General features: G+C 43.4%; 4 protein-coding genes across 13 annotated transcripts in view; all 4 read right to left on the reverse strand.

The window, feature by feature from the left end:
• Positions 1-5,303: 5,303 nt before the first annotated feature.
• On the reverse strand, positions 5,304-20,701 carry LOC118216364 (transmembrane protein 235-like). Its single transcript, XM_035397454.1, has 4 exons — positions 20,120-20,701; positions 17,808-17,888; positions 15,502-15,639; positions 5,304-6,145 (listed from the first exon to the last, which is right to left on the reverse strand). Exons 1-4 carry the CDS (start codon positions 20,325-20,327, stop codon positions 5,904-5,906), a joined length of 669 nt encoding a protein of 222 aa, XP_035253345.1. The 5' UTR covers positions 20,328-20,701; the 3' UTR covers positions 5,304-5,903.
• Positions 20,702-22,803: 2,102 nt separating this feature from the next.
• LOC118216302 (baculoviral IAP repeat-containing protein 5-like) lies at positions 22,804-27,867 on the reverse strand. The gene is made up of 4 exons (XM_035397394.1): positions 27,620-27,867; positions 27,214-27,323; positions 26,841-26,958; positions 22,804-22,977 (listed from the first exon to the last, which is right to left on the reverse strand). Exons 1-4 carry the CDS (start codon positions 27,725-27,727, stop codon positions 22,888-22,890), a joined length of 426 nt encoding a protein of 141 aa, XP_035253285.1. The 5' UTR covers positions 27,728-27,867; the 3' UTR covers positions 22,804-22,887.
• Positions 27,868-34,002: 6,135 nt separating this feature from the next.
• On the reverse strand, positions 34,003-57,184 carry LOC118217214 (fascin-2-like). Of its 2 annotated transcripts, XM_035399050.1 has the most exons (7): positions 57,048-57,184; positions 44,184-44,281; positions 43,186-44,039; positions 36,918-37,074; positions 35,291-35,412; positions 34,509-34,676; positions 34,003-34,217 (listed from the first exon to the last, which is right to left on the reverse strand). In XM_035399050.1, exons 3-7 carry the CDS (start codon positions 44,006-44,008, stop codon positions 34,012-34,014), a joined length of 1,476 nt encoding a protein of 491 aa, XP_035254941.1. In that variant the 5' UTR covers positions 44,009-44,039; positions 44,184-44,281; positions 57,048-57,184; the 3' UTR covers positions 34,003-34,011. The 2 variants fall into 2 exon arrangements, with proteins under 2 accessions (XP_035254941.1, XP_035254942.1); XM_035399051.1 differs by lacking the exon at positions 57,048-57,184 and having other exon boundaries at positions 43,186-44,396.
• A 14,011-nt stretch (positions 57,185-71,195) lies between these two features.
• The window catches only part of LOC118216796 (BAH and coiled-coil domain-containing protein 1), a 95,683-nt gene continuing 95,052 nt past the window's right edge, over positions 71,196-71,826 (reverse strand). For all 9 annotated transcript variants that reach the window (XM_035398294.1, XM_035398291.1, XM_035398298.1 and 6 more), the window contains exon 28: positions 71,196-71,603. In XM_035398294.1, coding sequence (XP_035254185.1) covers positions 71,388-71,603 — 216 coding nt within the window. In that variant the 3' untranslated portion in view covers positions 71,196-71,387. The remainder of the gene's footprint in view (positions 71,604-71,826) is intronic.

Consider the following 71,826-nt stretch of genomic DNA (forward strand, 5'->3'; position numbering starts at 1 on the left):
TCAAAGTGTCCTTGAGCAAGACACCTAACCCCAATTGCGCCTGACGAGCTGGTTGGCACCTTGCATGACTGCCTTTCACCGTTTATGTGTTCATGTGGATGAGAGGCCTTAGTTGTAAAGTGCTTTGTGAGGTAGTTTCAATATAAATGCAGTCCATTTACCATTTACCATCAATTTTGTATTGTTATCGCTAAAAAGTGTGTACAGTCACTCTAATGCATTTCCTTCACAAGATAATAAACTTGTACCAAGTGCTTAATCAGTACACATTGAACAAATTGCATGAATAGCCGTACTGCATTGTGCTCTGGCTCACGCCAGCCACAAAACTGATGTTATTCTGGAATTAACTGCTTTTACTTTGAGTTGAAATCTGCTGTGCAGAGGCCATGCTGGCTGTAACTTCATTTTTGGCCGAAAATGAGTTCTTTGCATATGTGTTTCTTGTTCTTTGAATGGATACAGCATGAGAAACATTCAATAAATACAAAGAAAAGAAATGTATACAATTACGTTTTAGACATTTATGGTGAACAGTCTATTTTACCAGAAAATCTGAAAATGTAAAAGACTATGATCTCATGTCTAGAAAGTGGAAAAAAATGCAAAATTTCTAAGTATGTGTCCTTATAATTGAAATGTATGCACAATTAGGCAAATTTAATGAACACGAAGAAGTGAAATGAATGCCATGTATTATGAGACTTTTATGGTGAAAAATATTTTTTCCCAGAAAATCAGAAAACCATGTAAGTCCATAGTCTTAGTGCAAAACATTTAAATTAGCATTTTTCTTAGGAATTTATGAAGAATGATATATTTTTTAATAAATGTGAAGCAATTAACTGAATTTAATCTGCTTTGAGGGATTTTTCATGAAAAATTTTTACATGAAGAAATAAATTGACTGCAATTTGTTTTCAAACATTTATGGTGACCAATCTATTTTACCAGAAAATTAGAAAATGTAAAGGACTATGGTGTCTAAATAGTGAAAAATGTATAAATTCTAAATATAAAAATAGCAAAAAAAATAGTTTTTAACAGTATAATGGATTAAGACTGAGATATCTTTATAATAAATATGAAGAAAAACTGAAAAATCTATTTTACCAGAAAATCAAAAAATGCTGACTACTATAGTCTTATGCCACAAAAGTGAAAAAAAGCACATATGTGTTCAAGAAATACATTGCATTTTCAAAAATCATTTTTGAGGAATTTATAGTAAAATCTATACAAAATATGAACGACTGTAGTTTTTTTATTCATGAAGGGAACAGATTCGTATGTTTGTGTTCTTATCACGGAAATGTATGTATAATGACATTCATTCAAAAATGACAAAGAAATGAAGTGAATGCAGTATGTCTGCAGAGAGTCTTGGTGAATACATTTGTGTTGAAGGTATTTCATCAAGGTAAGAGAGACTGGCTCGCGAGGCTAGGGTAAGGGTAAAGCTATTAGGGTTACTTTAGTAAAATTCATTCTTTCCAAAGTTGCCCCTTATGATGGCCCCTTGGGAAATATATATTTGTACTGGAGCCTGTTAATAGGAAGAATATTGTTTATTTTTCTTGTTTGCTGCGTGGCTGAGTGCAGAGTAGGTGGTAATATGTTAGATGATATTCTTGTGTCGTCTTGTCGCTGAAACAGTTTTTGGGTGAGTGCTTGTGTGTCATAGTCATTACATTACATTACATTTATTTGGCAGACGCTTTTATCCAAAGCAACGTACAAAAAGTGCATTTCATGGTCATAGACAACTGCTAAACACAGGTTCAGTAAGGTACAATACTTATTTTGTACAGTCATAGTAATAAAGTAATAAAGCCTTTATGTGTAATGTGTGTGTTTGAGGAAATGCGGGTCCCTTGTATGTGGTGTGCATCAAAAAATCTATTTATTGATTATGTGTGGTATATTTAACTGTGATTGATCCATGGTGTGTTGACGATTTGTATGAAGTGTTTCAAATCGTTAAAGCTGTGTATCCATGTTTTATACTGCTGATCTGTTAAAATAATTCTTTGTTGAATTCAAAGTCATTCTTGGTGAGGCTAATTTCCAGAAGTCTGTGAAGATTTGTATCCACTTGACTGTTGACGACGTACTTCTCCATCCAAGTTCTTACGGCTGTCAGTTTTGCTGCTGCGTTTATGTTTGTGTATAGACTGTCCCTGTCTATAGTGAACAAAATAGCTTCCTGTGGTAAAACCTCATTTCAAAATAAATGACTTCACATACATTTCTTTGTATTCATTTTATTGAACTGTTCAGTGGTTTTTCATCCATTTAAATAGAAAAATCAGATATGTAAGAACGACTAGGGCTAGAAAGGGGTTTCAGAGTTAGTCTAGGGTCACAGTTTTACGTTGTTTTATTGTTAAGGAAGACTGGCTGTGGCATGTATGTTGAAATAATGTTAGTTAAAACAGCGAAAAACCAAAAGCCATTATCCAAAAAACACCAAGGGAAAACTTTTCCAAGTGCAGAAAAGTTCAAAAACCATTATTTACATGGCTTAACAATGGATTTCAGCAAAAGTGCCTTCATGAGGATACGCTATGGGATTGTGGCTACCAGACAAAACGGCAGCTCACATACTCAATCAGTACCAAATCGACCGGTGAGTGTTTGCACCTGCTACTGATAGAGTTTTCATGAAAAATGATTTATTAAAAATCAAAAACACTGATTTTTAACATGATGAAAGTCTGCTTCATATTCTCTGTCATATGGTTTCATGTCTACATTTAATGTCATTGCATCATGCTGAAATAATGTTTTCCATCTTATCACACACGTGCACATAATATTCACATAAATTCACATAGTATCATGTAAAATTCCTGTGATTTTCACACACAAACACATGCACGTGCACGCACACACATACACATACACACGCACGCACGTACGCACGCACGCTCGCACACAAACGTACACATGCACAGATGGTGTGAGGTAATAGTGGTCCTGAATCTGAAGGCCAGGACTCATCAGGAACCTGGAAATTGATTGATACTCCACAAATATTAACTACTAACACGTAACAAATGAAGAGATGGACATTTCAAATGAGAAAAAATACACACCGGACCAAAGTACACTTAGCAGCACACCAGGCAGTGCCCAGAAACCATTTCCTGTCAGCACTATTAAACAACGGAGCTCAAATCAGCAGTCACAACACAAAGTACTTCCCAGTATAGAAAAGAAATTACAGAGCAACAGGTTTTAGAAAGGCACATCAGGACGTCCTAGGAGAACACAGATCCAAGGATTATTTGATTCATGCTCAAATAAGAATGGACTTATCCTGGAGAATGAGAAATTAATTTTCTGCCCCAATTATACATAATGCAATGATTATGCAAATTACAGCTTTAAATGAATCCATCCATCTATCCATCCATCCATGATCTATACCCGCTTATCCTGGGCAGGGTCACGGGGGGATTGCTGGAGCCTATCTCAGCGTGCATTTGGTGAACGGCGGGGATAGCTGTAAATGAAATTAAAAAAAAAAAAATTCCCTCCATAATTAATAATAAGCGCCAATGTAATTACAAACCTACTTCATTACCTTTTTATTTTGCTGTTTTTTCTGAAACAAAAATAAAAACAAACCATTGCAAATTAACGATTGTAAGATTCATTTTAAACGTACAAAGCATTTGTATGGCACACAATAATTAGCATAACGTGTTGTATCTGTTACCATTTGAACACAGCATGGGTCGCAGGCACAGTTCACCTATGAACACAGAGATGCATCCTTGCATAAGGACAATTCATCGCGATGCTGTCTGCTGCACTGCTGAATATGAGAGATGTTTGTGCGGCTGCCTGCTTCGGCCTAACTGTTTCAGCCCTACATTCATCCCATAACGTAATTATTTGGAGCAATCCTTACTCTCAATCTCAATTTAAGCATTCTGGCGGAAAATGGCTGCTATGCATCAGTAAAATGGTTGCTATGCATTGGCTATGTTGAGGTGAGTCATATCCACTTCAGTATAAAGTGTTATTAAATTATACACAGTAATATGAAATTTGCTCGATAAATGCAATCCATTTTTACTACAAATACTACTGTTTTTCTCACTATATAATTTATAATTATAATTATTATTAGTATTATTATTATTGATATTTATGGTAGTAGGAGTGTAATGGTAATTAGTGTAGGGGCCCATAAACATGCCAGTCAGACCATGAAGGGCCAATGAGAATGTGCTGAGAGAACCTGTGGGAATTTTAGCTCCTGGTCACTGGTTCAGTACTGCAACCGCGGACTGCGTTTCAAACTCTAAGCGAGGCAGTCACAAAGTGAGGAGTCACGGCCCCGTGTCTGTCCTGAGGACAGGAGACAACCTGCATGAATACGGGATAAATAATTCAAAATAAAAGAATTTCCAGTTAGTGGAACAGCCAGTGAGTTTCAGCTCCATTCGGTAGCTTCGGCTCCAGCGTAGCCCTGGGTTCCCACACTTTCCTATGCGCCAAGCTTATTTTCTTTTCAAGGTCCAATTCCCCCAGAATGAATGACCCATAAAAACTGCAGAGTGGACGAGATCACAAGCATTGCAGACCATAAATTAGCCGATATGAGAGCAGAACAGAAGCGAGAGACTCCTGCTTCCAACTTGTTTTTTAGAGCTCGCCGTTTGCATCATAACTGGGTCTGGAGGGGCTGAGATAGAACGCGAGGATAAATTCTGTATATTAAACGACTTCAACAGACATTGGTGAAATTAAGCACTCAACTAGTTACGTAATTCATTTGAAATATGTGAAACTAAATAACACGTTTTTACAGGTGAACATGTCAGGCTGTATTTATATAAGGGGTGGATCAAGCAGAAATGACATTTGCTCATTCAGTGGGTCATTGGCTTGGAGAATTTGAACTTAGAACTGCTCATTTTTTTGACAGGTTTCATTAGAAATTATGCGTACACATTTAAAGAGAGGTAAAAGTAACTTTGAATAACATGAGATTGATTCACAGTTTATTTCAGCACCAACAACTGTGCAGTTCAAACAGTATCATAACCAGCAAGTAACCACATTCACAAGTTGTACTGAATTGCCTCAAATCTACTCCTCCTAACAAAGGCAGACCAGATGGTATCTTTGGCAATGACTGTTTGAGTAACCATGGAATTATCACTCAGATTAAATCTCCTGCACATTAAATATATCTATTGCACTTACAATCATCAGAGTGTCATGTCTGTCTAAGAGCATAAATTAAATTGTACAGAATAAAAAAACTTCTGTATGAATAACTGCTTACAACAGATAGCTGAATTTATTACATACATAGGGATCTGCACGTGCCCACACACACACACACACAGATTTATATTCACTTACTCACATGTACGCAGATCTGCATTCACTCACTTACACATACACAGAGGCCTGCATTCACTCTCTCACACACACACACACACACACACACAGATGTCTGCATTTGTCCACACTGTTGGCAGGTAAATTAATAACACCTGCCTTTTTTATACTGGGTTCTTAGGCTCTTCTTCACCAATATGGAAAAAAGAAACAAAAAATCTAACCTTCATTTCGTCATTCATGATACATTCTGGTATTCATGTACACAATAAATTATTATCTTACATGGCCACTGAATATTTGGTCTCATCCCTCAAAGACATGTTTTTGTGGAACGAGAGAGAGAAAGAGAGAGAGTGAAAAGGTGAAAGAGAGAGAGAGAGAGAGAGAGAGAGAGAGATGGACAGAAGGGGGGGGGATGAGGTCAGATAATCTCCATTATTGAGGAGACCTTGTAGCCCGTGATAGGGCAGTAAAGCTCCAGGAGGCGGAGTCAGGCGGCTGTGGTCCTGGCTCTGGTCCTGGCTCAGGTGCTGGCTCTAGGCCATGGCCATGGTGGTGGTGAACTCGTTGAGCTGCGGATGGGTCATGCGGGCCGCCAGCAGCAGCAGGAGTCCGGCGGCCACCTCCAGGCCGTAGGAGAGCCAGGCCAGACCCAGGGACCAGCCGAAGGACACCTGCACGGGGGCCAGCAGCTCCGCCCCCAGCTGCCTCTCCATCTCCTGCCAGGCCTGCTGGGAGTAGCTGATGTAGAGGCTCACGCCGGATAGGGTGAAGAGACCTGGGGAAAACGCAATGGGACAGAGAGGGCACCTCTGAGACTGGCGGTACCGCACCACAGGCAGGCAGTGACCAGGAGCTCTTACCAACAGCTCATATTCTTTACATCGTGGATACTCAAATCCGGACCTCAAGTCCAAATCCGACCCGGGTTTTCTTCTCCCCCAGGTAATTAACTGAACAATTAGTGCTACATATTGGCCGGACTGCATTCACACCTGACTCCCAGTTTAAGGGAGGGTGGAAAACCAGCATTTCTTGGACCTCCAGGGCCGTGATTTGAGTAACAGGGCTTTACATACACTCAATTTATACAGCTGGGTATTCAGTGAAGCAGTTCAAGTTTAAGTACTTTGTGCACCAGCAGGAAGTCAGCTGAGAATGAAACCTGCGTACAACCTACAACCAGAGTTACCAGCTCCCAAACCATCACAGAACTGCATCAGAACATTTCCATACCAAGGCGTCCCATAGCAATCTTCCACACCCTGCACCGCAGACAGGCTAGAATGGTCAGGGAGCACACAGTACACACACACACACACACACACATACTCGTTCGCACACACACACACACACATGCACACACACACACACAGAAGTATCAGTCAAGGCACGCAGCACAATTACTGCCAACCTCAATTTAAAATCCTGATGTGAAGACGCACAAACCAACTTCATTCTAGTTTTTGTGCTTTTTTTAAGCCTTCTGGTATAAGAAAAACACAAATATGCAAACTCCCTGTGGAGTGCCCCATCCTACCAATGTCTACCGAAGTGTACCAGCTGTTGAGGCTCCTGCATGTCACCCTGTTATTGGCTGAATCATGGCTCCTGTGAAGCTATCACTCCCCTTCAGTCAAAGCCTGTGGGCCTCCGCTTTAACTTTATTTGCCCGTCCTCGCATCTTCGGCTGTGCCCGGCCATCCGTCTCCGCTCCTAATTCGCAGCGTCCCGATCGGCGCAGGACCGATCCGCCCCAGATCAGCCCAGAGCAGCCGCTCCCCGCCGCTTCCACGGTCGCAGTCTGTTACCGCGCGTTTATGTGCTTCTGTCAGAACGCGAGCGGCTAATAAAGAGCAGACATTTTGGCGCCTCCGACTCGGCGATGAGGTGCTGTAAACACGTCACTCTGAGGTCAACAAAGAGAGCGCGACCTCAACTCTCTTTCAACTGACGCGCAGCTCCACGATGCTAAGGGCATACATTCCTTCTCCAGTTCACATAAAACAATAGATCTTTCTCCACCCTCACAGACATTAGGTCTTATTCCGAATTGTCCAGGTTCCAGGTTCCTTTCTGCGGTCAAAATGCCATGGCATTTCTCATGCCTTCAATTTATAACAACAGATCGCAAGTTGCACTGTTATCAAGAAATATACTCTAACATATCCTTGTCCTCATACCAGGTGCTATTTTCTTATGAAATGATTTACATTTTTCCAAAAGATATTTGATCATAACATACCTCCTAAAAATAGGTAAAAGGTCATGTATAGCAGAAGTGCAAAAAGTTACAACTTTTCCATTATCTATTCAAAATAAATAAATAAATAAATAAATAAATAAATAATCACCAGAAAATTCATCTCCCTGCAGGAAAAAGCACCTACTGGTACTAATGTGATAATCACATATCATTTTGATTCAAAGTCAACAGGAAATGAACTGGGAGGAGGCTGTCATTTTCGCAGCGCTGTGTGAGGACGCTGGGCGTATGAATCTGATTCGTATTATGCTTCCAGAATGGCACGAGATAACTTACTGTTCGCGTTTTATTGATGGTGCACTCACAGGAGCGTTTGCTAGCCGGGTGTGGCAACGTTGCTCACGCCGCTCATAACTCTGGTGAGTGTTGCCGTGCAGTGCAAGCTGTTCTGAGCGACGGCGTCCGCCGAATGAACGTCGCGCAATGTAAACAACGGCTCACGAGCTCCTCTCTCTCTTCTCGCGTGCAGATGGCGTCTGATACTGGAGATCGGCCCAGTGCTCTGAGCTGCAGGCAGGTTTAACAGTGGGGTGGGGAGGGGGGGATATGAACAGTGCTGGTCATAATAAAGAGGTATAGAGATATTAAAACTCAGCAGGGGTACTTAAAACGCCCCAAACACACAATAAAACAGTGTGGAAAAAATAGGAATAGAGGAACGTTTCTATTACTGAAATGGAATTTGGCCATTTTTTTCCCCCCTGCATCATTATGCGTCTACTATATCAAACCATAAATAAAATCCATAATCCAAATCTGTCCTATTGCTCCATTTAATCATTTGCATTCTCCACGCTGCGTATGGGAAGCTTGGCTTCGACAGAGCAGAACGAAATTACAAAGCTACCGTTCGACTATTAAACAAAATGTATTTCAAATTACTACGGCAGACATAGTGTTCGCTGTAGTGATCAGGGATCTGAGTTAAAAGCAGCCAGAAGGCTGAAGGCTGAGATTCAGAGTGCATCCCTGGTGTTGCGTTGGAGTAAGTTACAGAGCAAGTGCCTCCATGCGCACTCAGCTAAATAAATTCAGTGACATAAAAAATGTCAGTCACCTTAGATCAGGGTATCACAGATCTAAACAAAGAGCACGGTAAAAAAAAAAATGTATATATTTACGATGATAACAGATAATCACAAAGAATAAATACTGTTTTGTAAAACTATTATGACCATTTCAGTTTTCGCACGTTCTTGCATCAGAGCTTGAAATCATGGGAATTTTAAAATGAATTATAAAAAACGAAAAGGACCACTAAATTGACAAACTGTACCTAAGCTGTGCTTTCTCTCATCTGCCCATTTCAGCCAAACCCTCTCAGACCTCAGTTCCCGTAGCGTTTTATTATTTTCTGTGGCACACTTGCTTACCCCTTTTATAAAGCATGAAAAAGCATTGGAGCGTAGCCTAAAGCTTCCTTCAGGCAAAGTGTCAAAACGTTTCCATTCAGGACTGGAGAACAAGAACCTTGTGTACTGCTTAGTATTGTCATGGTTTTGGCTGATGCCACCATTTCTTTTCCTTTCTGCGCCTTTTCTTCAGTTATTACGTCCATTGGTTTTTCATGCACCTTTTCTTCAGTTATTACGGCCATTGAGTTGATTGAATTATACACGTGCAAATTTCCTTTTACTATTTGCACCTGTTGGTGTTCTATTTAAACCCTGAGCAAGCCGATAAGCTTTGCTTCAGTGTCACTTATGTTGCACGAGAGCCGGTATTCTGTCAAGCGAGGTAAAAAGGTAAAAAGGTAAAAAGGTAAAAAGGTAAAAAGGTAAAAAGGTAAAAAGGTAAAAAGGTAAAAAGGTAAAAAGGTAAAAAGGTAAAAAGGTAAAAAGGTAAAAAGGTAAAAAGGTAAAAAGGTAAAAAGGTAAAAAGGTAAAAAGGTAAAAAGGTAAAAAGGTGCGATAGTGGATTGTTGTGGCTATAAAATTAGCACAACAGTCTTTAGCTTTTTAGATTGTTGGCAACAAGTTAGTGCCACAATCTAAGCTCAGTATTCTTTCTTTAGGGTTTTACTTTTTCAGCCTCGGTTCGAGGTCTGTTTTCTTTGAGTTGCCCCGTTTTCTGCTCCGGCAGTTGTTATTTTCATACTCCTTAAGCCTTAGTTCTTTTTTACCCAGTACGTGGGTTGTGTAGAGCTTTTCTTTGGGATACTCTCCCTAAGGAGTATTGTTTTCCTTTTCCTTGTCTCTTGAGACTTTGTGGCTATTTTACCTCTGGTTAATAGCTTAAAGAACCCCCTGTTCAGTCGCGGTTGGTCTCCCAAAACTCCAACTCCCTCACAAGTATACCACGATGAAGAGCATTACAATGCTGCTTCTTGCACGCTTACTGTGGGTAATGAAGACCTTATGTTTTTTTGCACAGTAGTGTGAAGTAATTTTTCCCCCTCTTTCATTGAACCTGGTGGGTCATTTATCAGAAAGATGTTTTGCAGTTTCAATTATTTACATTAGCATTTCAATGGCGGACAGACTAAGGCCTGAAATGACTTGACAATGAATGGTAAACCATTGCATTCTTGCATAAAAGATTTGATCATGAAAGAGAAGCACTGTATTTCTGGACTTGGTGAAGCCAGTGTGGGAGAGGAGGAAAAAAATATTGTCCGTCAGCAATGATAAACCACCAGGTATCAGTATTCTAGATGGGAAGCTACAGAGAACGGTGGCAGATTGTTACCATGCCTTTCTCATGCCATTAATCTCAGCCTGCAGAACAGTGTATGCCCACAGGCCTGGAAATAAGCTCAAGTAATTTCACTGACCAAAAAATGGCAAAGCACCATTTACTGCTCTAACAGCCACCTAATTAGCTTTCTGCCTGTCTTTAGTAAATTTAGAGAAAACAGCGCTCACTCAGACACAATGCTATTTCCCAAAGAACAGATTACAGACTTTTAGCATGCTTATAAGGAAGGGCATCCAACTGGTTTGGCGACTGATTCGGATGGCCGATGATTGGCTTGAAGAGATGGATAACAAGAGGTTTTGCGGAAGCTGTGCGGTTAGCTTTTAGCACTGCCTTTGATGTGACTGATCATGACTAGTCATTGAAAGCAACTCGCCTATTATGATTTTACATCTTCTGCAAGTTCATGGAGGAGAGACTTTTTTTCTACTTTTCTTTTCTCAACAGTAGCCAGAGTTTTATTTAATGGAAGCTTCTCTAATATCAGGGCTGTTACATTCTGTCGTTATTCTTCTCTACTTTTACAAATGATTTATCACCAGCCTTAAAGGGACTCAGAGTGTCCGTGCTGATGATTTTACGCGACATGTCAGCACCCCACAGCATGTAAGCTCATCCAGACTCTTAATACAGAGTTACAGCCAATATCAGAATAAGTGATTAATAATGAACGGCTTCTGAACACATCTAAAACCAAAGGAATAAAAGGCACGGCTATTAATCAAGGAAACTGCTTGGGGTAACACTTGATAATCAACCGCCATGCTAAAATCAGTCTGATAAAGCCATTGTGAAAACGGGTTTAAAGACGTTCTTTTCCAACGTCATGTTTGACTGTGCAGGTGGGGCAGGCTTTAGTCTCATCTCCTCTTTGCTACCGTCCAGTGATATGGTCAGTCGGGGCAAAGAAAGATGACGGCTGGCTCCAAATGGAAGCATGCCGTATCTGTGGACGCATAAATAGGGCTAATATGAGCAAGAGGCACGCTGGTCTTTCTTGGGCAAAAGTATTAGACAAAAATAGTCTCTCTCACCATGTCACGGCAGAGTCGGGTGTGTAGACTCTTGTTATAAAACATATTCTGAATTCGCCCCGTCTCAAATCGTACTCTACCCCGTTCCTAGGCCAGACTCTTACGCTCTCATGCCTCGTGAATATGTCCCACCCTTCCACATCAATAGGTTTTTTGGGCAAAATGGCTTGGTACTTGCTGGCATTCATGATTGGACTGACCTGACCTAAAAGAGCCCCAGTACATGTAGAGGTACAAAACAAACCTGGTAACCTCAAATATCTACCACCATATCTTCCATAGTCATGACACCCTTTTCAACATGAGCGTCCTCTATCACTGGTGTGCCTGACCAATCGATGAGATCAATCAATGTATGTTCAATACTGCAGCTTTGATGACACTGGGCCCTTTTTATGCCAAAACTTTAGCATACAACTGCAGCTGCTATCTAAAACATCTAATGCACATCCAAATAAAATTAAAAATTTAAAAAAAATCACAAAGGCTACTGTTCACCATCCATCTAGCAAGTGAGTGAGTGTAAAGAAGGCTTTTTAAAAGCCTTTTTTGGGAAAGAAAAAAAAAAAATTTCAGGAACAAGTCTTGAGGCACTATTGTATACACAACATGACTTTCAGTTCCAGTGACGTTTCCTTGTCGCTGCTCTTGTTATCTCAGTCACTGCAGTAATAGTGTTTCAGTCACATCAGTTCCTTCAATTATCACTGTAGAAAATCTTTCCTGCAAGTGAAGAACGAAATTTGGGAAGACATAAAGAGCCAAGGGTGTTAAATTGCTAGACATAGGGTAGATGGGGGGATCACATTTTTCTGTAGGTATTTTATCACCAGTAGTTTTTCAGATTTTTTTATCAGACTTTTTTTGTTTCTGGAACAGAAACTCAGTGGTAGCTGCTTTGATGTTGTTCCCAAACAAAATAAGCACATCTGTAATGTGTAAAAGCCCATAATGAGCTTCTGTTTGAGATATGGTCATTTATGGAAATTTATGGAAATTACACCATGAGGGAGACTAGTTGAGGACGTTTCAGTCCACACAAATACACTTCACAGGCGGAAGGAGGAAGAAAGGTAGCCACATCCATGCCTCACACTATCACACCTCAGTAATTCTCTCCCTACTCTCTGACCCCACCCTATTCAATCCCAGTCTCCCACACCACACTCTCTCACCCTACTCTAACCCACCCCAATCTCCCACAACCCACTCTACCCTACCCCAATCTCCCGCACCCCACTCTACCCCACCCCAATCTCCCACAACCCACTCTACCCCACCCCAGTCTCCCGCACCCCACTCTACCCCACCCCAATCTCCCACAACCCACTCTACCCTACCCCAATCTCCCGCACCCCACTCTACCCCACCCCAATCTCCCACAACCCACTCTACCCCACCCCAGTCTCCCGCACCCCACTCTACCCCACCCCAGCCTCCTACAACCCACTCTACCCCACCCCAGTCTCCCGCACCCCACTCTACCCCACCCCAATCTCCCACACCCCACTCTACCCCACCCCAGTCTCCCGCACCCCACTCTACCCCACCCCAATCTCCCTCTTAATTAAGAATGTAGCAGCAACCACAAAGCATCTCATTGGCCAGAAACACCAGTTTTACAGACATGCTGTAATATTTGTAGACATTTATAAATAACACCCTTATTTGTTAGGTATTGATCCTGCTGTGGACTGGAGAGAGCCATTTAGATTTTTATGATTGCTTAGACTCATTGACTTCACATAAGTTTCAATTCTACAAACCTCTTGGCACAAAATGCCACATTGTTCATTTTGGGATTATTGAAAGGCAAACTGAAAATAGCTGTGTTAAGTGAGAGAGATACATCATGCAAAAATGTACCATGGCAGCAAAACATTGGATACTTACAGCATTGGAATTTTATCATTGCTGATGAATGAGGTACATTGCATTGCAAGAAAGTTGGTCCAATCTAAACAAGATGACAATATAAATACAATTAATGACACTATCTTATTTTTTAGATGATCTAATTATTGCAATGAGCAAAAGGATTGTAACCTGAATTGTAGTGTTTGAAATTATGTACAGAAAGTATTTTGTATATATTTTAATATCAGCTGGATTTTTGATCAAAATCTTTTATATTGTACAAGACGAAATTAACTCTTTGGGGTCAATCATGATACAACGAAGATACAAATATACTGTATATATACTATAAAAATAAACTTCATTTTTGCAAAGAGGACACTTAGATTGGGAAAACAGAACTTTCATATCAATGAGAATGTCACAATTAAAGCTTTCCCCCGTTGAATTATTTTACCAGATGGCCTGGCTGTGAGCCGATTGAGGGCACACAAAGGCCACACATCGAGCCTTTCTTGTTCTGTCTGCTGTTTTCTGAAAGCAAGTGGTGTCTGGCAGCTCATCCGGTGCCATGTGAGCACAGTGTTCCGCTCTTGCCACGCAGTTCAACACAAACGGAGTTCCCTGTCGTTCACTTCCTGTCTGCCGAAAGAAAGGATGCGTCGCTAAGAAAATAGAAGATTCCAGCAGGTGGGTGAACATGCAAGACTGTGATGGCAGAGGTAGGTGTGCGAGGTAGGTCTGCACGTTGGGGTCTCCGGTTAAAGTCTGCAGGAGTGCCTGTAGTACGTATGACAGACTGAGACAATGAGCCTCAGGAGCTTGGGGTCGTACAGCATGGGGTTTTTTCATCAGTCCTATTCAGTGGGCACGCTGGCAGTCATTTTACCTCTATTTTCTATTAACAGTCATGTTGCACAGAAAAAGGGCAGCATCACCACACGTGATCTACCCAACACAAGCATTTATGTGAACTGCAGCGGCGAGCCTTACAGAAACCAGATGAGCATGGATTTCTTCCCTGAACAAACAGGATCCATGTTGAGGTCACCACGGAGAAGGCCATTATTTCCTTTTGATTTAGGTTCCCTTCTTTCTCTCAGGTTCAAAGATATGACCCTGATTCCACGAGCCACAAACCTATAACTGGCTTCCCAGACACTACCGCTATCTTTTCATTTTCACTCTCGTACCTGCAGTTCCCTTTGTGAAAGGCAGAAATCTCACCTCTTTTAGTGGAGCAATATCCGCAGACAACACGCCTTTGTACAATCTATACTAGCACCACTCCAACACTAGACTTCAGATCTACACTAGCACTGTACGAGCACTAGCACAACAGGCCTCTGCACCTCAGCAGATGGTTTGTCGTGGGCCTTTGTTTGTACCAATTTCCCATAGAACAATATGGGAATTTTGAACGTCAATTCAGTTAATTTGCTGAAGAGTCTGAATTTAAATGAAATTGACCTCAACCCTGCTGTAGGGTGCCTGGTTGACCAGCTAGAGGGCGCCACTGATGTGTGTATCCATTGGTGTGTTAACTTGCATAGAGATGGCAGGAAAACTTCCTGAGAGACAGGTAAACGTTTGCTTTGCAGGATCGATCAGCCAAAACACTAGGATATTTTCCATCAGAATTCTTGGCCTTAGGCCTCTGGGAGGGAGGATTCCATCCCTGCAGCCCAAAAGTAAAAAAGGATTAAAACCTTTAATTCCAAACTCAGTCAGTAAGCAGGGTCGGAACTGTTTTGTGATAATTTCAGAAAATTGTAGTTTTCGTGTTCCTTTTTACCAGGGTAATACAGAGCTCTTTATTTTTATGTTGTGCTGGAGAAAATGACTACTGGAGGGATGAAAGAGCCCATTTCCACACAAGCTGTTCTTTGTCTACAAGACTTGCGCAGATAAACCCATTTCTCCTCACATCCACGCAAGCTGGGACAGATGGGCATTCCTGTACGCGCATTTTAATGCATTCTTTGACCAGTCAACAAATGCTAGAGGAATAATGGGCATGTGTTCCATGCATATATTTTCGTGAGCGGAAAAGACTGCAGGTGCACTGGTACCAGCTTACAAAGAATCAACCGTTCCACACAGAGGGGCAACAACAGTGTCCTAAACACACCTGAGTACTACATGAATCTCACGCAGTAGTAAATGGAAAAGAAAAGGATTTTGAAAGCTGAATAAAAACATAAATCAAGGCATGGACTACAAGTCTGCGCCCAGCTCAAGCCTTTCGTGCACGACGGTGATCTTGGCCGGATGACTTACTGCAGAAGAGGAAGTAGGAGGCGGAGGTGATGAGCATCCTGCGGTTGTGGGCCAGGGAGCTGACGAGGCCGCAGATCCCCCCGAACACCAGCAGCACCAGGCTGAGCGGCAGCAGGATGACGATCACCTTGTGCATACCTGCAGGGGGTGCCAGAGAGCAGAGTCACACAGTCATAACGTGTACAAACACAGAGGGATCATTTGAGGTCACATCCTGAAACACACTCCGACACAGTATCCAAGCATACTAACACACACACAGACACAGACACACACACACACACGCACACACAGTATTCAAACACACACGTACAAGCATAAATACAAAGTTTTCAACCATACGAATGCATAATACACTATAGAAATTAAAATTTGGTGTGAGGGAATTTGCTTGTTTTTGGGCTCCTAATTTATATTGTGTATATCTGCTGCAAGATAAAAAATTGATTTAGTTTTACTGCCACGGTCTGTTTTAAATGTCTCCCGGGTGCAGTTCACTTCTTCCATTCGATGCACGTATGCTGTGCAGTTTGAAGCTGGCATTTCACTCCCCCCTCCCTGGTCACTTACTTCACGCTTTCCCTTGCATTTGTGAATTCCCAACTCTTCATGCCGTCTGGTACGTCTGTTCAATGCTTCATCCGTGATTACAGCCACTAATTGAATCACCGAAAGCTTAATTACCCACCCCCCACCCCCCCCACCCCCTCACCCCCCAAGCTGACAAAACCAAATAGCGCCAGGTTGCCTCCCCTGTGCGAGTTTGGGCTCTCTCTGTTTTGATTTATGCAATGTGATTACTCTGAGCACAGGCAGTGCTTCTAAGAAAGACTGGAGGGGAGGTTATTAAAGCAGGCAGGATAATGTGAGCACACTGTAGTTAGTTTTTAAACGTTGCAGAAGGCGGAGGGTCTTCCAGACATTTTGTTTGTGTGTATATGTTGTGGCGCAGTGCTGGAGTGGCCACTTTGTCACATGGTGAATGGACAAGGCAAACTCACAAAACAAACAAACAAAAAAACACTTAGCTTACCACCTTCTATTCAGTCTTTGAGTTCAACTAAAAAAAAAAAAACAATTCACCAAATGAGACCATAAAACGAACCAAGAACCAAGACAAAACTATCGAAAGGCATAACAGAAACCAATCCTTAAAGCCACAACACCTTGAAGTCACATGGTATCCGTGAAACGCAATGAGCTTCAGCTGCTGCTATGCCTGTAAGTGGAGCTGATGCTGTTCATGGTCTACAGGTACTGAGGGGACAGCATGTTCCAAAATACAGGACCAAAACTAGAGGTGGGCTACTTCTGTGTCACCTTCGCTTGGATCTAATGTGCGAAGAATAAAGACCGGTGCAGGGTTTGTATCAACAAACAAAATTTTTTTTTTTTTGAATTCACGACAATATCAGTTCCAGAGGTTTAGAGCTGTTTATTTGTAGAGAAAGGGGCGAAGAAACACCAGTGGAAAAGGGGTGAAGCCAAATCCAAGCCGCCACTGGAACAGGCAAAAGCTTTCTAGTGTCCAATTCTCTGTGCGGCAGTTGGTTTTGGTTTCTTTGAACATTTTATTCAGCAGAGATCACATTATTTATGAGTTGATACAGCTGGATATTTACTGAAGCAATCCAGGTTAAGCAGCTCGCTCAAGAGCTCAAACATTATAGGACCACCGCTTGCGATGTGGATCTAACTCTGGTCCAGGGTGTTCCAGCAGCAAGAGGCTCAATGTCCCATACTGCTCCAGCTGGGCTCAGTTATCACTGGAAGAAGATGAGAGTGAACGCTGGGTCCTTCAGTGTCACAAGGTGAATGCAAGAGCTCTTTTGCATCTCCCCCCATTGTTCCCTTGCAACAGTTAGTGCAGAAAGAAGGCGCTGTAGTTCCTTAGAGCACAGACAAACCCAATTTTTTTATATATATTTTTTGCAATAAAAAAAATTACCTTTCGCAATTTTTTGTCATTTGGAAAGGGCTGTGTCCTGGAAATGGCAGGGCAATTATCTGCCTGTATCCATCACTGACCAACTGGCGCACACACACCTCCCACATGCTTACTTAGGCTCAATTTGTGAGCCTCTCTTAGCAGCCCCAGAGCTAATGGGACAAAACTCGCACCGCTGTTGAACTCTGCGTTCGCCGCGATGCTCCGCGATGGAGGTGCTCCTTTTGTAAAGCAGGCTCGCTTATTTTTGATCCGGTAGAGCTGCCGTGCTTTCGTCAAACTTATTTATCCGTGAATTGATGTCACAGGAGGAAAGAAACAAAACAAATCGAGAGTAGAGGGTGTGCAAAGCACTCACTGAGTAGATGCCTTTCAGGCTCCGAGTAGCTGGAGGTGTCCTCGGTGAAAGGGTGGATGAAATGGGAACTGGAATTTTTACCTGCAGTCAAGATGGAGACAAAACACGGAGACCGCATAGCATCCTCATAAACTCCATCGCACACACAAAGAGAGAAGACCTTGGGAATCTGAAGGAGGCCAATGCTATCTGTCCATATCAGAGAGGAATCATGTGTGCAGTCATGATAATGGCGGCAGGATGGGGCCCGGACGTGTTTAAAAGGCTATGAAACAGACACCAGGGTTGAGTGCACTGCACATACTTAAACAGGGCTCTGACGATGCCGCTCTTTCCCTTCCCAAATAATTAAATCATGGTCTTGGCAAAAATGAACCAATTGTCTATTAACAACTATTAAGGGCTTAAATTCCTAGAAATAGCCAGATTGATATTGTATATACATGAACACGTGTGCACATTGTGAAACAATGCAAGAAAAATCTCCCAGCCTCAGCATTGATGAGAGAAGGGGGAAAATTCCACAGTTCTGCTCACAAGCTTACCAAACTGCAGGATGCCATTATAATAATGGTAAAATAAACAACAATTTCATTTTATATGGCCATATTTATGTGAGGAAATAAAGTCCAATCTGCCAAAATGAAGGGATGAAACACTTCATGACTAGGCAAGGGTTTTTGTTTGCTACATCAAGACAATTTCATGGTGTCTAATTTTCCTAAATGCCGATGAAGCCCTTACAGACCTGGTTTTGTGCATGCCATTTTGATATGTTAAAATACTTTGTTTATTTATTTTATTTAGGGCAGAAATAACTGTAGTTTAATCTAACTGAGGAAAGAAACTGTTTTAATTTACTATATTACTCACACAAGCATTTTCAGCAATTTGTCTCAAAAGCACTCCTAAGTGTTGATTTAATGGTTTAAGTAAATTGATGTAAAGCTTAATGCTCTTCCTGACTTTGCACTTTGTTGAAGTGGGTCTAACATAACCAGGCCCGAGAAAAACTTTTGAAGACATTCATTTTTCTAAAAATAAAAAAGTATATTGTTCAACATAAGGTAGGGGAAGAATAGCCATAAATGTAATGTAGACATGTCAGCTTTGTACATGTGAAATTCTGTCTTCTACCACTTCCCAAAGGAACGGAGCAATGTAATATCCTTTACCGGAAATATTTCTCAAAAAAAAGAAAAAAAGAAACTGTTTTTGAGCGAGTAGAAATCTGTCCCTGAAGTAATTTTGAATATAAGGTTTTTTATTTATTTATAATAAATCAAACCATACATATTTTAAAAAGTTATCAGTCCTTGATAAGTTTGTATGATTTTCGTTGTATTTTCACAGCAGGAATTGGAGGCTAGGTGACCAAACAAAACATGATGTCCCCTGTCTGTATAAATGTAATAACAGCTGTTATGCCACATTCATAACAAACAATGTGCTTTTTGCTGCTATATGTTTACAGAATACCAACTAAAGAGAAAATGAGAGGGTTGGTACCCAGGGAGGTCATGGAGAGAGCTTCAGATTTGGAGATGAGAGATACTAGATGGTGTTGACGGCTGTCGAGTACTGACATGTTAGAGCTGTTTGAAGTAAATTACGCAGCAAATGTAGCCTATGAGAAATGTCCCATGTTTCTCACTTCAGGTAGCCTATACGTCAGCTCCTTAAACGCCTTATCAGAGCAGGTTTGTGTCCCCTGAATGGCCGGCGACTCTCTGAAAGCCTTTCATTCCATATTTTTCATGCATCACTGAAAACCGAGACAAGGCTCCAATTAGCGGATATCGCGTTCGCCATGTGGATACTGTTAACCTGCTAACCCTCCGTTCCATTTTATGAAAAGGGCAATGATCATCTATCTAAGGAAATAATTTCTGCCTGCTCCACAAGGTCGCATTTCACCTTGCAACAGGTATAATTATTGTTGGAACGCTTTTCTTATTTGTAGAAAGAGAGAATAATTGCAGAGCTCCACTCTCCAAAACAGATATGAGAAATTAACCGACTGGAAAGCATACGTAATACAATTGTCAACTAGACACTGTGTGTTACACAGTTACATGGCAGTTCATGTTCTTACTACAGCCAAATAACTTATTTTACAATGTAAGTCTCTTTCGTTCGATCGCTCGCTGACACGCAGGCCTATGCATAGTCCGCATTGTCCAATTTAAATCAAATGAATACTTTTCCTGTGGAAATATAGTAACATGTTTTTAAAGCACGGTATGTTTGTATAAGGCTTACGCGTCACTTAGCATATCACGGAATTAAACAATTTAAAGCTCCACTCATACCTTCATTTATTCTCCATAGCCCAGAGTGAGAATCCAGGTCCTCAGAGTTAGTGATATTCTCTTGGTTCACCTTTATGATGTACCAATAATCGCTGCCGATAGCTGCAGCCAGGAAACCGAAGCTGAATACCCCGGAGAATCCAGCAATGACGACCACTGTTCCGAAGTTCATCCTTAATTCTTTACGTGTTCTTACTAGTTCATCCATAAACAATTAATACGTGTCATTCAAATTGGCCCGCTCTTTAAAAAACAGTTAAGCAATATTATCCGGTTACGTGATTGGAGCCGAAGAACAGCGTTCTGCGCAGTTGAGTCCTCCGTCCTCAGCACGTTTGGCACCTGCCTTTGCAAAATAAGATTTTGTCCAGAAATCGCTGTGCTGTTTGGAACGAGTGCGAACGGGATCGTGTGATCGTCGTTTCTTCCAGCAGTCAACTCAGTACGCGCAAATAGAATACTGTGTGCAGGGTCGTCTGTCTGAAGTGAAGTCGCATTGTGCGCTCTCCTCGACTTCACTATTACGCACATAGGCGGAGACAATTTAAACACACTGCAGACCTACTGTTAGAAAGTAGGGGAGAGACGCTATAAATGTAAAGTATCATAAATGTAACACGGTCAGTAACTTTTTGTACATTGCTGTTACAGCAGGCATCTCGGGTTTGTATGCGCACAATTGTTTACTAGGTGGCCGAAACATGATATCCCCGTCTGTATAAATGTATCAGCTGTTACAGTTACGCCGTCTCGGAGTGCTGTTTTATGATTACAGAATGCCATTTAAAAAGAAGACGAGAGGTTGCTACCCAGGAAGGTCATAGAGAAGGCTTCAGATTTGGAGATTAGGGACACTAGATGGTGTAAACCATTTACATATAGTGTCCTTTTGGGAAGACCTATGCATTTTAAATGGTGTTTGATATTTGTTAAAGAAAATAATTGTACTCAACGTGTTTGACTTTGAAAGTTAGTTCAGTGTTTAATGTCAAATTAGTTCAGATAATTTGCTTGCTGCGTTGATATAGCATCATCTTCTGGATGCTCCAAGTGATAAATGGAAAAGAAACAGGGACCTGATCACAGGCATGTATGATAGGAACACACCAGATTGGCCTGTATAGTAGGCGATTTGCTTTGTAAAACAAACAAAGCAGCTTTCCTCGTCGATTTGGACGTTACAACTCACTTCGCGGTAAGTCACAGCGTTGCTTGTGCGTCAACGTGTGTGTAAGGTCTTTTTTCATAATTAAAGCCCATTACTTCATAATCTGAGGATGTGACTGCTCTCACGCGTTTCCTTGATTAACACTAGTAAACACAGACAAAACACCATTATGCACATTATGGGGCAGTTTTCATTTACTGTAACCAATATTCCGGCCCTCTGTTACAATTATATTAAATCGAACGAATGTTCATCGGACAGCTTGTTCTTGTTCTTGGATTAAATTGTATCCGACTGCATCGGACGTAATTGAAACGCGTAATGCCTAGTGACATGTAAAAGCGGTTTGAAGTAAAATCTCACAATGCCAGGCTGTGTTTTCTGTGTAAATCAGCAAAATCCAAAAATCGTTACATTTATAGCGACTCCTCCCTATACGGCCACAGACATACTTGAACTGGACTCGTGTCAAATGCAAGCGTGCAAACGTTCCCCGGCATTTCCAAGAAATTAAGCCCCAAATCCATACACCGAGGTTTGGAAGGGAGAAGGGCAGGGAAGGGAGACATATCACCCCCAATATATTCATGAGTTCATTCCTAGACTAACTACTATCCTTGTAAGAACTGACATGACGCGCGAGACTAGGCGGTCCAACAGTTTTCCTCCCTCGGAATAGAAATTAAACCTACGCCTATGACCAAATGCTGCAATCGAGTGCCATACCAGTAAATTAGCTTCCACATTCTAAAGGTTTTAGAGAGGGTAACAGTTATCATGGTATCTCATACACAAACAACCAAGTGTACAACTAGGTTGTACACGAGGCGTGGGAAACCATGGTTATTCAAACGTTTGTCGAAAATAGCAAAAGTATTATTAATCAATGGCAGAGACAACTCTATACAAATGGTTCATGTGCAAGTTTAAAGCGTTAAAGACTTAAATTCCATTTATAATGGTAGAGCTCAGTAAAATATTTATGCATGTGCAAATATTTTTTTCTTTTTTGCTCCCTGTACTCCGCAACTGTCAGAACTGGAACTCAGATTTATTCTGTAATAATGTGTTTCATTATACTACCAGTAAAGTGTGATGAATTGAACGAGGACCTGAAATCGCAAGAAATAATGTGTAATTTGGAATACTGTGTGGACTACCGCTGATACACCTGATGGTTACTTAACCTTAAGTAAATAAAATCAACCTTATCCATCTCTTGATGCCTTGGGGAAGCATCAGACAGATGCGCATCATAAAATCTCTCCTCCTCACCGCCCCCGAAATGATGTTAATTCTCGAAGGTACCCCTGAGGTGACACTGACCTTGGTAAACAAAGGTAACGCGACGAGTGCAACAGATGAGGGTGATGACAGTATTGAAACAATCATGAGAGGCTGCAATGGCCCTGCGGCTCCCGTGTACAAACCAGCCTATCGCTGCCTGGTACAGTGCGGCTTGAGAAAGCGTGGAGAAGGGGAAATATCCATAGGAGGAACGCATCGGAGGCGACTGAAGGTTTAAGAACAATAAAAAAACTTTAATCACAGGAGAAAATCCATGCCGTTCATCGCTCCCCTTAACCCTCCCCCAATTTGTTCACCCTTCGAGGGCCGTTTTGATTATCTCTGCTCTTCTGGACTTAGCCGCTTCCTCAAATTTCTCAATGACTTGATTGCAGGTCTTCTTCTGCAAGACAGAAAAAAGCAAGGTTTTTTTTTTTTTTGCACGTATTGTTTTAACGTTTTCTACAATCGAGACAATCGTGTTTGTGCTCAAACATGTTGCTCTATTTAGTTTAGTCTATGAATAAATCAGAGGACAGATTCATCATGAAAAGGACCTTAATTTTTAAAGGGAGAACTTTATGAACAAGTCTTCATTTAAACAGTTAAACTGGAAATTGACCCAGTGACCGGCACTGCCAGTTTGAAAAATAACCAAAAATAATAGATAATAGAAATTCCCTTCACGTCTTGCATTAAGCGGCATTGAAACTTTAAGGAAAATAGTGCAACTGCTTCTGGGTGTTGGCTTTCAACTTCTGTGGGAAGGCTGCCCCCTATTGGCCAACTGACTGGCCATCAACTACGAGATAGGAGAGGCCCCCAAATAACTGTGCCTAATGAACCTTCCTCAGTGGTTTAAAAGCCTTTCTTCCCACTTAAAACCCAGTGCTTTTTGCAAGAACCCCCCCCCCCCCCCATCTTAAATAAACCCGATTACCTCCAATATTATATTTAATACATGGTTCGAAGCTTGAATTTAAGAGCACAGTTAAACCAAAATGACCAAATCATTTTAAGGACATATTTATTCTGGGAAACAACAAATAAATACCAAAATTGTTTTGTATTTTCTTTATTCTGTCGTGTGTATGTACTTCTGATATTGGGCAGAACCAGATTTCTTTTTTCAATCATACCCCAGGATGTATGCAACACCAGGATAAAAGTTTGGAGTGGATTGAACAAAGCAGTGAAATTTGTCATGTTTTCCTATTGGACAAGGTGAGCCCAAATGTCCCCAAAACCTCTCCAAATGGCACCAAACCTCTCCAAATTAGAACCTTGTGTATATCTTTTTTTTCCCAACCATATTACACTTCCAGCGGCTATTTCCATTGAGGGTGGTACCTTCAGGAACTGCGCAAAGCAAATATTCTTTATTTACACATTCTTTTAGACTAAGCTCTGTATTTCAGTGTTCGCAGTTGTTAGTTATCACACAAACTAAATTCATCTAGAAACAATCAAACCACTTTGTTTTACCTTGCTGAGTGCTCTGACCTGCAATCAGCTGCCAGACTTAAGTAAATCAGGCTTGTAAGCAGTAAACCACCTAATCACAAGAAGAAAATATAATTGAATCATAAATTATTTACAATAATACAGTGCCCCTATAGATTAATGCAAATAAAATGAGGGTATGGATATTATTAAAGTGTTCATTTCACACACACACAACAAAAAAAAATGAACAAAGTGAACTAAGGGACCAAAAAAAGTAATTGTTCAGGTTGTGTTCCGTTAGTAAGACAAAGGGGCATAGGATATCAGGAAGTATTATTTATTTTCACACAGTGGTGAATGCACTGAATGGCTTGCTGTTTCATGTAGTACAGGCAGAATCCCTCAGCTTGCGTTTCAAGTCCAGGCTTGACACCGTTCTGAATAATCTCTGGAATAATGGTCAGGCCAAGGCAGGCTCAACAGCCTGTTGTAGATGCATTCTTATGTTTTAAATAAAACTAGACTCTACAATCAGCCATACACATTTGAATTTAAACCTCATTGCCACAAGGTCAGGATTAAATCTGAAAGTTCCCATTGGTAGAGGACAGGCTTGCGTATTGTCAAACAGCTACTGATAAAATGCATATCGCAACGAGGGTTGCTAAAGTATGAGAATGTTCAGCGGTAGAGAATTTCCATGGGAATTAACAGGAATATATAGGGATTAACAGGAATAAATGGGAAACTCAAATCAAATCAAATTTTATTTATATAGCACATTTCACAAGCAACTGTCACACTACTACGCTTCACAGACAACCCTGGCCAAAAACCTCACAGGAGCAAGTCGAAGGCAACAAGTGGCAAGGAAAATCTCCCCGGTAACAGATAGGAATAAACCCTGAAAGCAGCCACAGTGAAGGGGGAACCTATCCTCCTCTGGTCAGCTCAGGGTGTAGGTAAATGACCAGCATGGTCAGTCAGTCAATCTTCAAGTTGATCAAATTAGAGACAGCTAGGTGACAATCCTAAGGAGGCGTCTCAGATGATGGGTGGGGAGCTTGTGGGGGATATCTGCGCCGGCTGCATTGTCTATGTCGCGCGCATATAGAAACATAAACCTTTTACGTTATAAGCAGACATAGTTGCAAAACATACTGATAGAAAATAAAAATGGACAATTTAGTTCTGAATTGAACTTTAAATGAGTTTACTTTTTATAAGGGATTCTTTCACAGAACAACAAGAAAAGGAACGCTGAATAATGCATTCTCTCTGATGGGATAAAGCGCTGTTTAAGCAGAGGGTTGAGTTTCTGCTTAATTCGAATTAAATGGGACTCTGAGAATTATCTGTGCATGTGATGCAACAGTGCACTGCACATGCGATTTAAGAATGCAAAGTGCAGGGTTAAAATTCAACTGGATTTACATTAAATGGGACTATTTTAACCAAAACATGCCACAATATCTAGAATGAGCTTTTTATTAGTATTTTCCCCAAAAAAATATTCACTATTATACGTGAATAAATGTCCAAATCCTAATACACATGGGTCTGAGATTTTTGAAAAAAGTTTTCAAAACAAAATATCAAGAAAAACATAACTGAGTACAATAACAGTAAAAGTAACTGAAGGAACACAATAAAAATTCGCAAATTTTTTAAGCCCACAATATGGAGATTCTGGGGATAACAGTGTCAACCAGGATTTGTTTTTGAGAGCAGTATTTGAGAGGTACTCAGTCTCAGTATAGCTGTTTGGACAATAATGGTAAATTAAAAATGAACAATGCAGATTCAGATGACTGATTAGGCTACTTTCTGAGCCTGAAATTTTCACTTAATTTACAGCATCAGTGGAGCATCAAATGCACTGGCTCTCTGGTACATGCATCTTGGATCATATCGCCCACAATCGTGGAATTGGGCCGATATAAATTTGTTTTGAACCATAATATAAAGTAGAAGATACAAGCCCAATATTAACATGCATCCCTAATATTCTGAGCACCGCAGCATGATTTAACTGCTTAAGCACTGCTTTGAGCTGAACCTTGGGATTGGACTTGTCAGAGACTCTTTCATGACTGCGCACCCAGATTCAAAATCATTTTCCTTTCTCTGTGAGTTACAGTTATTAGCAGAGTCCAGCAATTAGCACAGTGGAAGGCTTTTTGTCTAGTGAAGGCTGTACTCAACTAGAAGTGCCTTGCAAAAGTATTCTGATCCCTGGACAATTTTCTCTACATTCATTTTTATCAACTTACATTTTTATATCCAAACCTCATATGCTCAAATAGAAAGTTTTAAAGCTAAAATGAGTTGCATATTTATATTAGTTTAAAATAAGAACCAAACTGAAGTACGTTGCTTAGCAAGCAATGGTCTTTCAAATGATACCCAGGTAGATTCACATTCAATTTGAACACAAGAGCAAAAATCCCGCAATGGATGCCAAGAGAAGAGTGAATCATGACTAACCATAATTAACCACAGCTCAGAAAGCCTTTGATACAGATGGAAATGAGCAGTGCTTTGAGTGCGTGAAAATTATGGATCGACTTTCAAAAAAAAAGAAAAAAAAAGAAAGAATACCAGGGTTTCTTCGTGGCAAATTAAGAGCTATGCATCAAGAAATCCATAAAGCAACAGAAAAGTAAGTTTCAAAAACTGTGCAAAATTAAATCACGGTTTATAACCCTAAATTCCCGCATGCAAAATCGAGCACTTTCAAGATGTACAAAGACCCGCTAGAATCTTTTAAAGCAAGAAAATGCACTTCTGAACAGCTTCTGTTATACAGCGTGTACTTACAATCAGAAATTTCTGCCTTTCTTTCTGAAGCTTGAGAATCTCCTCCACGGTTAGCTCGTTCACGCTCTTCTTTAGCAAGATGAACGCGCACAAAGGGGAGTGCGATTTGTGCTCTTTCCTAACACAAACAAATTAAGATTCGGTAAAAAATTTTTTTTTTTTTTAATGTATCAAGCACATCTTGGTTTCCTTACGAATATAGGTGCTACACATCCTTCAATATACCTAGCAAGTATAGCTAAATCATAGAAAATACAGGTAGCAAAGTTAGCCATCTAAACTAAGTCTAATGCATATCTAATATAAAACATAATGCAATTAACGTTACTGTATCAACAAATGTTATCTATTATTAGTTACAGAAACAGCTTACTCTGGGTCATCCTGCGGTTCCCACCCCTCCAGTTCCTTGTAGCAATAAAAACACATCGCAATGTCTGGGCTGTTTTCTGAAGGTGTGTGGATGAACCCAGCTTTGGCCATCTACGAGAAGGCGATATCACAACACGGATGTCACACAAGAGATAAGCTAGCGATCTGGCTCGCAGTCGCAGGCAAACGAAGACAGAGGGAAAATTCATGATTAAAAAGCTAATTACAGCTAACGAAAACTACAATGTAATTAATTTAGTTTAGCTAAGTTTTCTGTAGTCTAAATGCCAGACTTCTATTTACAAGATTACATGCCTATACCGTTAAATGTCTATAACGTTATAATGGTCAAGTACACGTAAAGAAGCTAGGCCAAGCAGTAGCTAGGTTCTAGCTAAGTTACTTACATTTTCAGGAGTGCATGCGCAGCCCTCTTCAAACGGCCAGCCTGAATATGTTTGTAGTCTGTTTTCATAAAAATACATTTTTGTGTGTTCCGCGTTGACTGGTTCCATGTTTTATGTTGTTTTATCATATACTAATTAAGTATCATATGTTGCGTTTTCTGTAATTTATTGAGCATGCAACTCAGACGGTTAATGCTAGGAGTTTGTTCACTGTTTAAATTTCAGCGCGCAAAAACAACACAGCCAAGTCGTTGCATTGTGGGAAATGTAGTCTTGTAGTTTCTATGTATTCTGTACTCTACGGTTGGGCAAACTTAAAAAATGTTTTATTTAATCCATGGGCGTCATTCACAAAACTTTTATTAAATTATACTTACTTTTGTTCTTAAAAATTTCCTATGAAAAACCAACATGTGCAAACCTTTGTTTTTGTGCACATCTCAGGTGTATGAGGTGATGAATGCCTACTGTTTGTAAATTTTCTGCGCAATCCTGTTCATGTGATTAGCATAATAAAACTTCCATGAATAAATACAAGCAAGAAAGAAATAGTTTGTGGAAACATTCTTATGCACAGTTTACAATCAAATATGATCGTACGCATGTTTCGTGAATGAGGTCTAATGTGTATAACGTTAGATAAATTCTTTCAAAATAGTCAGGCAACTGATCTATTTCCTATTATGCATTGCATATTGAATGGAAAATCATAAAGATAAGCTTAGTGAATTCATCAGGAGATTTAACACTTACCAAAATACAAGAGGCTAAATTTGCCTTGATACTAGGATAATTCAGCTGGCTTCATATAAGTTACAGTGACTGAGTACACAAACCATATTCACATTTTTCATGTAGATCTGTCGGTATATATCCAAAAATGATTACCCCATGCAGAAAATTCATGATGACAACATAGATTAATGAACAATCATGACAATTTATTCATTTTTTTAATGACAGGAGAAAAAAGGTATGCTCACCCAGAAACCTGTTCTTTCTGCTCACCAGACCAGTCTTCATGCCACCAGCAAAAGCCTGTGAAGACTCTTCATCAGTTTTAGTGTTATAGGTAATACATTATTTGTGTTGTGAAGACAGAGAATACACAAAACAAATACAAACATAACCAACACATCATACACAGTTTCTGTGGTACTTTGCTCCAAATCAAACCACAATACCAGAGGAAGAGTAAGTGGCCCCGAATTCCTACACCATAGTACAGTATTTGCCATTATTGCTGCAGACCCAATTTAAAAATTAAATCTGAGACAGCTCAGTTGATTTTTATCATGGAAAATCACTATGACGTGGCATATTCAAACAGGTGAATTTTTCTCTGGTGAAACGACACAAACCACCTCTGTTGTGCCCCTGCCAATATACTGTACTTTCCAACAGAGGGCACTACGTTTACATTACCCAGAAAACTTTACACTGAGAGAATGGATCTCCGTGTATGTATATGTAAAAATGGCACTGGCAGGCAATGCGCCACAACATAAGGGCGTGGGCAAAGTAAATGCACTTCTCATCCACTGGCTGAGGCAGGGTGGATTGTACTCATCGCTACTGACACCACTCGTTATGTCCTCTCTGGCTGCAGTCTGGGCATTAGGAAACCTGTGCACCAGAAGCCCCTGTTAAAGATGCACTAACCTGGATTAAAATGCTTTATCTGTCCCCCCCAAAGATCCACTCCATTTAATGGCTACAAGGTTTTTGCAGCGTCAGGGGCATATTCATAAGCAAGGAGAGCAGTGCAGAGCCCTCTGGGTAATTTCACTACCAGCATGACACCTCTTATCCGTCTCAGTGTTGCAATGCAAGTTAAGGCTAATGGCTAAAGCCCAAAAACTACTATGTAGAATGGCAAATCCGGGTCCACTTGGAACCTGCTTGCCATCTGGGGACATGTTGCCATAGGTGTCCTTGGGATATGTTTTGTAATAATGGATGTGGTTAAGCATTTTATCTCTGTGTAAGTTTGCTACTTCCTGTTTTAATTCTTTTTTTGTGCATTTATTAATTTATTTTTGCACAATGCTCTGTTTAAATATTTATCCCCTGTCCATTCTTCAGGAACACCGAAAAACAGCTGGAGCAGCAGATCCCTTCAAAATTGTTCACCCAATTATAGTTCATTGGTCTCTCGAGGCACGGTAAGGGTATGCAGAATGTTTGCCAATCTGAAAAGGTAAACTATTAAAAAATAATAATTTATATTTACTATGTATTTGAGCATGCAATTCAACTGAGGAAGGATTGCATGTGCCAAGAACCTTAGACACTTACATGAAATTAACTGTTCAATTACTGTAAAAAAAATAAAAAAATAAAAAACAAATAAAAACATATCCTGCCTATGTAATGTGCTGCATTGATTACAGTTGGCAGAATTGCAAATCTAGCACTAACTTTGGCAGTAGGATTTAAAGGGATAGTTGAAACTTAAGTATGCTGGCAGGTTGTCAGAATCTTCTCTAAATGTCTGCAATATCGTTCTTTGTTCAAAAAATTGTCCGGACCAATAGAGGACATACTAAAACACACACACATACACACACACACACACAATGTGAACCGTCCTTTTAAACCGTACTGTCCATGTAGCTTGTCTAGGCCTGAACTGAGTGTACAGTTAAACAAATTATACTGTTGTCTAATGTTTTTTGCATGACCATTCAGCATATTCTTGCCTTTATAATTTATTAGTGCTTGGTAATAAAAAAAAATCATAGCCATGCCAATTTGCTACCAATTCAAAACACACAATTGAATAAATAAAGGTCAGTCCTTACACACCAGCCTTCATCACTATCACCCACCTGTTGGATGCAACATCAGGTGATAAGAGGTGACTGAAAGAACTCATCTTCACTAAGTTATTCATTTTACATGGAGGACGACCTTAAAAACTGGGTTGCAGAGAGGAATTATTTTGCATTAAAGAGGTAATACAATACAATGGTTCACAATATCTCTATGAAGCTTACATGACTGTAGGAAAAAGCTATCTTCATACTATTTAAAATTTTGTAATTGTCCTAAATTGTCTCTTTATAGTGTATTTGGATGTACATGTTATGCAAATGCTGTCTTATTTGGCTCTTTTTCCTATTAATATCCATAAATAGCAACTTTTTTTTCAAACATCCAGTCTTCACTCATTTCCCAAATTATTGGGTACTCTAGGACCCAGTGGAGAACATGGTGGTGCTCCAGGATCAGGGCAGGGAAAATCAGTTCAAATTTCATCAGTTTTTCAACTATTGATGATTGTGACTACCCCCTGTTCTGCTGCCCATGCTGCTCGTTGTGGTATTGTTCACAGGTGCCTGAAGGGCAGAGCAGGGGGTCGCAGAGGGCCGTTGGTGCAATCGGGAGCACATGTGTTCAAGGCTCCCGGAGAGATTAAGATGCCTGTCTCCAGTTTGAGGAAGAGCTCTCTCCCCGCTGTTTGGTTTCTGTTTTGGTGTTGGCTGCGTTTTTGGTTTTACACCATACAACATTGCTTCAGCATACCTTTCATACATCCACTCACCTACACTATTGATAATGCTGACTTTCACACCCCATGTTTGTCTTGTTTTTTTGTATAATTAGGTCATTTTAAATAAATGTGAATTTGCTTTTTAAATGCGTCAGTGTGCGTCTCCCTTTTTGTCATGGCCCTTGAGCCAAGCCGTGACAATGCTACACTTATTTTTAATTAAACACTGTATGTAAGCAAGGTGCTGTCGGCGACCACTGTTGAATGACAGCAAATGAAATGTCTGCTACTCTACTTTTCACTATTGTTTTCTTTTCACCACGTAAGTCCTATTTTACATTTTTCAATGAGAAATTGTGTTATTTTTTACATGGTGTGCTTATTCCAAATTAAAAATAAAAGCTGAGATAGTGAATAAACTTGTTTACTCGTGTGAGTAATATATGGAGTCCTGTTTTGACAAGACCAAAAAACCCAGGACTGGCTCAAACACAGCTGCTGCATGCACAGATTATTGTTGTTTTTTTTTGTTGTTTTTTTTTGAAGTGGTGAAAGCACAGTAAATGAGGTTCGGGCAGAATAGGTCATTATTTTCATCCTTTTTTTGTTAGCACTTGCATTTGCCGACTGCATTTGCTTCCTAAAAATAGGGATCACGAGGACTGGAGCCGACTCAAAACACAAACATCCTCAGAACATCTGTGCTTTTCCCAAAAATACAATTTAGTTAAAGGTTCAGCGTGTCAGAACAGGTACGTGAGCAATTACAACTTTTGTTATTCCCGTATAGGTTCTTTCTTATGATTGCAAGGGACTAAGTCAAGAGAATTCATTATCAGACACTGAATGTAAAGATTAAATTTACAGACAGTGACAGATGGGTAAGCTGATTGACAGTTGTGTGGCTATTTTCTGAAGCACAGACAGCAACACAGAGATGAGCATTTGGGTTTTTGGAGCTGATTATTTTATTTATCATCATCATCATCATCATCATCATCATCCATTTGAAAATCATTTTTGAAAAAAAAAAACGAAGGAAAAAAACCCAAACACATACCCTCCCGAACTTAAATGTCATAATGGACCATGTTATAACAATGCTATACTGTACTAGTCTCTTTTTCCTGGGCAACAGCTCCTCGCAATCTGATTGAAGGATTTCGCTTTAATGATACCAAGGTGTTCATTCCTAAACCTCACATCCCTTAAAGCAGGGGTTCCCAAACTGCCATCACAAGCTCCCAAAAGTGATCATCTGGTGGCTGTCTCAGTAAAATTGCTAAAGTTTGACAGCTTAAGCCAACGTACACAGCAGGCTGCAATGGAGTGACTGCTCCATGCACTCATTCATGGAAGTCTAAATCAGGATGTCAAGATCTGTAGAAGACATGGAGCTACTTAATCTGATATAAATACTGAATAATTATACAAAGATGGGTCAGACAGACAAGCTTTTCTTTATCTGAATATGTCTAAATATGTCATTTCTGAAAAGTGCAAAAAATAAACAAAATTATGGTTATTATTATTATAATTTGGTTTTTAAAATTTATTTCTTGACATTTTTCTGACTCTTTATCAGTCCCAGGGATCTATTCATAAGCAGTGGAAGCAGTGCAGAGCACTCTGTGTTATTTATTTCTGTGTAATTTTCTCTTGTGGTCCCCCAGAGTCCTTAGTTTGGGAGCCCCTGCTTTAGGACAATTTTTAGATCAATGACATTGAGTTCCTAACAAATTTACGACTGCAACACCCTCAGTTACATCATACTATAGACCACCATTTCATCAGGATTGGCAAAATAGAGGGTTGGGCAAAAGGAAAACCAGGAAGGAGGAACTGGCTGGAGTGCATCATGGGAGATTTTTTAAGGCCCCTTGGCAGGACACAGCATTACCTCTACCGGAAACTACTGGGGAAATTTCTGATATTTTACAACTGTAGGAGTCCAGCTTTACACAGAAGGAGCTAGTCATCACTGATGCCTGATCTGGCATAATGACGAAAGCAAAATCCTTGCGATTTCAAAAACCTCAAGTGAAAACCTTCAGTTATACTTTGCTGCAGTAGTTTCCACTGCCAAATTCTTTGGCTTTTTGCCCTTCCCAACAAACAGTCGACCCCCTTTCTACATCTCAATGGTACATATTTTCACCCAACTGGTTACATCTGAATTCAAGCAGAGGTTTCATCTTCATTTTTTAGGATGTTAAAAGAAACTAGCAAGAAACCGAAACTACATAACATATTGACCATGTCGGTGTAAAGGTCAGGCATGTACAGAAACCTTTTGACTAACATTTGACTGGTCCTTCCCATTCAGACCATTGATGAGATAGAGAGCAGTAGTAAAAGGGGCCACACTGCATTTTAAGACTGTTTATGTTGTCAATGGTGCATAGTTGCATAATTACATAATTATTAATTAAGCAACGTCTCTATTAAAAGGCAGTTCTTATACATAGATAGTAAATCAGGAATAAACATGGCTTGCCATTTTGAAATTCTTAAACTTACACTTGCCTTATGTTTCAATTTGTCATTTAAAAATTACATATAGTTAGCATTTATGTAATACATGAGAAGCATTGTTTATGTATATGTACTTTCTCTCAGCATTGACAGGTGCTTAAAACAAAGTGTGACCCGTCTGGTTGTCTGGAAGCATCGTTCTTCTAGAGAATCTCACTGGTTTTCACAAGTTAGTGGTTGTGCTAAAACGGTTGTCTGAACTTGACTACGCACAGCTGTTCATATGTAAAGACAGGACTGCCAAGTCCATGTTGTTGCACCCTCCCAGCTGTTTTCCTGAAGTTGGGGGAGAGTGGCTAACATCCTGACCCCTACCCCGCCAGGCCCCCCTCCCCCTCCCACTCAGGTGCCGAGTAAGAGGTCAGTACTCCCAGAGTGAGGCAGCATCCACTGTTTCGCCATCCCCCATCAGCGTTCCGCCCTTGTCGCCTCGCACGTACTTGCCGTTCTTGCCCTTAATGCCCACTCGACCGTGCTCCAGGAACTCCAGGAAGAAGTCCTCCGGCGTGTCCCCGTCCGAACACACCAACCCGCTGCTGGAGATGTACCAGAACTTTCCACTGGCGCCTGTGGAACAAGCCAGAGGTCAGCGGGGTCAGAGTTCACACTGATCATGGGGGGGCGGGGGCTTTCTCACAAATCATTACATGTGATATGCCGTCAGATGAGCCACAATAAATCGTCAGAACAGTTGACAAGGCGACTGGTTCAAGCACCCTTTGAAATTCTGTCTGCTGAGTTTCTCATTTTGGCAGAAATGTACTGAATCACACATAGGGGGGAAGAAGCAAATTGTGCCTCTGTTATGTAAGTATAAAAACAGAGGCCTAAGAATGGTGCCATCACACTCGCACTCACCTTTGATGTGGTAGGCACCGTCATTGAAAAGCAAATCAAAGATATCATAGACGGAGCGGTTGGCATCCAGCGTGTTTGAATTCTTGTGGTGGCACACAAAGCCATCCTCCCCCCGCAGTATAATAATGGGTCGGTTTATCAACTTCAGCACAAACTGCTCATCCTCACCTGAGAGAGAGCGAGAAAAGCAGAAAGATAAACGTATGGAATACACCAGACTGAATGTTTTTTTTTTTTTTGCCCTGGGAAACAAGCTTTCCTGCTTAATCAGGCTGGTTCCATATTTCATACATTTCCATATTTTAAAAACTTTGACTAATAATCCTTGCCTCATTTTCCTATCACTGGTAAAAGTGTGACCAACTTAAATTATACATTTTAATATTTTAGGGGGTACTGAGATGGAAAAATGTTTGGGAAGCCACTTGCTGCCAGTTAGGGGACTGGTTAATGGCTACACCCTCCTCCACTGCATTGCTGAGGGCAGTTAGGGGACTGGTTAATGGCTACACCCTCACCCACTGCATCACTGAGGGCAGTTAGGGGACTGGTTAATGGCTACGCCCTCCCCCACTGCATCCCTGAGGGCAGTTCGGGGACTGGTTAATGGCTACACCCTCCCCCACTGCATCACTGAGGGCAGTTAGGGGACTGGTTAATGGCTACACCCTCCCCCACTGCATCGCTGAGGGCAGTTAGGGGACTGGTTAATGGCTACACCCTCCCCCACTGCATCGCTGAGGGCAGTTAGGGGAGTAGTTAGTTAATGGCCACACCCTCACCCACTGCATCGCTGACGGCGGCCAGCTGTCCATTCTTCTTGGTGCAGATGTACTTTCCGTTGCTCGCACGAAGACCCACCCTGTGACCCAGCCACTTGATGTCAAACATGGTGTTGGCTGCCCTGGTTGGGGGCAAGGTGGGTCCGAAGGGGCCGGGGGGGGGGGGGGGTACAGGGGGGCAAACAGGAATAGAGGCAAAATGAGTGGGGTGCTATGCATTCACACAAACACAAGCTGGGAATGAACAGTAATTTGATTTTAATAAAGGAGAAACCTCCAATTTGCTTCACTCCAATTAGCCACAAGAACTTTTGACTTCACCTGATGATAACCTTGCCCCTGTGTTTATATATTTTTCCCAAACAAAAGGGCTTCAAGGTCATACTGGGCTTTAGCTGTTGGTGGACATTTCATGTTTTAAAGGAAAGTGGACTCAAAGGGGAGAGGAATCACTGGACGCAGCTTACTATGTCATATATAAGCAGAATGGGTTAGGATCACTAGGGATTTGTGCATTTTAGCCCTCAGAAGGGGAACTGGTGCCTAGATGTATGGTCACATTCACTTTTGTCCCGTGGAAAATCTATAAAACGTAAATTCTATGAGTCTGATTGGATACCTAGTAATGTAAAACAATGTAATACATTTCACGAGGGCAGTATCGAGTCACATGCCACATTGACCTCAGCCCAAAACCCAAGAAAGTCAAAGAAAGAATGCTGGCGTGCCGCCAGGTGGAGGGGCAGTTTCATGTAGCGGGCAAATCAGGCTAAAGCACTTCCAGTGCAAAGACATTCCCCAAGGTCCATAATCAAGTCCTGACTATGCCAGAAAGGAAATACGTAATTGGTGGTATCATTGCCCAGCAAGGGAGAGATTCGCTTGGCAGGGCATTCTTTGCCTCATCATACAGTACATTACATTACAGCCATTTGGCAAACACTCTTATCCAGAGTAATTAACAGTAGTGGAGAACATCAGTGTTACTTCTGTTAGTCAAAAATACGGGATCACCAAGAAGTCGCGGAGGTCCATTTATAATCAGTAATTGTAACTTAAACCAAACAGACAAACAAAAAGCTAGCATGCGCTCTTGTGTGCTGACAGAGGATGTAGATGCAAAGGGGATGGGCCTATGGAGCGATTTGGTATTCAAACCCAGCAGGGAAAAAAAGATTTCAGGTCCAAATGTTGCCTGCCTAAAGGGTGTTCAGGTGAAACGTGTTTGCAAAGCTCATGCTTTAATCCCAGATATGTGTCTGATGCATCAGCTAAAAATAAAAAACAGTGCTTATACGTTACTGAAATCAGTTCTATATGTAATAATTATCATTGATCCGCTGTACAGGGGTCAGGCGATAAAATTTAGCATCAGAGCTGCGGTAAGAAAGGTGGATGACATCACAGGCTTTGGAGGAGAGCACACGATAGTCTGCACCCTCCTCAGGTCGATATCTGAAACTGCAGCAGCTTTTGGATAATAATTTCTCATGGGCCCTCAGAGCTGATTGTGTATAAGATATTGGGAGGAAAAAAAGGGGAGAAAGCATGAAAAAGTGGCCCCCGGTTTTTGGGATGATGGGGGGTGGGGGGGGGGCGGTGGTGGTGGTGCGTAGTGCTCTCTCACACTTCTGTGGCTGTAGACTCGATGCCCCCATGGGAGACCAGTGTCCAGTACGTTCCCCCATTGGTCCTCAGCATGCACTTCCTGGTCTCCTTGTCAATCTCCATTTGGAAGGTCTCCATGTCAGTCTCATCGTCCTGATTGGCTGCGAGGCTCACCCCTGGACGCACCCACACACACATTCATGCAAACGCGCACAGACGCATTCATGCAGGTGTGCACACACAAAACAAGAGTAGTACAGTCACATACTCTCATTCCTTTGCTCAACACACAGCTTTGCTGAGCCATCTGTCAACTGCCAATTATCATTATTTTATTTTATCTGTGTGCAGGTGTCTGAACTGCTCGCAATTCTTTTGTGATTTTGTTTTATTTGTAAATGTGTTACAGTATGTTTTTTCTGATGAGGGCATGTTTATATGAATGTGCATCGACTGTACGTATGTTCATAGCTGTATGTGTGTGTGTGTGTGTGTGTGTGTGGAAGACAATTAGTGCATGTATGGACCATATGAGCATATTGGCATGTATGTGATTGTGTGCATCTGCATTGATGTTTGTGTAAGATTTTTTTGTGTGTACCAATATGATGAGAGAGATAAACTTCCAGCGCAAATGTATGCTTGGACATCTCCCAGCAATTCCCACCCCAGACCCTTAGAAATACGCTCAAATACCTTTTGCTAATCCTCGGGGCCCAATAAACAAGGAAAAATATCTTCTACTGAGCCAAAGGGCTATTAGAAACATGCTAAAGTACCTTCCAATGAGCCACAGGGGCATGAGAAACTCGCTAAAATGTCTTCCAAACACAGGGCCTTTGGCAACATATTAAAGTACCATCCAATGAGTCACAGGGTCCTTAGAATGATGTTTCATCGTTTCCCCCCAACCAGAAGCCCTGAAATCCCAAATACACTGTGCTGGCCCATGACTAGGATTGCAGAGAACCTGACCTAGCTCATGTGCAATTGTTGTCTTCCTGACAATGATTGGAGATCAGTTTTAAACACAACACCAATTGACATTCAACTGATAGTGCACAAAAAACATTGTCACATGAAATTCTATCAGGTTAAAAAAACATATTTAAATGCTTCAATGAACTTAATCCTTGAGAAAGGAAACAGGTCTATGATAAATATAAAAGCCTACGCCCTATCTTTGCTTCGGAAACACTCTCAGTGAAAACCAGGCATTTCACTCTGAGTGTTTTTTATTTTAAAGTGACTTGAGATTGCTAAGGATCAAATAACTGAGGATAGAGAGGGAGGGTGAAATATGATGGCTCTGGATTAATGGTGGACAGTGGAAGTGATGGCTGTTTTAGCTCCTGCTCAGACAGCAATTACGGCAGTGGTAAGATGGCAGCCTGGATAACCCACGGCTCCATGCATCCATTTGCATTCACAGCAGGCACGTTTATCCAAAGTGGCCTACAGGCAGCACACATCCATCAGCTTCGGCCTTAAAAGGCCCTTCTTATACTGTAATGTAAGTTCTGACAAATACAGTGAACTCCCCAATGTTTTGGACGAATACATATTTCTATCTTAATTTGGCTCTTAAACTTCACAATTTTAGATTTGCAATCAAACAATTCACAAGTGTTTAAAGTACAGGTTGTCAGCTTTTATTAAAGGGTATTTGTATACATTTTGGGTTCACCATGTAGAATTTATAGCACTTGTTCTTCATAGTCCCCCCATTTCTAGGCACTGCAATGTGAGTGACAATTGCTTCAATTTCAAGTTCAATTGCTTCCATAGTGCAGGTATTAGAGAGCTTTCAGCATCTACTGTAGTCTGTGGTTATTTATAAGAAGTGCTGTAGTTTCTACATGGTAAAACCAGAATGTATAGAATACCCTTAAATAAAAGCAGAGTTAGACTTTAACCATGTGAATTATTTCATTACAAATCTATAATTGCGGAGTACAGAGGCAAATAAAAAAAAATAAGTCTTTCTCCCAAGCGTTATGGAGCTCAATGTATATTCTTACCCATTAAGAACTTTTTTTTTTTAAGTTTAGGGAGACCATATGGCGCAGGCTTTAGGCCAACGCTGAAATCGTATTTAGATCCCCCCCCATGAGGTCCTGGGTTCGATTGCCGGCTATGGTATTTTCTGTACTGTGATCTCACCTCTAACTGTAACCCTCTCTGCTTTCCACCTTTCTGAAAAAAATACAAATAGCTGTTTCCTCACCTTTAAAAATCTTTCTGAAGAGATTAGGGAGCAGGCATTAAAGGGACAGTTCACCCAGAAATGAAATTAAGGTATGCTTCCTCTTAACCTGAGTACCATCTATCCATTCAGGAAGTTTTACTGAGATTTTACAAGTTTTCTGCTGCAGCTCCCCCTGATACAATGGACCTCAACAGACCCATGCAGTTGTGGAGCACAATGCACCGAAAATTTACATTTGAAAAACTCCACAGCAACGGCTCTTTCCAAATATAACGTCGCGGTTACTCACAAACACCAACACAGCGTAATTTGTGCACGGTTTCACCAAGAACTACTTCTTCTGCCAAAGTTCATCAACTGCTCCATTGCATCAGGGTGAGAAGCAGTGGAAAACCTGTCAAATCTCAGGAAAAAAATCTGAATTGATAGATAGTAGTCTGGGTAAATGAGTAAGAAATAGCTTAATTTCAATTTCAGGTGAACTGCCCCTTTGAACAACTTTTGATTTAAGATTGTGAAAATAATGAATAAAATAATTGTTTGGAGAATGTGATTGCTTATGTTCAGTTGTTTCGAATGAAGCTTAAACTTTAACAATCCCATTTACATTTGATATCCAGATTTTCATGCATGGTTGTATGTATGCATGTATGCAAAAAGAGTCAACATATGTGTAAGCCTGACAAACAAATCCTAAGTCTCTAAATTGGGTTAATTGGGCACTTTGAACTGAATGAGCTTTAATCAGTGCACGGAGCACTGCAGGGATTATAATTCGTCTCAGCTTAATCATGCAGAGCTTAATCATCTGTTTGCTTTTATTGAAATGAATGGCTGAGAAGATGCTTTTGCTTTGCGTTCCTCTCAACATGCTCCTTAAAACTGGACCAAGTGAACGAGGGGAACGCGTTTTCAGTCTCTGTGACGCTCTGTGACCAGCGGTTCGGGCTGAAGCGAGGCACGGCCGAGGTCACGGCCGTCGCACAGCGTGACGGTCAGGCGGGCCACCTGGATTCAGATTCACAATATGAGCTGTGCCTAGGCTTCACTGCTCCGCCACCCTGACCCTAACCCCAATTAAGAGACAACAAATCACCATTCAGGGCTACACAAAAGCAACATGCAGACAGAGCAAGCAGAAAATATGACGCACACATGAATGTTCGGCACTACGACTAAAATAAAGAGAAATGAGCTAAACACACACACACACACACACACACACACACGCACACACACAAACATGCACACACACACACACACACATGCATGGACTCGCACCCCTACACACACACACACACACACACACACACAAAAACGCACATACACACACACACACGTACTCAGTCACACACATGTGCAGATACAGACACACACACAGACCCCCATACCCACTCACTCAATCTCTGATGCATAAACACACATGCATACACCTGAATTCTCATTCTCACACACACACACACATACATGCACGCTCACTCTCGCATGCAAATGTGTGCACAAACACAGAATAAGCACAGTCTGACTGAGATTAACAGCTGCAAAATCCCGATCGCCAACTCCACAATCAGGTGAACCGGTAAATCATACAAATGAAAGCACATATACAAGTAACAGATTGTGTCTGCCCCATGCCCAAATTAGACCCCACAGAAATATCTCTCATGCATCCCTTTAATCCAGTTACCAAGGTAATCCCCCACCCCAAACTGCTCACTCTCCCACTTGCTCCCTCGTTAAGTCCCCTGGCGGTGAACGCAAATCCGCCCCGCAGGGCCCTATAATCAGCTTTGCCCTAGTTGTTCCTCAAAAATGTTTCAGTACGAAAATGCTCCATTTCAGCCGGACCCTGCGGGGGAGCAGGTCAGCCATTTTAGAGCGGTTAAGAGCCCAGCATGTTGTAGTGCTGCTGTTGCTGTCTGCTGTATCAGAGCAGGGGCTCTGTAACTGTGTTCAGTTTCTTCATTTTAACTCAAAACACAATGTAAACATCTCTGGACTCCATAGTATCAGAGTTTTACCAGCTTGAAAGGTCCAGATTAAAGTATCATTTGCTCAGAAATCACCAAAATTAACTTGATTTCCAGTTCTCGGTTTTGAAAATGGACCGGTAGCTAAAGCTCTTGTTTGTAATTAGGATGTAATTGCCACAATTCTGCATAGTCTTCAATATTTATGGCTGACATTAACGTCCCTTCTCTCTCAACAGCAGCCGAAACAACTGAATGGCGGTACACTATTATCTTGTCTCAGTGTCACAGTTATCAAGGGCCTCTGGAGCTGTTAGCTTCACTTCACATTGACTGATTGACTTCTGTAGACTCCCCCCTGTCTATGGACTCCTGCCCCCTCCTCCTACGTGTTTCCAAAGACCTCATGAACAACCCTGCAAGGCCCGAAAGCTGCGATAACTCCACACTCCATTATCAGTAAGCAGAAGTTCCCAAGACCCTGCAAGAACGTTTCGAGTGGGTCTGGAACTGTATTTTAATGCAGTGCATTTTGTTGCAGCAAATTAAAATGGGAGCAGCGTGCACTGGGTGGAAAATGACACCGAATTACTGAACAGAAATCGCGAAGCAATTCTCCACAAGAGCGCTCAACTGTGTGCGTATGCACGCGCACGCACACACACGCGCATACACACACAAACGCACACGCACACACACACACACACACACAAACACATACATACAAGGTGCAAGGCAGAGCAGAGCAGAGGAATTCTACAGGTTTTCTTGAAGCTGTGTTATTAGGGACAGCTACAATCAGCAGTGCAGTATGCGCTGAGACTAGAATCACGGATGTCACATTACCAAATGACGTAAAAACTAACTAAGGGAATGCTTTTTTAGAATGTTTTCCCTCTTTTAACTTTGATTATGAGTTACCTACATAAATTCCAGACTTACTCTGTCCTCATGTACTTCCGAATCATTCTCATTCAGTCATTCGCACAGACCACAGCACAGTGCCACCACTCAGGCTACAGCATACAGACTGCAACACACAAACCAAAGCACACAGACCACAGCACATCTCCACCACACAGGCCACAACATACAGACTGCAACACACAGACCACAGCACAGCTCCATCACACAGACCAAAGCACACAGACCACAGCACAGTTCCATCACACAAACCAAAGCACACAGACCACAGCACAGACCCATCTCACAAGCCACTGCACACAGACCAGAGCAATACGTTCTTCACAGAAAAGACACTGTGAACACTGCATGTCAAAGACAAAGGACAGAACAAGGACCTGCAGAGACCACACAGAGATGGGCTACAAGGGAGAGCATGTTGCTCTAGAAACAACAGGACGAAGTATGAAAACCAGGCACCAAACTTGATTAAAAAACATTACACCACGTATCACACCCCCTCCAGCACACACACACAAACCCATGATATTCAATTTGGCAACTGTGACCCATTTGCATCACATGACTCATTCTCACTTTCAGCAGACAGTTGAGCCAATTATCAGGATTCTCCACCCTGAGAGGTCTCCTATAACCTTTTCAACACAAAGCTCAGGGTCATTCAAAAAATGATTTAATTGGAAAGTCCTAAATCTACATCAGCTTAATTACCGGTGTTGCACATTGTCACCGTGTCCTGAGTGTTGAGCGTAAGGGGAAAGGATTTTCGTTTGTGCGAGTGTGTGTGTGTGTGAGGCTGCTTGTGTGTGAGTGCATGCATGCAAACAGCATTCAGCCCATTACTGAGGTTGTTTTCTGTCCTATTCTTGTGGCATGGCCTCACTGATGAGCAGGACCTCACCGATGTACTTGTCTCTGAACTGAACAGACAAGACAGATGGCTGGGAAAGAGATGCCTAGCTATATTGGAGACAAATTTATAGGTGTGTGTGTGTGTGTGAGTAAGAGTGTGTGTGTGTATGCGTGTGTGTGTGTGTGTGTGTGAGTAAGAGTGTGTGTGTGTATGTGTGTGCGTGAGTATGAGTGTGTGTGTGTGTGTGTGTGTGTGTGTGTATGCGGAGGAGGTACTCAGGGTTACATGCAGTGGGAAGGATTGGGCCCGGTGGTTCGGCTGAGTCAATTACCTTGCCGGATGGAGACAAATCTGTTGTTAGCGGCCTGGAACACCACCTGCGGGTGGCTCTCCTCCAGGTCGAAGAGCTCGTCCTTGCCCGGCTTGGAGCAGCGGCCGGACCGCAGCGTGCCGGTGGGGCCGGTGGGCGCCAGGTACTTCCCCTCGCAGTCCTTGAAGGCCAGCTTCCCGGACTTGAACTCCAGGGTGTAGGCGGCGGAGGGGCCGCCCTCCTCCAGCAGCTTGCCGTCGTGGCCGAGGAAGCGGCTGTCGCGGGTCTTCAGGCAGTACTTGCCCTCCAGGTAGACCAGCGTGAGCAGGGAGTCCACGCCCCAGGGGATGTTGCTGTCCACGGATATCTCGTCCTCCTGGGCGGAGAGGTGGGCGTAGCGCCTGCGGCTGACGCTCAGCAGGCTGGCCTGCGGGTGGAGGGCCAGGTGGACGGCCCACAGCTCCGTCTCCCCGACGGCCTGGGCGAAGCAGGACAGGCGGTCCTCGGAGCCGCCGAAGTAGCGCTGGTGGGACTCGGACTGCAGGGCCCAGCGGCCGTCCGACTGTGCCGCGACCAGGAAGCGGCAGTCGGGGTCCGGCTCCTCCGCCCCGCAGGTGACCCTGCCGTCCTTGTCGGAGGCCAGGTAGCGGCCCAGGTGGCTGCGCAGGTAAACCGCCTGGCCGTCCTGCTCCTCCTGCTCCAGAGTCCAGATCTGCTTCTTCTTCATGCTGGTTGCCGAGGCGTTGACTTTGAAGCCGAACGCCTCCGCCGTCAGGTAGCGGTTCTCCTGGTTGACGAGCCCGAACTGGAGCTTCAGAGCGTCGCCGGTCCCATTCGTGGGCATTCTGACTGACCTTCGAACAGCGAGGTTTGGGCTGAGAGGCGCAGATGGTGAGGAGGGAGGGTCAGGATGAAAAAAGGTGAGCGGGAGAATTAGCCGAGCGAGAGAGGAAAACCGTAACTGAAAACAGCTTCCCTTTCGCACTCATATAAGAAGACAAATCCTGTAATGTACTCACAAGTCTTAAGTCTTTGTTTTCCTCTGTTGGAGTTCTCTGTTTTCCTTTTTCCCCCAGGGTATTTCCGTGGTCTGATTGAGGCTGTCGATTTGCTGTGACTTTAAAAAAAAACAAAAAAAAAAAAACAATTTCCTCCTCCCTTTTTCTGCTCCTTCCAGTGAAAACTCTACGCTGGTCTCTCCCCGGAGAGCCCGAACACAAGCTTGCTTTTTTTTTCTGTTTCCTAATCAGCATGGATTAAAATCAGCAGGACACAGCACCTCAACCCAAGCTACTGACGTCACACCAATAGCACACGGCTAACCTCCTCACTCCCTCGCTGTCTGTTTGTTTTAACTATGATAATAAACTCTTCCCTTAATCTGCTCTTTCCCTCTTTCCATCTCTCCCTCACTCTCTCTCTCCCTCCCTATGCAAAAAAAAAATGCAAAACTGCTACCACAATATAAACTCTGTAGTCTGTATTTTGTTTTACTTAAGGTCATGTTTTGTCCCCCCACCTTTCTCAGCGATTAGCTGCAGGTTAACAAATGGAGACCATGAGGAAGAGTCTCTTTTCAAGACTTTTGGACACACTAGACTTTTCATTGCCATGGTAATTAGAAGAGGTTTGCTCCCTTCTTTCTACACACAAACTTCTCCTCTTCTTATATCTTTCCATCCCTTTCCTTTTTGGAAAAATGTCAGTTTCAGTCCGGTGTAATACCGCTTGGTCCGGATTCCCTCCCCCTTTGCTCCTGTTCAGTATCTCTTCATCTCTGTTTTCCACCATTATTCCCCTCATCTCAGACTACTTTTCTCCATTAAGGGTTGGGCAGGGAGCCAGATTGCTTCTCACTCTGCATCAACAATAGTAATAGCTGCAGCTGGCAGGCTGCTTCCCTGGCACTACGCTTCACAATGCAATGCCAAAACTCTATGGGACACCCATATTGGTGTATGCACAAGGCAGCCATGCCAGCTGAGCCCATACCCTGCCCCCCCCGACACACGCACTTGCACACACACACACTCAGACACACACATGTGTAGAAACACAAATGAGAAACCACTCAACACATACATTTGTATGCACACACAAGCCCTCACATACAATGAAATGCACAAACTCATACGTGCGCATGCGTGTGCACACACGTGCGCAGACATACATTTACATAAACACACATGAAGTCACACTTGCTATGCAGTCGAGAGCCCCACCCCCATCCACACACAAAACAGTCGATTGCAAACACAGTAATTGAGAAGAAAGCAATGCTCTTTCGTTTCCGCAAGACTCTAATCGTCCCTTCAGTTATCCCCCCTGCTTTCTTAGTCAGATCTAATCCAGTCAGCCCCCCGCCCATCTGTCAGTAGTCAGTCTCTGCCCAGTTTGAACAAGTCAGGAGTGCAGCCAGACCATAACACCTTTCTTGGGGGGGGCTCTGAAGGGGGGAGGGGCATGGGCAAAATCCAGGGTGACCTGACGATCAACACCTCACTGGACATTAGCAGGTGTCGTGTCTCCATCTCTATCTCTCCCAAAGCTGGCTGTGGTCAGGCTTGGCTGAACCTTGACCGGGTGACCTTAGACACCTCCGACACTGGCGCCCACAGTGCCAGTCACAGAGTCACCCTTTACCCGCTACTCTCATTAAGGCCCCATACGGCCGTCCTATGTCATCCTGAAAATAAAACCACTGTAATTATAAAATGAATAATGATGCATAATGCAGTAAAATACAGTAGAAGCATAGTTATAAGCATACATAATGGCTCATAATGTGATTATGAAATATTATGTTACTAGACCTTATCTGTATAATATGAGGTCCCCTAACATAATATTTCAGAATTAATGATCTTTTACAAACATTGTGGTAAAACTCAGAAAGTGTTATAATGCCTTTAGATTTTATAGCACCATATCATTCAATATGCAATATTATGAAATTAGCCTTCTCCGGGCAGCACAATATAGCTCTTACAATGGTGAAAATATTCACACGGACCAAAATGAACACGTAAGAAATTACCTGCTCAGATGAATCTAACTTTATGAGCTACAAGTAATTCTTATAAGAGCAGTGTCCACATTCTAGAATTTATATTTCATGAGAAAAATCGGCAAAGATCCAGTGGATGGATTTTAACCCAACCCAGTTTTCACGTCTTCTATTATTCCCACAGCGGTCCTTGACTTCAGTATATTTTCTGAGACTAGCAGGAATCCAAGATCAGGATTCATAATTCTGAAAACATTATGTAAAATAAAACATAAAATTTCTAAATGTAAAAAAAACACTTTCGATATACATTTCAACAATTAATGGAAATATAATGTCTTGTTTGTTGGTCTTTCTATGACTGTTTTTATATTTTATATTCTGTTTAATGGGGATAAACATGTATGCTCTCTTGTAATGTATATAGTACCAATTGCAGTAACAGTGTAAAATGACACAAACATATATATATAGTTGGCAAAAATAAAGAATTGAATTTATATATATAACTTCAATGTATATTGTAAAAAAAAAATAAAGAAAAAAATAAGGTATACCGCATATTTTGAAGTAGCCATACATGGAACTGTCAAAATATTTGAATTGAAAAGAAATCTTTGTTGGCCCTTAAACATTAAATGGAACTTTTCCTTCAGCTCTGAAGCTTAAAGTACGAGTAGCTGGAGGCCACTTTCCATAGACGCCCTGCGTGATACAGGAAGTTTCCGAACAGTCCTTTTTGCTTAGACCCAGATCACGTGATCACACTTGTCTATGCAAAAGCTCTTTGTTTACTCTTTGTACTAACTTATTTATGTTTTGGATTCCCTGTTCTCAGCATATTGACACATTGTTTTTAATTAGGATATCCTACCCGTTTAAAAAAAACATGCGGTGTCTTTTCACCCTCGGAAGCATACGGGGCCACTTCTCAGAAATGAGGGTACAGTTCGCGCCTCATTCGCAGTCATGAAACGCCGGCACTGTCCCTTCATGCAAAGCAACTCCTGGTTCCATTTCACGGCTGATTACATCTACCGTGAGATGACTGGTGCCCAGCGTTTTACCCAAACATGGAAGCAACTCCGAATAAGGGGATTTACTTGAACGTTGGGGCCACGGAGGCACCTTGGTTGCAGGAGCTGCAGAGTGCCACTGCCACCAGGGGGCTCTAAAGAGCAACTGCACAGATCCAATATTTGATTGATTTATTTGATAAATTCAATACAGAAAGATGCATATGCTACTTAATCTATCGGGCCGCAATAACGTCACATGACTCATTTCCATTGAGACTTGGCTAGGAGGCAGGCAGGAAAAAGGTGTGGCATGTAAGCTACTCATTACACATTATAAAACCAACACATTCCACACATATACAACATTAAAATCTGTCCTAAAATAGTACATTCCCAGACGTATTACTCAGAGTCAGTTTTTCAACTGTTTCTTAAAACTATTCAAAGTATGGGAAGATTTTAATTAATTTAAAGTAAATTAAATCTCATCTGGACAAACCAGATGCTCGGCTTCACGTCTTTGAAAAGGAACAGTTCAAATTTTTGGATTTTTGATATCATTTCAGGTTTGTGTTTCTTTTTTCGATTAGCCCAGACAGTCTTTGTGTACAGTGAAAGATACGTTTTGGTTAACATTTGTGCTTGTTCTGGCCCCGCAAAATTTAACAGAAAAAGCTGCAGCAATTAGAGGGGCACAGAATTATGACTAGCAATTCCAAATTAGGAGTGAAAAGAAAAATGTGGGAAAAAATTGGTCACCCAGGAGAGGACAAACATCACCAAGCAGGGCTTATGCACAAGAAAACATAACCAAAATACAGCACTTCAAAAGCCTAAATCTGACCGTAAGCAAATGGAACTGGATGGGTCTGAGTGAGCAACTAATTAGAAAAACCATCCTTTTTTAATAGATCTGTTGTGAGCAGCCACAAATTTACAGTTTTGCCAGGGTTCCCTAAGTCCATACAGATGAGACAAATAAGACACCACCACCAAGTTGTCACACTGCAGTAAATTCTTTTTCACATATCAATGATGTTGACATCAATTGCCATATTGCGATTTTGTTAGACCTTTTGTACAATATTGCCTCCCTGTGGTGAATTGTATAAATGCAAAAAACAAAAAAAAAACACAGAGAGAGAGATGACTTTTTAAACTTTTTATTTAATAATTAGCTCAAGGCATAATTACAGAATATGTTATGTAATGGTATTAGGTATTGTTTTTATTGTTACTATCTGTAAATTGACCTGCGCTTTGGCAATTCAAGACTTCTTGTCATGCTAATAAAGGCATACCAATAAAATTTGAATTTAAACGAGAGCGAGAGGGAGAGAGGGGTGGGGAGAAGGAGAGAGAATGTGTGTATATAAATAGGATATTTGTGTCTGTATGCAAAATGTGATACATTTCAAGATGTAAGCAGTATTCCTGCTGAGCACAAATGACCTGTGAAAAGAACCTCTCTGAAAAATGGCTAATCGGTGTACCATTCCAGAGTGAGAAAAGGAGCCCAGGCTGACAACAGAAATGCAGTTTATTCACATTGCAGCCAAATGCACGGGGCGGACCCGCAATATTCACCAGGCACAGAGAGAGCAGCGCCGCTTACTGTCCACGATCGCCCGAGGAAACGTCTGAAATGCGAAAAATACGGTCTTAACCTTCACCCGATGCACCTGCTCACAAAGCACCCGGCGACATCCGTCATATTTCACCTCGCACTGTCCCGGTGACATCCGTGGCATTTCTCCCCGGGCCCTGTCCTTTTAGGGCAGAGCTGGCTGCGGGTTACAATTAGTAACGCCTCCCTGGAATTCTGGCCAATTCGTAAGACCGTCAAGCTTTTAAAACCCTCCAAAAATGGATAAGGTGAGCCGTGTAAGAGTGCTTGGTGGGTACTGTTTGCTGCCCCCAGGTACTCCACGGGTCAGGGGATTTTTCGGAAACCGGTCCAGCTGGAATTGGCTCAGGTACACCCTTGCAAATAACAAGGAGGGACCACAGTCCTTACTCCTTTAAACAGCGCTATTTATCTTCCAGAGGTAGCTAATGCACCGCCACTGCTCGCTGTTCTTCCACATTCCACTTGGCTTAAATTTACATTGTCATTTAATCTTTTTTAAGGAAGCAGGGGGCAATCATATCTATATGTGGGATGTTCAAATGCCCACAGAAAATGTAATTAGGGACATTTAATAATTTAATTTTGTCTTATAAGATGCATCGAAACTTATCACATTGCAGAAGGTTCTTTCACGTTTGCCAAGCTCTGCAGATCCAATGTTTCACCACACAGTAATTACTCCAGTGCAATCAATGGACAGTAATTACTACTTCAAACAATCTATTAGTATAGAGAACATTCATTAGATAAAATCAACAGGGAATAACTTTATTAAATATTCATGTTCTATTTTTTTTACTATACGCATATCAATTGTCAGATACTTTGGCATTCCAGGAAGGTAATTCTAGAGGGGATGTCAAGTGTTTAATAGCGACATCTGGATGTTGCGCACTCATGCTCCACTCGTAGGACTGTAGGGTGTAAAATAGTCACTGGCTTGCAGGTGAGTGCATCAGAGGAATGCACACAACACACTTCAGCTACAGGGGTCCTGGTGAGTGTGCGGCACAATTTAATAGAAAAGCACAATTTAGACAATCACAATTTGAAAATCGGGACATACTGTATATTCTGTAATGTTGCCTATATGATTCACCATTTAAGTTCCACACAAGGCTTAGTTGCCCCTCTTCATCAAGTTAAGTATTTAGGTCCTGTACCACAGCCTACTGAAGGCAGCAGTGCTATGGGTTAGTCTGCACTCATAAGCAGGAGGTTGCAGGTTTGACTCACAGAACGGGTCCTCCAGCTGCACCACTATTGCACCTTTAACTGAAACTGCTTCATTGAAACTTTCAATGTCAGTGTTCACACACTCAGATGGACATGGACATAGTACAACATTCTCTTTCTCTCCCTGCCCCTCACTCTCTCTATCCTCTGATCATTTGCCCTCCAGAGCATCCATCCTGGTCTCTTTTTCAGAAGATGTGGGTCAACAATAAAAACACAGTGTGCATGGCACCCCCTGGTGTCCACCACAAAATGAAATGATTTAAGCAAAATGTTTTAAAACGGATTTTGTCAAAACAAAATTCTTGTAAACGGGCTGCTTCACCACAGAACACACCTCCGTTTTCTCCTCCTTTACACACTTTCTTACACTACTGGGGTAAAAACAGTGGAACTGACTAGTCAGCAGCCTGGTCAGAGACGCAAGAGGTGCTAGAACCTATCCCAGGATGCACTGGGTGAGAGGCAGGAATACACCTTTGAGGGCACTCATACACTCATACCTAGGGGCAATTTAGACTCTGCAATTAACCTAACCTGTGTGTCTTTGGACTGGAGGAGGAAACCGGAGTACCCAAAAGGAATCCCACGTGGGGAGAACATGCAAAATCACCACAGTAAGGCTTTGGGATTCAAACCAAAGACCTTCCTGCTGTGGCAACAGTGCACCATCCACAGCTCTAGCCAGTGCACCACCGTGCCGCCCCAGTACTGTTGAAATGAGTTTGATTTCTACCCCACCAACATTTTCTTGCCTTGCTCAAGGCTCACTCATGGCCCACTGTACCCCCGTCCACATGCCTTCTACTCCACACTCCACCCCATCGGCTCACGTCAACTCCACCCACATCCCCTCTACTTTACATCTGCATGCCTTAGCCAATGAGAAGAGATGAACCCAATCCCCTCTTCTCAGGTCAAAAGATTGCTCATTTGTATTTCTTTTTTTTTTTTTTTTTTTACATTTGTTTACTCTGACAGTTTTGAATATGGACTTACGTAAACTGAACTGCAGGCAGGGTGTATATACACTTCCTTATTGTACTAGCTGAAAGCTGTTCCTAGTCCCATCACACAGAGCAAAGTGACAGTGTGAGCATGAGTGAAAACCTGAGTAATGTGTCAATTACAAACCAGTGTTTATTGTTCTGATTAAATATTAGATCTAAAAATATCCTCTGTGGCAATAGTATCATAGTACAGTATGACAAAACCCACCTGGGGTTCTGACAAAGCAATGCACAGGAAAAAGCCTCAAAAGTTGTCTCAAAAGTTATTGTTTGTGATTTTGTTCATGACTGCTCCGTACAGCGTCAACCACAAGGGGGCACTAAAGCTTATTATATTGGGCAACGATTTGTCCAACTTTTTCATTATCGGTTGAGTTTGATCTGTGAAATATACACATCACTGTAGTGTCATGCTTGCAAATAAATAGGTTCCATTAAAGGTGAAGGAAAGGAGGGAAACACTCTTGACGGATGGAGGTTAAAGGTCATGGACAGTTCATTCATTGTGGGAGAAAATTCAAGCAGGAAACTGAATGGAGTACTTATGTTAACTGCAATACATGGCAATACCACTAGAGGTCAGTGGGTGCTTACTTGGAGCAAGAGAATGGGGACCGCTGTATTTAAAAGGTTTGGGGGAGGTTGGTTTTCTCCAGTGGCCTTGCAGTGACATTACGTTTTTGTTTTAAAAATTTTCATATTTCCTCATTGTCATGGAGACTCTGGAGTTTATAACCATTCCCAAACCAAAGCAGCAGCAGACCTGAATTCGCCAGCAACGTTACCACTACCGCTGTGCTCTGTTGCAGTGGATTGTGCGTTCCACTCCCCACACTAAGGGGTTGTGGGATTTAAACCCATGCAGCGCAAATGTGCTGCAGCCTCCAACGAGGAATTGTGCTGGATAAATGGGTTAACGAACGCGAAAGAACCGCATGCTGACCTCGATAACAGCATCAGAAAGGAAAACAAATGAACGCAGACAGGTTAAAAGCACCCATCCCATGCTTAAAAGCACTTGCGCATATTCACTGCCGCAGAGACTAAATTGAACGTGTATGAAAGGCCGGAAAAGCTGTGCACTTTAGCAAAAAAAAAGGGGAAAAAACATGTACTATAGCGTTCACCGCCATTTAACCTCCATTATCGCATGTGCTGTGCGTCTGTTATTATTATCATTATCGTTATTGTTATTGTGTTCTACCTTAGCTCTGAGCGCGTCTCCAGCGGAGCGCCCGCTACTGACGGGGTGCAACTGCTTGATGGTTGTGTGGCGATCCTGGCGCGAACTCGATTCTTGCTGCTGAACCTAATGGCTTGGGAGGGCGGATCTGCCAGGCACCCTGTGTCACGGGGTTTGGGAAGCCTATTGCCGCGGTTACCGGCTCAGATGGCATTCAGATCGGCCTACCAAATATCATTCGGCCCCCATTCTGAGGGAAAGCAATTGTTGGAGGAAATACAGCACTCGTAAATTTGTACTAAATGAATATTTTCAGGGTTAACAGTCCCCAGCTGTTATGATTTTCTACTTCTCTAGGGGGATTACTTCCCCCTCCTACCCCCCCCCCCCCCACATACTGCTTTGTATTAAGCTTGTGTATATATATATATATATATATATATATATATATAAAATCATTTTTTAAACTTTTAATTCTTGTGATAAATGTTTATATACTTAACCCGTTAATGCCCAGATTTTTCCCAAAGAAGTCTTGCATAAGCATCTATAGTCATCCAAAAAATATTCACAGAGACTTTAGCTGCCCGCGGGCTTATATGGATTCAATCCGTGAAGTGGCCCTATTAGAGCCTATACAACCGAGGACGAAACGCAATGTGCACCTGCCTATACGTACATATGAAGTCAGCAGGGAGGAAGGGAAAAATAGGGTTAATGAACACAATCGCGGAAATTAGCTGTTATTATAGCATTATATTATTATAGTACTTAAGATTAGCTACATCTACGTCATAGGCCTAATTACTGCACCGGTAGTGAAAAAGGTATAGTTTTTTAGTAGAAAACAATTATTTCATATAATGTTCATATTTGGCACGCGTCAGAAAGACCTGTATATTGTGCGTTCTTTATAGGTGATTTCTTATGGGTGGTCTTTTTAGTAGATCTGCGGGAGATATGCATACGACGTAAAAACACACTGGTTACTGCTTCTGGTGACAGTGCGTGTGTTGTATAACTGACTTAAGAAAACCTTCCAGTCGATAATGAATCGTAATATTCAACGTACAACTCAAATGTTTTATGGCACTTAATTGGATATTCGAGGTTGTCCACTATGCCATCACCGTGACCAACAAATGGAAAGAAGATTAGTTTTTCTTTCCTATGTTTATGTTAAAGATACGTACCTTTACTGCAATCTTAGCGCTTTCTCAACAACTTCATGAACAGATGTGTTGATCCTGTCTCGTTTCTGGCCGCAACAATGCTGAATGCTGGCCCGTCCAATTTTGTGGAAATCCCAATAAATAAACAAGGCTGCTCGTTACATCCCATCAAATCGGACATTTATTATTTATTTATTTATTTATTTATTTAGAACATGCAATACATTTTCGTCAGTTTGAACGTGTGGTATTACTTATTGTCACTTGAAGGAGAAATACATAATAATAATAATAATAATAATAATAATAAAAAGAAGTCTTACACTGGAATTTAAAAAATGCCAAAATACATTAGGCTTCGCGTCGTGATGAAATCCGACATAAAATGAAATATCGAGGCAGATTCCATGAGGTGACGTCACCGTTCTAGAACTCATAAATTACCCACAAAAACAGACTACGCTTCTGCGTTGATCCGTTTTAACAGGCAGAGTTCTAAGTAGGTACTGTGCTTTCACCTTTTTTTCTTAAGTGGATGCTTAAGTGGGTGACAAACAAAAACGCCAAACAGAGTGTAATCCTAACACAGTGTAGGCCCACTGCTATAAATACAGCAAGACATTAATGTTGTAATAACGTTTACCAACTGATTTTTTTTCATGCTGTGAGTTTGGGGTGTGGGGCTCTGGCAAAAAAAACAAGTAAATAAATGAATAAGTTAAATTGTTCCTTTTGCCTATGTTTGACCAGACTAAATGCTTGTATCAGGTGTGTGAGGACATTTGTGTGCTCTGTGGTCTGAGCACCGGGGTTCTGAATCCGAAGGCGGTGGCAGTACGGCACAAATAATGCCAAGAATAGCCGATTTTTTTTAACATGAGCTCAGAGGATGAACTGCCTGAAAGGTCGTTGACCTTGGTCACCATAACCTTGAGTGAGGTGCTAACGCTGAATTGCTTTAGCAAATATTTGGCTTTTCAATTAAGGAAATTGACAGCACTCTGCATCTCATTAATGCTTGTTCCATATTGCAATGGATGGGAGTTTCAAAAAGGAAGCATGAAAATGTAGATACTGTGAAAAAAAAAGTTGATGTAAAAACCATGCAGTATTATGTCAGAATGTAAATATATATAGAAGAATCGCCGCAGGCATTTTTGGGGTGTTCTCTTTGGATAAAGCTGAGCACTGAACACCCACATGCAGTGTTCTAGAGTGTCCTGTGAGAACAGTTGCTCTCTCAGTCCCACCTCCCATGCATGCGCCCACACACACGTGCACACACACACACACACACACACACACACTCATCTCACAGACATATGGACACACGCAGGCACGCACACACAGACACAAACCTCACACATACATGAACACACACGTGCACGCACACACACTCACCTCACAAACGTATGTACACACACACATACGCATTCACCTTGCTCATGGATAAACACACACAGTTGCGCACGTGCATACACACACACACACACACTCACACACTCACCTCACAAACGTATGTACACGCACACGTATACACGTGCACCTCAACATTGCTCATGGATAAACACACACAGTTGCACACGCGCACGCACACACACACACACACACACACTCAGGCTGTCCTAATGTGATTCTTTCAGCAGAGTAAGAAAAGAAGATTAATAAGTGTTTTAACTGGTGAAAAGGAAACACGTAAATGCAGTTGTCAAAGGGGGAGATGGAGAAAAAGCGAGAGAGAGAGAGAGAGAGTCTTTTTTTGTTACCGGTTTAGTGACACCCACTGCCTCTGTCCCGCTCACCCCGACCGCCCCCTCTGTTCTGGACAGGGATGAATGCGCTCGCCACCATTAGCTCATTTATAACTGCCCCGGACCACTTCCAGACAGGACCATTTCTCAGGCTGCTCACCATTAATGCCTGCCTGCACCGCTGCCAAGCCCAGGAAGAGCTCCCCATCGCACAGGCAGTGGTGGGACACTCCTTTGTTCGCGTTGCTCGGTCCCTCGGTTCCTCCAATTTGGGTCGGGTTCCAAAGTGGGTCACTAGCCCATTTGCACCGGGGGTGAAACGAAGCCTTTTACTTGCTCTTACGTGATGGGAATCGATAGCCGGCTCGCAATTATCAGACAGTTCGGATGCTAGGTGCCCGGCGCAGATGAATAGGTTATTTCATACATAATAAATTAATCATTTCACAAGTCATGCTTTGAAAAAGGAAGGACCATCCCCCATGTCTGTCTCACTACCCTGTGGCCTATTACTATAGCTATTTTCAGGAGCCCTGTAACCAGATCAAAGTCTGGCCGCAAGCCTGTGCGGGTTAAAAGGCTCTCAGCCCACCCCTCCCCCATCATTAACATGGCCACGCATTGCCATCGGTGACCGGATCAGAGCAGCTTTCTGAGGGGAACTCTGGGATAGCAATGATGTCACAATGGCAGGTCTAGGCACTGCGTTTGTCTCGCTGAGTTTACTGGCCCAGAGGACTGCTGTCTGCACCCTTTGTCACATCAATGTGTTGCCATGGCAGCAGCTTCTGACAGGCTGACCAATGACATTTTCACTGTCCACAGGGCCAATCTCGTCACACCAATAGGGTGAGTCATGTCTGGCTTATCATAAATTATAATCAACAAAAGGAAAAATTCTAATAATTATGATAATAATAATAATAATAATAATTGTATTTCCTGAATAATGGACAATATATGGATAATGCATTTTGTGATATATTTATAATATTTCATATGTCTTTGGCTAGCATATCATTCTTTCATATTGTGCTAAGGACACGTATGTCTAATGTAAGACATGGTGGAAGACATGGTGGAAGATATCACCTTTTAGAAGGAGAGCGGGTCCTTGTTCACTTGATTTGCTTTGTAGATCCACACAGCGTTTCATTGCACAGAGTAATTACTACTTCAATCAATCTATTAGTCTAAAGAACATCCATTAGATAAAATCAACGGGGAATAATGTTATTAAATATATCAAATCAATACATCTGTCACCACGAATTCTAAATGAATATTCAATTTGCCTTTCCAGTTGCCAAAGCTAACATTGAATGGATGAATGGGGCCCGAATAAATGAATTCCAAATGAACATGCGTAAAATATCAACAGTCAAAAGCACCATAATATCCCACAGCTGTGCTCGGATGCAAAATAGCACATGAAAGCAATTAGACCGAAATAAAATAAACTAAACAATGTTTATTGTCTCAAATCATTGTGCAAAGATGAGAACACGTGACACAAATTTACAATATAGAGAATGATATCCCACAATGCAACATCGTGTGAAGCCTGTTTGATACTATCGTTGTTTATTTGCTTTGAAGGGTCACTAATAGAAGGCAGTTTGTACAGCTTTTATGTGCATAGCTCCACGCACACGTGAGTGATTCAGGTTAAATACCTCACTCAAACATACCAGCGCAGTCCCTCACAAAGGATTTAGACTCACAATATTGGAAGAAAAAGCCCCGCGACCTCGCGGCTGCATCAGACTGCTACAGTGCGCGGACAACCGGAGCGGAGCTCTCGCCAAAAAAAATAATAATAAATTAGCAAAAATAAATAAATAAAATCCACACATCTGCCGACACGCTACTCACGGAAGGTGAAGGCATATTCCAGCCGATGATCTAAAGCTACTCTTCTGCTTTTCTCAGATGGACAAATAAGTCTGTATGTGCTGCGGAAGAAAGGCAGCAGGTAGAGAGAGACAGATGGAGCGATGAGTCACAGCAGGGCCAGTCTGAAAAGTGGCAGAATCTGACCACCACAGCGCCATCAACCCCCGCTGAATTTATATATTTATTTACACTATTAAACCATGTGTTCATTAATTGAAATATGAACCCCGCCGCCACTGCACACCATAAAACTTTTACTACCTGTTGTAACGTTGGTCCTGGCAAACAGTGTCTAAATACTGTCCTGTAAATGTCACGGACTTTAATGGCAGGCTCTGTTAATATTTTACCGTAAGTTCGCTCGTTAAAACCTCAGTTTCTTTATATGTGTTTTGGAGCTGTTTAACTGTGAGAGAGGAAGAGAAATAGAGGGAGATATAAATGGGGACTGACAGAGAGAGAGACAGACAGACAGAAGCAAGCAAGTCAGTCATAGAGGTTTTGTTAATAGGGGGAAGGTGGAAAAGTTATTTTTTATATATATATAAATATATATATATATATATGGTGGTGGTATTGATTTTTTTCTAGAACTTTAATTTTGCCTGTGTTAATGCTGAATTTCTGTAGTAACGGTGATGTAACAGCAGTTCCTGTGAAATATTTTTGGTGGTAAAAAAATGAAGGTTCTGCATAGTGCACACTGGTTGTCATGCTGGTGTAGTCCCATGGATCTGATTCGCTAGTTGTGATTACATGACTGTTGTGGTGATGTGGTACACGATTCAAATTTGGAAGCAGGATTTACAATCATTGCCATGGTAATGTGGTACAAAGCTCTGATTTAGTGGTTGATTGACCCTGGTTGCTGTGGTGATGCGGTGCAAAGTTCTTGGGTTGACACCAGTTGTCATGGCAATGTGGTACAAGGCCCTGATTTAGTAGTTGATTGAACATTGGTTGTCGTGGCGATGTGGTACAAGGTTCTGATTTAGTAGCTGATCAAACACTGGTTGTCATGGTGATGTGGTGAAAGGTTCTGCATAATTAGCTGGGTGGACACTGGTTGTCAAGGTGATGCTATACAATGTTCTGAGTTAGTAGCTGGGTGGACTCTGGCCAGTTGCCCGCTGTTGATGGCGGCACAATGCCCCAGCATGTTGTTCTGTGGCCGGAGCTGTGTTTAATAATGTACATGTTGTTATCGTGGCTCCCCTCTCCAGGGCTCTGACAGGACAGGAAATATATGGACAGAGAGACTCGTTTGCTAATGGAAGATTGGCTCTCTCTATCTCTCTCGCCAAGAGGGAGAGTGGCCACATAAATTACTGGACGGCAGGTGTGCACGTGCTTGTGCGCATCGGTTTCTGTGTGTGTGTGTGTGTGTGTGTGTGTGAGAGAGAGTTTGTGTTTGAGTGTGTGTGCGCATGCGCATACTGGAACTGGACATACTAAGTCACATCTTTGTCTGCACCATGAGCTCCACGGTCTTCATGAATGGAGTATGAACCAGTCGAAGCAGCGGGACAGTGTGAGGGAGACGAGGGCGTCTCTCTCCTGCGTACGTTCGCACCGGGCTGCCGTTTCACTTCAGTGGCCCGTCCTGGCACTTAAATAGATGCTGTTTACCATGCTTCCTCCTTTCAGCAAGGCTAGCAAGTGCTCAACAAGACGGAGTGATTAACTCATGGGCTTTAAGTGCCGCGGTGATGCGCAGTTATGTGCCCCATCGCTGTGATCCTTAAACCAGGCACCTGAGCGCAAGCCCGTGATAAATCAGCACGGCACGGCTTAGATCACGACTGGGTGCAGGCGGGAGGGAGAGCCGAAGCATGTTCCACGTCTCAATAAACTCGTTTTACTGTGAAGTATATCTCGGAGCTCGGGGAACATTGTTGGTGCTTTTGGAAGATCGGCTTCTGTGATGAATGCCCTTGAATCCATTCCAATGGTTATATTCGCAGCAATGGGGGTGCAGAAGTCCCCCGTTCCTAGAATACGGATAAATAATTACCTTACCACTCGCTGCAGCTGTTTTATGCAAGCATGCATTTAGAACTTTCTAAAAAAGAACTGAAACTGTTCTTGCACGAGGTGCGAAGAAGTCCTGTTTTCCAGCTGTGATCAGCCACTGTGATACTGTAGTCTGTAGAAAGTTATCTTCTCCAGTTCCCAAAAGAGCCACAGCCTGAATCAAGTCTCTTCTCTCTTTTTCTCTCTCTTGCTCTCACTCTCTCTTTCGGTTTTTGTCAGCCTCCCACACCCCTATCTCTCGCTCTTTCTCTCAAGTATGAATCCACTTTCTTGGCATGAGAAGTACACACTTATGTTTCCGAAGTATTATCAGAAATAACACTTAAATAAACCAAGACTAAATGTAAATCTAAATACATTAAACTAGCAAGAGAACAAAATCTTAAATCTCTCACACCTTCTTTGTCTTTCTGCCTTGCGCTCTTTCTCTTCATCTCTCATTATCTGTTTTTCATGCCATAAAACAGAACAGATGCAGGAGTGTGGGAGGGGCCATCTGGACCTGCTGGTGGTGATGTCATAGCTGTGACATCACACCAATCTTGCTCAGCCACCTGCAGATCATACAGGGTTTCCTTCCCCTCTGTCACCCTCTCTTGTCTTTCTTTAATCCTTTGTTTTTTCCTCTCCGTCTGTCTCACTCTCTTTATCACAGTCTCTGTCAGCATTCCATACTGATGGCTTTGACCAAATTTCTACAATAAAAAAAGTTCAGTTGAAGTGGTCTAATATCTTAATGCAAAATTTTGTTTGCATTTGGGATCAATTTGTTTCTCAACACACCCCGTTTAACTGGTAATGCACGGCCTGGTATTGATTACATGGTGGCAAGGCCCCGGAACATAGAATTTATCCCCCCAACAGCTGGGATGAGAGAATGTTTCTCCAAAGAGCTAGCTGCTTCCAAACAACAGACCTACTATGGTTTTTATTGCTTCTGTCAATCACTTTCTCTAATATATGCATGTGTGTGTGTGTGTGTCTGTTAATGCTTGTGTGTATGCGTGTGTGTGTGTGTGTGTATGTGTATATACGTGTGTGCGTGCATGCATATGTCTGTTTGTGTGTGTGTATACACGTGTGTGTGCATGCATATGTCTGGGTATGTGTGTATGAATATGTGTGTGTATGTAGGAGAGCATGCACAAGTCTATTTGTGTGTGTGTATGTGCAGGTTTGTTTGTGTATGTGTGCATGTGTGTGTGTGTGCGTGCATGTCTATTTGTGTGCATGTATATGTGAGTATGTGCATGTATGTTTGTGTATGTGTGCATTTGTGTGTGCATGTCTGTTGGTATGTGTGTATGAGCCAGTTTGTTTGTGTATGAGTGCATGTGTATGTGTGTGTGTTTATGTGCATGTCTATTTGTATGTGTGTGTGTGTGTGTGTGACAGCAGGTTTGTTTGTGCATGTGTGTGTGTGTGTGCGTGTGTGTGTATGTGCAGGTTTGTTTGTGTATGGTGTCCCTGCGTGTGTGTGTGTGTGTGTGTGTGTGTGTGTGCGTGCATGTCTCTTTGCGTGTGTGTGTGTGTATGTGCAGGTTTGTTTGTGTATGGTGTCCCTGCGTGTGTGTGTGTGTGTGTGTGTGTGTGTGTGTGTGTGTGTGTGTAGGTTTGTTTGTGTATGGTGTCCCTGCGTGTGTGTGTGTGTGTGTGTGTGTGTGTGTGTGTGTGTGTGTGTGCAGGTTTGTTTGTGTATGGTGTCCCTGCGTGTGTGTGTGTGTGTGTGTGTGTGTATGTGCAGGTTTGTTTGTGTATGGTGTCCCTGCGTGTGTGTGCGTGTGTGTGTGTGTGTGTGTGTGGGGGGTGGGGGGGTAAGGGTGGGTGGTCATCAGCACTCAGTCCCATTGCGTCATCCTCTGAACTTCAAAGGGTTAAGAGCCACGCGGCTCTGCGGCCATTAAGTCCTCTTAAAACCGCCATAAATCACTGCGAGGCCTGCGAGGCCTGCCCTCACCGCGTACTTAAACCGCCATTACGGCCGCCGGTCCGCGCGCCGCTTCCAGGCCGCGTCTGTGATCCGAGGTTTTGAAGGTGCGCGTCTTTGCAAACGGCGTTTGGGTGAAAAGTGAAGGAGGGCGCACGCTGCAGCCAAACTGACTGTCGGGCGGTGCTAACGCTGGAATGCGGGTCGCCCCGTCGAAAACGCTGATGTGAAGATTACTAGGTTGGAGACGGGGTTCAAATCGGCGTCTGTGAGGCAAGCTTGGGCCCATAGACGGCAGTTTTTGTAGCGCGCGGCCAACGTTATAATCAAACGGATTCATTAAATTTAAAATCTGCTGGCGGAGCGGGTGCGGATGAGCATTCGTGAGGGCGTGTGCCACGTTGAACCGCACCTTGACGGGGTCTTAACCGCTCGTCTGAATCTCTGACAATGCCCTTCCGGGTTTATTGGTATTTTGCGGGTTGCTGTTTGGAATGAATGCAATTTAATACTTAAAGTTTGAGAGGAAGCTCCATGCCTGTGCCCCACCCCGGTACCCACCCAACGCAACGCGCGCAATGGAATCGCTGACACCTCTCCCTCGCGTTGTGATTCCCAAATCACTCACTCCACCCCTTTTCTTCATGTGTAGGTGCCATAGGTGCAGCAGAGCATCAATCAAAGACTCCCGGGCCAAATGCACAGCCTGTCCACTTTCACCCGCCATCTTCTCCACTCCCTGATTTTAGCCTAATCGATATACAATTTCTATTCACAGTAATAAAATAGAAACGTAAGAAACATCCTCGTGTATTTGGGTCATTCCCATTTGGCACCCCATACAAAAGCACAGCACGTCTCTCTGCCTGAGATAGTTTTCCAGCGCTTAGACTTTAACTGCAGTCATAACGTTATTTATGTAAGTTATGTGCCCACTTACATCTTGGTCTGTTTCGTAGCACTGTGTGACAAACTTTTCTTCCCCCAGTCCAAACACACTCCTGTCGTTCTCTCTTCTCCTCCGGATCTGAAAGTGAACAAAAGCCAGAAAGCCATAGTTGTTCCTGAATAATATCATCTCATAAATGTGTCCCAATGGTGCTGACCACTATCCATCATCCTAAAATCCTTCTCGACCAATATGTGGAGGGGACCAGTTAGCTGTGACAGGCACGCACTGCCCCCCACCACCCCCTCCCCCTCAGGTTTGGCCCGGCAGAGTGACGCGCAGGAGCAGGTGTCACCCGTCAGTCTGTGACCCGCGAGCAGGATCAGCGGATCTGTCAGCGGGGTCGGCGGAGAGGCCCGCGCCACGCACACCTGCGCGGGCACAAAATGGCCGCCGCGGGAACGAGGGGAGGCACGGGGCGTGCTCCTATCACCCCGTCTCCCCGGCTCCTCTCGGCTGTCGTCGCCCCTCTTACCCGAATTCCCGCCGAGGGCTGAGATCGTGTTCCCCGCCTCCCCCCCCCCCCCCGCCACCCCACCCCAGGGGCGCCTCACCTCCGCTCTCTGACCTATCGCCATGCGTCTGCAGCTCCCTGACCTATCAGCTTGCATCTGCCTCTCTCCACTCATCCAGCTGACGCTCACACTCAGACATTTTAAAGATGCTCAGCTGAACCAACAACGAAAATGTCGCACGTAAGAGAAGCCAAACGGAAAAGGTTGCACATGAAGATAAACCAAAAAAAAAAACCCAGCATACAAGAGAAGCTAAAAGCAAAGCAATAGGTTGTATAAAGTAGCACGAAAGCCAATTTTAGCTAAACAAATCGTTTGCTGCGTACGATGAAATGCTGCATGCTGCATGCGAGGGAAGTGAATCGGAAAAGGATGCACGCAGAATAACCCGCAGAAGCGGCATGTAGGTGCAGAGGAAGTGTCTCCTGGACCCGTTTGAAGGTCTGGCAGCGGGCAGCAGCGAGTCAGCAGCTGAGAGCTCTCTCTTACGCTCGCCCCGGACTGACGGCCCAGATCGTTCTTGGCTCGCTTCGGGGCGCGGAACCCGAGAGCCAAGCAGCCGGGCTTTGGGTGAAAAGCGATTCCGGCGGGGCGGGGGGGGCGGGGGCGGGGGGGGGCGCGGGGGGTACAGGAGGGGATCAGACGGGTCCACCGGGCCCGGGGCAGAGCAGGACAGGGGATTTGCTGCTTCATTATCGCAGCCCTTCCTCACGCGGGGTCTTTGTTCGCCTGGCCTTTACACGGGAAGTGTGCAGAGCGGGCCGGCGGCATGTCGAGCCTCCGGGGGCCCCGTACATTCAGGAGCTGTAAGGGCCAGCTCAGAGAGGAAGCAGAACGGCGGGCAGAACGGCTAGCGTAGCCGTCAGCTCAGGAACAAATGAGGTTCCTCGCATAGCAAGCTAGCTCGCGAGGCAAAGCGTGTGCCACTACTGTACGTCTGGATGACAAACCAGCAAGTAAAGGGTGCCTGGACAGTTTAAAAAGTTAAACTCTCTGAGACAGGCGTAGGGGTGCTTCTCATCGGTGCCTGCAGTCGGCTGTTGAACGGTGTGCCGCCCAATCCTCACAGAAGATAACAGCGCCTGCGTGAGCGGGCGGTCTCTTTGGGTGAAAGGCCCTTAACCGTGGAGCGGCAGGTGCGATCCCTCTGTCCTCACAGCTAAGACCGACACACAGATGTGACCAGAGCTGCCCCCTTCACCAAGGGCCTGCAAGGAAATGGGGGGGGGGTGTAGTAAATGAGTCTGGTATGATCAAAGCTTTCATATTGGATAAGAAAAGCAGGAGTCAAGGATTATAGAGAACACTCTTGCTCACTCTCTCTCTCTCACACACACACACGCACACACACAGATTCCACCCTCTTTCTCCCGCACACACACTCACACACAGACCCCACCCTCCCTCTCTCCCTCTCTCTCTCTCTCACACACACAAACACACACACACACACACACAGATTCCACCCTCTTTCTCCCGCACACACATTCACACACAGACCCCCTCCCACCCTCCCTCCCTCCTTCTCTCTCTCTCACACACACATACACACACACACACACACAGACCCCCTCCCTCCCTCCCTCCATCTCTCTCTCTCTCTCCCTCTCTCTCTCTCTCATGCTCTTTCTCTCTCTCTCTCTCTCTCTCTCTCTCTCACACACACACCCACACACACACACAATGTGCAGAGGCCATTGTGCAGTGATGGATGCCATGTCTCCCTAAGGTTTTCACTGGGGACTGGGGGGGTGGGGGGGGGGGGGGTTCTCTCTCCTGACTCAGCAGCTGCAGCGGAACAGTGGAGGAAAGGTCATGAACCCACCCCCACCCCCCACAACCCCCACAACCCCCAACCCCCAACCCCCTTTTCTCATGTTGTGTCAATGGCGTCTGCCGGTGTACACTGGCTTTCAGCCTTTTACTCCGAGCGTTACCCATTACACCCTTGGGAGCGGTTCTTAAAGCTGGAATAATGAATGGAATGGAATGTCACATTAACGCGCTGGACAGGAGGCTCCCAGTAAGCGCCATTCAGCAAGTGAAAGGGAAAAAAACGCAGTAAGGAGTAATAAGGCGGGCTGGGCCCTCACACCCAGGATATGTCTGCGCAGCCCGTGGAAGGCGGGCTCTGCGCTGAGCGCGTACGCGGGTTCAAACTGACAGGGCTTTTTATTGTTTCTTCAGCCTTGGCGGTTTCGCCGTTACCGCGGCGACCTGAAAGGGGTAAGACCTGCGGGGGCGGAGCCGATAGACGGAGGCGATGACAGGGGCGTCAGGCTCGGCCAACTCGTCTGCGGCTGAAAGACAAGCAGAGAGGGCTGAGGGTGGGGTGTGGGGTGTGGGGGGGCGGGAGGGGGGGGGGGGGTTGAGGGAGGCAGCCGCGCACAGGCACGCAACACCGCGCCAAGCTGCTGCGTCGACACGTGCCAACAGTCGTAGGGGGGGTGCCAGGCGACCACGCTGCACCCCGCTGCGATTTGCAAACATCGCCGCGTTCGGCGAGACAGCTGTTTTTGTTTTGTTTTGGGGTTTTTTTTTTTTCCCGAAGAGCATGCCGGAAAAACACAGCGAAAACAGGCAGAATGCCCTGCGAACACCTGATACGTCTCAGCGGATCACGCTGGGCGCACAATGAATTGAGTGGGGGTGGGGGTGGGGGTGGGGGGGGGGGGGGGAGAGAGAAAAAAACTTTTAACAGATCAGCAATAACACTGGGGAATGGCTGCCAGGCGAGTCTTAATCAACGTCGAGCCTGTATTTGGACAAGCCCCACCTGCAGGGCACCGCTTCCCCACCCTCTGACGTGCCACCGGCCGCTCCCCACCCGCTCGGGGATTAACTAGGGATGACTGGGTCACAGGAAGAGCCCAAACGGAAGCCACAGGGTGCGTCTTCTTTCACTGGACCTGCGCCTCCCGCTCGCGAACCCCACACACGCCCGGGTGTGAGCATGACGGAGAAAAGCACGGGACCATAATGAGGTCGAGTGAGCGAGAGAGTCAAACAGCCATCAGTGCCAGGGGAGGGCAAACCCGGTCCCACAGCGAGCGAAGACGCTCCTGGTTTTCGCTTTTGCTCGATGCCACAGCTTGACGAGCCTGAGCCTGAGTACTTTTGGCTCTAAATGGTGAGGCGCCAAGGACCTCCAGCACACGGCCACCTGTGCTCCTGAGACCTGGCGATTAATCCGGTTTCGCGGTTTGGGGATTAGGAGGGAGTGAAAATGCGTTCCAGCTCCTGGACGAGGGGAGCCGTGCCCCACGCAAGCGCCACAGAGAACGTCTCACAGACCGCCGCGCCCTTCCAGCTTTCTGCTCTGGTTTCAATCTGTCGTTGCGGAAGGGAGATAGAGTGGTTCCTCGCCGTCTGGGACTCCCCCGGCCCTGCTCCCTGTCCAACAGCACCTCCTCTATCTGACTCTGAGCAGGTGGACTCTGGGAAGGATGAGCCAGCATAAAAAAAACAAAAAAAAACCAAAACAATAAAAAGCCTTTTCTCAGAGTGATTAAACATCAGAGGCCGACGAGCACACACAGACAAATAACACAGGATCATATCACCCTGCATCATCGCCGACAATATTATTCAGGGCCACTGATGTTCAGCATGTGCTCCCAGAAACATCCGTAATCTGATATAATTCTGAGGAAATCTCTCTCCTCTGCATTCAGGACGATGCTGGCTCTTTATAAATCAGAAATATAATAAGCAGCAGAAAGGCGGATTAGCAGCGATTGGCTTTAGGACATGGCAGTGAACACACGAGAGCTAGTCTGTCAGGGCACGGGGGTGCAGGTATTTGTGTGCGTGGGGAGGGGTGGAGAGAGAGAGGCGGGACACTGGGAGGGAGAGGGAAAGAGAGAGAAAGGGAAAGGGGGAAAGGGAGAGAAAGAAAAAGGGAGAGAAACAGAGCGAGAGCAAGAGTAAGAGCGGGAAACGGAGCGAGAGAAAGGAGAGAAAGGGAGAGAGAGTGAGAGAGAAAGGAAGGGAGATAAAGGAGAAAAGGGGAGAGGAAGGGAGTGAGAGAGAGAGTGAGAGTGAGAGAGAGATTTGGATCCATGCAGTGCTTAATTGAGATTTGGGGAGAGGTGGAAGGCACGCTGGCTGCAGGGGAGCCTGGCACGGCTTTAAAAGCAGCGATGCCGAGTTAATCCCCTCTCCAGCCCCACAGCTCCTGGCCGAGGTGCAAAGCCACACAAAGAGGAAACGGTCTAAGGTAGGATCGCTCGCCCTCAGCTCGCTGAGCACATCTGACTTAACACGATTAGTATTTTATCTGAAGGGCCTCTCACCGTAAAGCACAAAGATTATGAGTATGAGAGCACAGAAGAGGGCATGCGAGGGTGAGCGAGGGGTATGACAGGGTGAGTGAGGGCATAAGAGGGGCATGAGAGGGTGAGTGAGGGCATGAGAGGGGTGGGAGAGGGCATGAGAGGGTGAGTGAGGGTATGGGAGGCGTATGAGAGGGTGAGTGAGGGCATGAGAGGGGTGGGAGAGGGCATGAGAGGGTGAGTGAGGGTATGAGAGGGGTATGTGAGGGTGAGTGAGGGTATGAAAGGGATAGGAGAGGGCATGAGAGGGTGAGTGAGGGTATTAGAGGGGCATGAGCGTGTGAGAGGGTGTGTGATGGGTATCAGACTCCATGAGTGAGTATGAAAGGATGTGTGATGGTGTGTGAAGGCCATCAGAGTGTATGAGATGGGTATCAGAGTGTATGAGGGGGTTATCAGAGAGTAGACTTAATTAATTAAGACTGTAAATATGATTGAGTGAGAGTTTGCTTGGCATTTTATGGCCAAGAACAAGTTAACAGAAAAAACAATTCAACTGAACTGAGACAGGGGCAGACCTTTATTTAAGGGTTGGATATTAAATTAATAGTTTAAATATTATTAATGTTGAATACAATTATATCCTTCTCTTTGCACAAACACCCCATGTAAAACACAGTTTTCTCTACATAGAATCAAATCAGTAAAGTTCAAGGTAATGCCAAACCTAGATCTGTATCAAATAAAGAGCTCCACCACTCCAAATGATTTAAAAACATTTTGAACGAAAACCAGCACACACCATACTCCCTCTGGACCAAGGAGAGGAGACACTACCGCATTGTACCTGTACCTTTAATGATGACATCACAGGTGGGCATACAGCCACATATTTCCACACAAGTTTGCTGACCTCTGGGGGGATTTTTTAAATTTTTATAAAATTATTCTCTTTGATGAAACAGAAAAAAACGTGGCCTTCATATTAGACATTAACAAGCGAGAAATTTATGGACTTAATAGTATGGAGCTGAATTCCATATGTTGCCTGATTCGCATGTTACAAATCATTAGGTTGGTCAAATGGAATTAAAGACAAACATGTGGCTTTAAGAAGTCAGACTGGGCTCCAAAAAAACTTGTATGTGGATCTGAGTTCATATAGTCTATTCACAATACGTTAATGTCCTATGATCCAGTGCCGTTGCACCGGAGAGAGCACAAACACACACACACACACACATACACACACACACACACACACACACATCAAGCAGGGTTATTCAGACAATCATAGTGGGACTTCTAAATGACATGCCTCTGGCCGGTTGCTTGGCTGTAGCCATTCCCCTCAGCAGAGACACACGAAAAAACCTGTCACACAACGTGATAATATAATGATGTAAAAATCCAGTGCCACGACTGGCGCCCAAGTTTAGGCCATTTCCCTAAAATTCAGGGGCACTCGCGATTTTAAGTGCACTGAATGACATCTGGCATCCGGTGCGCTTGGAGGTTGCCCTGGAAACCCCTCTGAATAGCAGACCATACCTTACGATGCTGGTCTGACAGCTCCAGCATTCTTCGAGGCAATGCTGCTTCCTGTGCGGAGTTGTAACTTTGCATCGTCGCCACTACCAAAGAGGAAGAAAGACACCTACGTTTACGGGAATGCTTCTGGCTCTTGTTTAGACCCCACACTCGTAGTTTCTCTTCATAGAGGCTAAAGAATAGGATTATTAAAATATATAAAGAATAAGGTTAAGCCACAGATTCTATAGACCAGCAAGATGGTCAGTGCTCCACGTTATTGCTATTGAAACATTACAATTTGCTGCACCTAATGAATATTCACAAAGTGCTGTGAATATTCATTAGGTGTGTGAAAGTTCATAAACTGTAACCGGAAGCTCATTACCAAATGGAATGTCCTGTATTTGGCAAATCAAGAGGACAGAACAGGAGCTGACCATCTGGGTAGTCTACTGAATCTGCGGTCTAGCCATACTGTGATGTGTCTACTTACAGACGTGGAGCCCAGTCTAGCATAATGCCATGCAGTTACATCACAGATAAAGTTTAAGACAGTGCCCGTGTGCACATATCTGCATTTACCGTAGGTTAGCACCAATAAGTATGTACTTGCTACAGTGTGCTATTTAACAACAGACAACACAGAGATACATCAAGGCACACTCCTGAGGCCAAGAAGAATTTTGAAGTGCTGAATGCGCTTTTATTTCAGAACATATCCTTCTTTTTTTTTTTTTACTCCATCAATTAAGGACTCCATCAAACAACCTTTCTTTGTAAAGGCGGAACACAAAGTGACATCACAAACACTGTAAGTATAACAGCAGTTTTTCTCTCTCTCTCTTTTAAAGCTATCGGTTTCGCAATGTAACAGCAACATTAAGCAATAAATAAGAGTTCATGGTAAAAATCTAAAAAAAATAAAAAAAAACATTAAGCAAACTTTGAAAACAGTCAGGATTGCATACTGAACAACAACAACAACAACAACAATAACAAAGGCAAGAAACAAAATATGCATTTGGCAAGAGCAAAAAGAAAGAAAGAAAAAAAAAGAACAGAAGAAGCAACAAGCAACTCTTTTGATTGACAGAGCGTACGGGACCTTTAACCTGATTGTCCTTCACGGCTGGGGATAAGTGGGAGCCCGCGCACGGGACCATCAGACGCCCCTGCATCGCATGGCCTACCGACGACCGACGCTCCCGCAGCGCTGGGGAAGCGTGTCGGTGCACAGTTCCGTGTTCGCAGAGCCTTGCTCATCGGGCAGAAAGCCTGGAAGCTACATGCTAAACGGCTCCAAAACAAGGCGCAGGGTTCCGGAATAATTAAAATGCGTGAGCCAATCCGATTGCTGGGGGCCCTGGATCTCTTAAGATCCCAGATTGTACTTCCAAGCATATCCATTATAAGAAAGTCCTACAGGTGCTTTGGTTTTTTTAAAATTATTATTTTTTTAAACCAGATCTTTTTAACCCTGTGTTAAGTTATTCTCAAGTCTCTTTTCCAAATTATAGAGAAATTACAATTGAGAGGGGGATTTGGATTTTTCTTTTTCTTTTTTTAAAAAAGAGATCCTTAAGTAACAGCAAGGTAGGAAAGTCGTACAAGTGTTTCAAGAAAGTAGGCGACATTTTAGCTTTCTCTTTACCGCGACCACACTGCCCGCCGAGCGAGTGCGTGCAGCCTCAGTGTGGGGACGGGGGACGCGGGCGCTTAGTGTCTCTCCCTCCTCAGTGTGGGGACGGGGGACGCGGGCGCTTAGTGTCTCTCCCTCCTCAGTGTGGGGACGGGAGACGCGGGCGCTTAGTGTCTCTCCCTGGCCTCAACTTTCAGGGCTACAGCCATTCTGCTCCTCAAAGCAGCACTGCCAATGTGAAACAGCATAAAGCATAAATAAAATAAAAAAAGCAAAAAAGAAAAAAAAGAAAAGAGAACTACAAACGCACACATACACGCTCACACGCTCACACACTCATGCACTCAAGCACACACGCACGCGCACACACACACACGTGCGCACTATGAGGCGGTTACAGAAAGCCACTTGACAAATGACCTATGACCTATGACCCATGACTTTTTTTTTTTTGTTTTGTTTTTGTTAACAGGAGCCCTCTCCTCCTTGCGGGCAGTTTCTCTTTTCTGGATTTAAAGAAAGGCCCTGAGAGAAGTCTTCTTTCACTACAGCGTTCTCCCTCTCCCCCCACCTCCGCAGGAGGGGGGTCCAGTGCAGGATTTCTCTTTCCAAAAAAAATCCGAATCAATATTCACCAATCATAAAAAAATAACACCATCAAAAAACATTGCGAGAGGAATTCAATTCTCTATGTACAGCATACATATAGTCATATTTATACAATACCTTTTTATATACATATGGACAAAGAGAACAGATAAATATCCTGTACAATATTCACCTGATTCAGAAGACAGGCAAGAGGTACTGAAGTGTATGGCTTGATTGGAAAATCATTCTTACTCTCAAGAAATTATTTATTTATATTTATATATATATTTATATATATATATATATATGTATATTTATGTATATATTTACATAACTACACATTAAAAACATCCCTGGAATTATCAGTGAGGTTTGGGGCTCCTGGGGTGCACATCCTCACTGGTGTGGTGAGGGTGACCCGTCCCAACGCCCCTGGTCACGCCCGGATCCCCCCCCCCCACCCCGCCCGGGGCGGTGTCAGTTCGGCGAGCGCGGTCCTGCCGGAGGAGCGCGGTCGGGATTGGGCGGTCACGTTCCCCGCGCTTCGAGGGTTCATTCTTCTTCCTTCCCTCTGGGGAACTCTGAGGATCTCGGGGCCTTGGATTGGCCTGGCGTTTTCGGGGATCGTCTCGCCCTGGTTCCACGGAGGACGAGGCGCGGATACGGCTGAGCCGGAGCCCTCCGATTGGGCGCTCCCGCCGCCAATCACGGCGACTTCCCCGTGGGCGGGCCGTTTGGCGCCTCACAGTCACACCGCCACCTGTCGATGAAAACCGCGAACGCCCCGCCCCCCCCGCCAAGCCTGAGCCAATGGGGAGAGGCCTGTCAGTAGTACTGCCCGAGGGGGTGGGCTCTCGCTAGCACAGGATGGACACGCCGTCCGCGCTGACCAGCTGGCCGCTGCCGGGGTCGTAGGTGCCGGCCAGGTAGTAGAGGTCCTGGCCCGGCCCGGCGCCTGACAGCTTCCTGTCTCGGCTCAGACGCTCGTACTCCTCCCGGCTCACCACCTGGCACCGGTGCGAGATGGTCTGCACGTCGTTCTCATCCTCGTGAGACGACTGGTACAGGGCATGCTGGGAAATGAGAGGTGGCCGCATTTACATTCACGTTTACACCCTTAAGCAGATGCTCTGATCCAGAGTGACCTACACAGCTGACATTCTTTTCACATGCCGCTGGACAGTTTTTTTTTTACTGAGGTAATTCAGGTTAAGTTCCTTACTCATTAGCCCCAACTGAGAAATGCACCTGGAATTCTGGGATTATAAGCCCAGTTCACTAACCACTGTACTACAC

This window comes from Anguilla anguilla, chromosome 17, assembly GCF_013347855.1.
Source record: "Anguilla anguilla isolate fAngAng1 chromosome 17, fAngAng1.pri, whole genome shotgun sequence".
NCBI classification, from domain to species: Eukaryota; Metazoa; Chordata; class Actinopteri; order Anguilliformes; family Anguillidae; genus Anguilla; species Anguilla anguilla.

What these genes read in the sequence shown, in the direction of transcription:
- LOC118216364 (XM_035397454.1), bottom strand. Translation starts at nt 20,327, where the DNA reads ATGGATGAACTAGTAAGAACACGTAAAGAATTAAGGATGAACTTCGGA. An exon ending in GCTATGGAGAATAAATGAAG is followed by an intron (nt 17,889 to 20,119) that starts GTATGAGTGGAG and finishes TCTTGACTGCAG; the next exon opens with GTAAAAATTCCAGTTCCCAT. An exon ending in CTCCTACTTCCTCTTCTGCA is followed by an intron (nt 6,146 to 15,501) that starts GTAAGTCATCCG and finishes CGTTTTCCCCAG; the next exon opens with GTCTCTTCACCCTATCCGGC.
- LOC118216302 (XM_035397394.1), bottom strand. Translation starts at nt 27,727, where the DNA reads ATGGAACCAGTCAACGCGGAACACACAAAAATGTATTTTTATGAAAAC. An exon ending in GAACCGCAGGATGACCCAGA is followed by an intron (nt 26,959 to 27,213) that starts GTAAGCTGTTTC and finishes TGTTTGTGTTAG; the next exon opens with GAAAGAGCACAAATCGCACT. An exon ending in AAAGGCAGAAATTTCTGATT is followed by an intron (nt 22,978 to 26,840) that starts GTAAGTACACGC and finishes TCTGTCTTGCAG; the next exon opens with AAGAAGACCTGCAATCAAGT.
- LOC118217214 (XM_035399050.1), bottom strand. Translation starts at nt 44,008, where the DNA reads ATGCCCACGAATGGGACCGGCGACGCTCTGAAGCTCCAGTTCGGGCTC. An exon ending in GAGTCTACAGCCACAGAAGT is followed by an intron (nt 35,413 to 36,917) that starts GTGAGAGAGCAC and finishes GCCCCCAACCAG; the next exon opens with GGCAGCCAACACCATGTTTG. An exon ending in CGCCGTCAGCGATGCAGTGG is followed by an intron (nt 34,677 to 35,290) that starts GTGAGGGTGTGG and finishes GCTCTCTCTCAG; the next exon opens with GTGAGGATGAGCAGTTTGTG.